Source organism: Monomorium pharaonis, chromosome 5 (assembly GCF_013373865.1).
Source record: "Monomorium pharaonis isolate MP-MQ-018 chromosome 5, ASM1337386v2, whole genome shotgun sequence".
Taxonomy (NCBI): domain Eukaryota; kingdom Metazoa; phylum Arthropoda; class Insecta; order Hymenoptera; family Formicidae; genus Monomorium; species Monomorium pharaonis.
In genome coordinates, this window is record NC_050471.1 from 12,970,413 (window position 1) to 13,042,501 (window position 72,089).

Genomic DNA, 72,089 nt, shown 5'->3' on the forward strand with positions numbered 1-72,089 from the left:
CAAATGGTAAGTATACCATTGTCGGTAATTAGGGAATGGTAATTGATGGTAAGTGCAGGTAAGTTATCGACAGTTGGCCCTCTATTGGCAAAGTATACAAGCTAATGGTAAGTTTTTAATAGTGGAGGTATCCCGTTGGTCGGTAACTTATAAGATTTTAGTATTTAAAGAATTTCTATAATAAAATGAACGATTATTGATGCAATTCCTTTACAATATTAAATTTAGGTGTCGACCATAAGGTGTATGATTAATTTAATTGAATAATTCGATATTCAATGTAGATTTGGTGATTAAGTATTATCGTCATGATTTCGAACGATTGTAACCTTAAAGAATATAACATTTTATATGGTCTTAATAATTAATATAGATAAAATAGTCGTTCAAAAGTTATGAATAGAGAATATAATAATATAAGTATTAACTGGTTAATATAGAGATAGTATATGATTATTAGAATAGTAAGAAAATATTATAAGAACATGTAATAAGAATAATAAGTAAATCATGTAATATAAAATTAACTGAATAATTAAAATAACTATATAAGATATGATATAAATGTAATAGATGAATAATAATATAATATTGATTAAAATATAATTGAATATATGAATAGATATACGAATAAAGGAAATTCATAAGGCAAATAGTTAATAAGAGTTGAAAAATTTACACGGGACGTGACAAATTTGAAAAAAACTGAAATAAATGTGTCTATTATTTGATATAAATTGATTTAGTATATAAAAATCTAATACGACCTTCTAGGTCGTTTGTACGATTTTACTAAAGATTGTACATCTACAGAAAGTTTAGAAGAACTAACTCGCATCAGGGAAGATAATGTTTCATCGCTTAAAGAAGAACGTTTCTCTGTTTTCGTAAATATTATTTTTAAAAAAGAACACTCACATAAATATGTAGACCCAAACAATGAGAAAATTCTAAGCCGAAATTTTTTAAAAGCGGATAAGATGATATATCTAAAATTTTGAAAAATTCGACCCCCTTTTCTAACCGTGCTTTCAGAGCAAGATCGCATTGCAAATCACAAAGCTCTGCCTGAAGTTCTAAACTTTGTTCCTCGATTTGCACAGTAAGAGGGTTTTCAAAAAATACTAAATCTTTTTAATATTTCAAAATCAGTGAAACGGGTATTAAATTGATTTATTAAAGAATCAATAATATATGTTTGTTTTCTAAAATTATAATTTTAGCCGTATTGTTCAAAAAGAATTTGGTAAGAAGGGAAAAAATGAAAAACATTATTTTCTAAATGATTCTTTAATAATTGAAGCTTTCTGTGAAAGAAATCAATATGGCAAATTAATTGCGAAATAATTTGATTTGTCTTTTGTAACTGTTGACATTTTGTTTTGGAAGGTGCAGAAAAATCTAATAAAACACTTACGGGTTAACTCTTTATTCTTACACTTTGTTCTTTACACTTTGCCAGTCGTCACAAGAGTGAGTCAGTCTCCGCTGAGACAAGGAAGTGGGGAACAGACCCAAAAATACTAGAATCAAGCGAGTACATCAAAAATTGGCGGAGAGTTCAAAATACTCCAACACTCCCTCCCGAGGTTGACTATGATTTATTTTAACAACTAAATCTAGATTCCACAGCGTGGTTCATTACAGGCTATATGAGTGTACACAGTTATTTTGTGAGATCCTTATTTTAAGTTTCAGAACATTAATCTTTAGAATTAACACACAACGTTATATAACTTAACATACTCTAGTTTATTTAAATCTGCTTAGCCTATGTTATACCCTAGAGTTTGGCTATCGTTCTTTGGTTTCCGATCATTTTGCTGTCATAAATCGCATCGTTCATACTCTTTTCCTGATTTATCCAGTCATCACTTTTGATTCATTGGTTTCCTAGAAAACAAAAAGTATTAATACCAGTCGTTGTTACATCGATCTTTCTTTTGGCATCTACTCTGTCCTTTTCCTGAATCAATTTTGCTCCGATAATCAGGGTTAATGATTAGTCCGTCTATTCAAAACGGTCGTGATTTAAAATTTTATCCCTTAGACGAGCATGAGTTTCGAAACATAAGGGTTTTGTCATAATATCGGCCCATTAATTTTTCGTTGTTACGTCCTGGGCGTGCGGGAGGGGCGGCGTCGCCGATATTCTCCCGTAGCCGGAGAAGAGGGGGAAAAAGGTTAGAGGAACAGAGTCGAGCGGTCCACCGTTCCTCTGGAAATGAAGTAGTGAGTAAATTCAGGCAATTTTCACAAAAAAAAAAATCTTATTCCCGACGTTTACTCGGAAGAATTTACGTCTGTTTGTGAAATCGCGATTAACGTCGGTCTTTCCGAATTATACGGATCTGCTCCCGATAGATTTAGATATTGTATGAAATCGTTTAAAATATCGCTACAGATGAGACATTCATCGAGATGTCTAAAAATTGTTAAACGCGTTGAACAGAAAATACACGCGTCGAAGCATTGAGTAAATCCGATATGTATAGCGTGTCTTCGTTTCAAAACGTAGGACGAGCGGACTTCCCAGGAAGCGCGGATATAACACGCGGAACAGATTATATGCTCTACATCAAGACGGTGCTGATAGATTCGCGAAATAGAACATTTAACGGATGCGATCCATGCGTGATAACGGGCTGATCGCGCGTTCGGGTTAATAAAGCGAGAATAAAGCGAACGTGGGGCACATAACTTGCTTGTTCTTTATTTACTCGGTGTCTTCGTCGGAATCGTGAGGGCGATAAGGAGATATAGACCGTGCGACGGTCACGGTATTATAAAAAGGAGTGTGATGACGTGCGGAGAAGGTAGGTATTATAAATGACTCGAATTTCGCGGTGCAGGCGCGGCAATCGTCGTATGAGACGGTAGTATTCAATATTACGCAGCATTCAGTGCACTCTTCGTAGATGGGACTAGTACCGCAGTGGATATAGTGACGGATTTCCTCGTCGTATCTGCTAGGGTCGGATTGATCGCTAATGCAATCGTGACAAAGAATAAAATTATTGAGGCGATTCCGAAAAAGAAAGACTTTATTGCACGAAATTATCTCGTTTGCGATTCCGCGTGGGCGAAGAGGAATTTCATACTTTCGTGGAGAAACGCGACTAATCACGCCCATGATATTTGCGCGGGGCACATATTAATATTAAGATTTACGCGATGATTAGAGAAATCACGGCGCTGAGTAGAGGGGAGACGTTTGACTCGAGTAGGCGGCTCTCTACAACGGCGGTAGTGGGGAAGCCGGAGCGATGCGACGGCGTCGTCGCGCGGCGGTGCAAAATGGCGCGAGGCGCGCTCAGCCACGTGGCTGCGTAAAAATGGCGAGATCTATTCTTCACGAGATTCTAGACACTCCGAGTTCACTGTTCGGTATTGCGAATTAATCCAAGCACTTACCTTATTCTTGGAGGCGTAAAACTCGTATCTAAGATCCTCTTTAGGAATATGTGTCACGTCGATAGGTCGTTTTCCAACGGAGATTCGTACTGGCTTGTACGGAATGTGCTCAGGGACGTCCTTCTCTGTCGATGGGCGAGTGGTGTAAGCAGCAAAGCGCGGATCTTCGGCAGGGATGACCGACGGCCTGATGCGAGGCACGTGGAAAATGATAGGCACTAATTTGTAATCACTGACTCTAACTGGCAAGGATACGAGCGTTTCGGTTTTATCCGCGATCGCGTAATCTCCTTCTACACCGAGGTAGTGGAGAAATCCGTGAGTAGGTAATGTCTGGTATAATTGTGGTTTAACTCTGCGAACTTGGTATTTACGTCCGCCACGTCGCTGTTTCGGCATTCGTGATGAAAATATTTTTATGATAACGAAGAGAATAATAATTCGTACTTATTTTAATATTGCAACAACGAACCTGCGATCAATCAGGACTGAAGTCGTCGCAGACCGTGCGGGTCAGCCGCACCGATGGCTCTTACTCACAGTCTCTGATTCATCGAGTGTATATTCGAGTAAAGACTTGAAATTAATTTGTTTTATAATATCCAAGATTATGTTCATCACGAATTCGAATGAGAGGAGAGGTAATTGTTGGAATAAAAGGAAATAAGAGTTTCACTAAATATTCAGTATATTTACGATCTTAAATTTACAATTAAATTATTGAAACACAGGATTTACAGCGCGGTGTTATTAATATTTGAATATAAAAACGTCGGTTATTATCAGTGATCGCTAGTAAATATTCTAAACATACGCAGAAGTATGGAAATATTCTAAGTTCGGAATGGAAGTATTCTAAGGTAAAGAATGAAAATATTCTAAGTTTGTAATAGAAATATTCTAAGTTCGAAATGGTAAAGAATGAAAATATTCTAATTTCGAAATGGAAAATATTCTAAGGTAGAGAATGAAAATATTCTAAGTTCGAAATGGAAAATATTCTAGGTTTGAAATGGAAATATTCTAAGTTGGAAATGGAAATAAACTAAGTTTGAAATGGAAGAAATAGGAGGATTGGGACGACTCAATTCTAAACTCTGTTCTAAATCTGATCTGATCTTTCCACAATCTGAGGCTCTGGTCCTCTTGCATAAGAATATATATCGTTACATAACCTTTCCTCGTGCATATCCCACCCTTGTCTCTTTTTTGGCGGCTCGTTGCGTAACGCTCGAGCGCGAGGCTTCGCTGCTTTGGGGATGCACCAGTAAGGGTGGGGGTGTAGTGGATTAGCAGAGTGTTACAAAATAGTGGTAGTGGGAGTACGGATGCTGTATGCGAGAAATAGTAATAGTGGGAGTACGGACGCCGTATGCGAGAAATAGTAATAGTGGGAGTACGGACGCCGTATGCGAGAAATAGTAATGGTGGGAGTACGGACGCCGCATGCGAGAAATAGTAATGGTGGGAATACGGGCGCCGCATGCGAGAAATAGTAGTGGGAGTAGAGACGCAGTACAGTCGCTGTTTCTTTCTTTGTCGCTCTTACAATTTCCTATTCTATTGTCGCACACTTACTTACGCTAGAAACGCATACATAAGAATTAATACAGTCTATGAGCGCGCGCATATCGCGGAATTATGCTAATAAGATAATATGGAACTTAACAATGCTAGGATCATGCGCAAATTAGTTGTTCTAAATTTACATACAAATATTAATAGTAAAAACATACACAACTTAATAATAGAATTGTAGTATTTAAAATAATATATTCGGCGCAACTTAATACTCATATAATCATACGCAAAATAATAATAGCGTTACAATAATTGTACGCAAGAATAAAAATAGAAAATAATGCATAATACGTAACATTAATACAATTAATAATAGTAATGTTGTTCGTGAATTAATAATAGTAGTTTTATTTAAATACATAATTAATTAATATGTAATTAATAATAATAATATGGTTAGGAATAAAAAGCAAAGCAAAAGGAAAGAAAAAAAAATTATTAATTTGACGGGGACGTCACAGTTGAAACTCACTCAATAACAATGCGGTCATGCTTTACGCATTCCTTCACATAATCCTGATGAATTTCGGTCATGTGCCTCAACTTGTTTCCACCGCTAGTCTTCGCACAGATCGTTGCTGCCTTGTTGTCGCACCGAAATATAGCTGGAAGAAAGCTGTTGTTCGATATGCGTATTAAAGATTTATTAATGGCAATTATTTCCTGGCAGGCTTGGCTCATTGCTACATATTCAGCTTCACAAGTAGATAGAGCAACATAACTTTGTTTATTTGCTCGCCAAGATATCGTCACAAAGTCACAGGTAGAAATCGATGATTTACAGTCGGCAAAACTAGCATCAGAGTAAGCTAACAAATCGTTCCGTCGTCCCTGGTACTTAAGACCAATAGTTTTCGTACCTTTCAAGTACTTAAATACTCTTTTGACCATGTTCCACTCGTTTTCAGTTGGATCTATTTGATGTCTGCTTAACACGTTTACTGCATAAGCAATATCCGGACGCATAGCGCCGGCCAGATATAAAAGGCTTCCGACAGCTTCTCTGTACGGGAAATCAAGAATTTCTTTTCTAGATTCGTTACCTTCATCTTGTTCGCGCTGTCGTCTGTCACGATTTGCGACTTGTCGCGTTATCATTGGCGTGTTTCGCGGAAAGTTGTTGTCGAAGCCAAATTTGGTCAAGATTTTGTCGACATATTTTTCTTGAGTAATTTTGGTGGTTTTGGTTTCTCTATCTCTTTTGATGTCCATACCCAGAAAATTTTTCGGCTCCCCTAAGTCAGTCATTTCAAATGAATTCATCAATTCTGTCTTTACTCGCCTTAATTTCTCGTTACTTGCCAATAGCATATCGTCCACGTAGATGAGTAAAATACTTTCGTTTTTCCCGAGTTCCACGTGAATAAGCATGGATCACAGTCGTCATTCATCAATCCCACAGAGTTCGCCACTTCGGTAAATTTCTTGTTCTATTTTTTTGGACTGATTCGCAATCCATAAAGCGTCTTGTTAAGTTTGCACACTTTAGACTGTCGTATTTTGTCTGAAACTTCCACCCCGTCCGGAATTTCCATGTACACGTCGTCTTCTATTGTTCCGTTAAGAAAAGCAGTCTTTACGTCCAATTGACATACTTCGAGATCGTAATAATTTATCATTGCTAGCACCGTTCGCACAAGTGTTAGTCTGGAGACAGGTGCATATGTTTCCTTCAAGTCATAAGAATTTGTGTCTTTGAATCCTCGTATTACTAGTCTTGCTTTGTATTTGATCGCTCCAGAACTGTTGTTTTTCCGTTTAAACACCCATTTTGAGTCAATGATATTTGGCTTTCTACCGTCGTTCCCGCCCTTTGGGCGATCCACCAAGGACCACACATCATTTCTCTCCATGGATTTCAATTCGTCGTTGATTGCCTTAATCCATTCGTTTTGTTCTTCAGATTGTATGGCTTGTCTGTATGTCTGGGGATCGTTATTAATTTTTGCGTGTAAGCAGTAATATTGTATCTTCCGAAATGTCTTTCGTCTTTGTAAACTTTTCTTCTAGGGTTGGGAATTCATATTTATTTGAAACTGTCGTGACTTCCGCAAACTTAGCAAAACTTGTATCAATAATTTTCCGACTTCGGGTAGCATAAGGCTCTCGTGTTATTGCTTGCACTAATTTTTGTTTCTTGATTGTCTCATCCGTTTGTTTTTCCTTCGTTTCTAGTCGCCGTTTACGGGGTCTGCCTCTTTTTCTTTTGTGTTCTCCCTCCGTTTCCACCGTCGTACTGTCGTTCTTCCTCTCTCCGAATGATTCTTTTTCCTCAAATCGTACATACTCTTCGTTTGCCGAGCGATTTATTTCAGGATAATACCAATTTTGGATTGAATCCCTTTTATATTTATCCCCATACACAATTTTTTCGTTAAATCTGACGTTTCTTGATTCAAAGAATTTTCCCGATTCTGGATTCAAAAATACATACCCGGAACGAGTGTATCCTACCAGCACTCCGCGCACTGCTCGTGCTAAAAGTGGAGTCTGGTTTTCTCGTTATTGTCCAGTAAGCCAAACAACCGAATCTTTAATTTGATTTACATCGTAATGAAAGTCTGGTGCAAATTTTTCTAGAGGGGCTCTAAAATTAATTGATTGTGGGGGGTTCGATTGTATACAAGATGGCCGCTCCCAGGGCCTAGTCCCACATGTTTGACGGAAGTTTTGAGTCAAATATAACGGATCTTATCCTTTTCTGCAAAGTCTGATTGAACCTCTCCGAGATTGCATTGTGTTGCGGTGTATCAGGGCACGCAGGTTGACGCTCTATTCCTTTGCGAATTAACACATCGTTTGTATAACCTCCCATGTATTCTTTTCCTTTATCTGACCTCTTATAGCAAATTTTTTCGTTTTTGCCGAGTAAATTTCGCGAGCTCTTTATAAATCTTTTTAAGCAATGGCCGGTTTCGTCTTTTGTTTTCATTGGATACGCCAAGGCTAAGCGCGAAAAATCATCAATAAAAACCGAGATATATTGATACCCATGTGGATAAGTAGAAGGTGAAATCTTTCCCATCACATCTGAATGTATAATCTGCAATGGTCGCGTCGCTCTATTTCTTTCGCTCCGGAAAGGCAATTTTGTTAGCTTAGTAAGTGCACAGGATCTCACATTCACGTATATTGTCGTCAAAAATTACGGATTGCAGATCTCCGATATTTTTCCATATATTTTGTAACTTACGTAGATAACTAACAGACGCGTGACCCATTCGTACGTGCCAAAGCATAGCTTTATTTGTTTTAACAAAGTCGCTGTATGATTTTACTAAAGGAGAGTTACTTTCGAGTAATTCAACTATCGGCAGTTTGTCTAAATTAGTTATTTTCTTTTTCGTGATTAGCGTGTCAAAATCCGAAAATATGTAATTGTCGACTATGTGATTATTATCAGTGGTTACTTCGAATCCATCAACCGGGGTCTTATCAAATAATTTTATCGTTTGTTTTTAGTCTACTATCTTCGCATGTTTGTTTGTCATATGTTTCCGATTCGCGATTCTTATACTCGATTTCGACTGTCGTTTCTTTACTTTCAGTGGCGTTTATCTCGTTATTTAATTTCGGATCTTTTTCTACTGAATTCGTGTCGAAAGCCACAGCGTTGATTAATTTATATTGTTCCTTTGAATTTTTCGTATCGATTCGAAACTCGATCAACCAGTAGGGACTTTCATACACGCCCGTCGCTATTATTTTATTTGTTTTGGGATCAAAGATGTTTACACACTTATCATTCAGGTGAATTGTCAGCCCCGCTTCCGCGAATCGTCGGAGGGAAAGTAAATTTTCGGAAAGTGATTTAGTGTAAATAGTATTATCTAGTCTAAGCGAATTTTCGTTACACGTGGTTGAGATCAAACTAACGGTACCTTTGCCTTCGGCAACTAGATCTGCTCTGCTATCTTTATTGGCACATTTAATGATGCCAGATTTAATCTGTTTAAATGAACTGAAAATTTCCTTTGAATTCGTGAGATGCTCGGTCGCACCTGAGTCTACAATAAATGACACGTACCTGTCCCTTTGATTACCGTCGTCATTCTTAGAGCTATTACTGTCTTTTGTAAGGTAAGTACAACCAATAGGCGAAAAAGATTGATTTATACTCTCTAATTCACCCTTAAAGTAATGTACATTTATGTGGTTACTAAAATTTCGCATACCTGGATTTTTCTGCTGATTATTCGCAAAGTGAACTGTCGGGGTTTCGCTTGTTCCAGTCCGAGATTGATGTTGCTGGCTACTCATGCTATTTTTCTTGTTCTTGGTTTGTTTTGAAGCATTACTGTCGTTTTCTTTATTCCATTGTCGTTTACTGTCGTTACGAGCTTGTTTAGTTGTGTGTGTTTTATAATAGTTGTTATTTCCTTTGGTTTTAAATAGCCGTTTGTTTCTGGCTTCCAGATGACTGTCAAATTTATAGTTTGGATTATTGCTTCCATGACGTTTCCCTTTAGAGCCTCCTCTACCTGACACGTTTCTCTGCCTGGACATTCTCGTTAACTTCTTGTTTTAGACTTGTCGTTTATCTTTTGACACGAAAAGACAATAAGTGTGTATTGATTTGATAATCTCTACACGTAAGTGCAAAAAAAAACTTGCTCTCGAGTCGCTGAGACTGAAGACAAGTCGGAGTGACTCGAAGCTGACTTGCTTTTTCACACCCGTTACTACCGTGTGTTTCCGAGACAAGCTTAGCTGTTCCAGTTTTCAGAAACGAACACAGTTTCATCTGATCAAAAACAACCCAGACGAACAAATTCGTATCTCCCTCCAATCCTTTTCGTTAAGTTTCTCACTTTCAAACTGTCATTTCCGGTACCTCGTTAACATTGTGAAAAATAACGGTCGTCGACAGTCGTTGCACGATTAATCAAAAACAAAAAAAAAAAAAACGGAGGAAGAAAAGGAAAAAGTACGTACTTAGATTGATCGTTTCACTGGACAAGAAAGTCACAGTGAAAAAAACTTTCGTCAAGTTTGTCTTCCGCTTCCATCTCTTCAGTTGTCTCTAGAAGCAACGCACGTCTGCATCGCTCTAGAACTCTCCGAACCATCGACATGATTTGTTGGAAAGTGACCTCTCGTTAAGTGGCAACTGTCCTTTAGATTTATCGTTTCCTGTAACACGTCGATACAACTATACCGATAATCGTTCAATACTTGTCGTTATGCTATCTGTCGGCGGTTTATCGATCTAGGCTCGTCGGTCAAACAGTCGTACATGCAGATTTACATGTGCCGCCTTCGCCGCCATTAGCCACGTGGCGCATGTTGCGCACTTACTAATTTTTGCATGTATTGGCTACAGCCAGGTTATTAGATTCTTTAAGCCCTTATCGTTCCTAGAGACATGCTCAGGGAGCGATTTGTTTTTCACATTACCTTACTTTTCAGAAAAAAAACGGCACTAAGCCTCGTCTTTCAGAACGTTCCAGACTGGCACTTAGCCTCGTCGTTCAGAACGTTCCAGTACTTCTTTTTATTTTCTGCTTCTTCCAACTAGCTGTCTAGGCGCAGTGGAATCGTCCTGGGCTCTTAACCTGTTGACGTTTTGTTTTGGAAGGTGCAGAAAAATCTAATAAAACACTTACGGGTTAACTCTTTATTCTTACACTTCGTTCTTTACACTTCGTTCTTTACACTTCGCCAGTCGTCACAAGAGTGAGTCAGTCTCCGCTGAGACATTCATTTAGTGCAAGATCAACACATTATTATTACATTGGCCGCTAGCTTCAGTAATAAGACCATATAAATTGCACATAATCTACTTTTACAGATTTAGAGAAACATGCAAAATATTAATAATTTAATAAATTTAGAAGCAGTTCAACTTCTCGAAGAAGTCGAACAAAGAGCAGTGGTAAGGCGAGTATTTCATGCAAGAAATGATCCTTTTGAGTTATCCAATAAGGATTTTATTCGCTTATACATATAGAGTAAATAAAAGGATAACTGAAAATGTATGTAATATTGTGTCGGAATATATTAATGAACAACCCCCCAAGACGATTATCAGCATTAGATATAACCACACAGGTAAATAAAATTATTTAATTGTTTCTTATATGTGATTGTTTAAATATTGTACCATTTACACAGTAGTTATTAAATTAATTTTTTACTATAGATTGTAACAGCTATACGCTTTATGGCATCTGGCAGTTATCAGACAGATATAGGGTATAACATTAATTCAGCTATTAGTCTAATCTATAGCTGAATAACAACTATCTGTGAGCAGATGCATAAATAATGTAACAAAAGTTTTAAATCAACCAAGAATACTACATAGATGGGTTAAATGCCCTTCAACTTTAGAAGAAATTAAACATATAAGAGATGGGTAAATATTTTTTAAATAAATATGGTATGAATTATTTTATTAATGATGATACTTTTTATTACAAAGTTTTGTGTCTCGTTTCTATTTTTACATTTATATAGATTTAAAAGGACATAAATTTTAAAAAATTAACAAGCAAATGCATTGCTTATAAGATGTATATTTTATTTCTGTAAAGTTGAATTTATATAGTTGAAACAAAATTCTATATAAAATTTTTAATTTTCGTTATGTTAACACTTCATTAGTGTCAGCAGGAATTATTTTTATTTATCAATTAGAATAATTTTGCCTTTACGAGCCTTTCCGCGTTGTTTATGCGAAATTATAAATAATACTGTGTAACACTAATCAAGTGTATTACATAATTACAAATATTGTACATTTAACCATTAGTATTACATATTTACATATAATACAACGAGAGATGAGGGAATACGACATCATAATTTTTATATACAGAAGACATCATACTAAAGAGGATTCATACCGAGGATTGAAACGTATATGTAAATATGTAATACTAATGGTTAAATGTATGTACAATATTTGTAATTATGTAATACACTTGATTGTGTTACACAGTATTATTTATAATTTCGCACAAACAACGCGGAAAGGCTCGTACAGGCAAAATTATACTAATTGATTAATTCGTGGAGCCAAAATAGTTTTATACTTATTATTCATTCATTCATTATTTTTATTTAATCCGCGCACGCATGCACGCATGCACACACACACACACATACACACACACACACACACACACACACACACACACACACACAGAAAATTGAAGAATGTAGTTATCGATTGAATAAAACTTATTATACAAATGATTTTTTTCATACAGGTTTTGGCAGAAATATCAATTTCCAGGAATTATAGGGTGCATTGATTGTATCCATGTAGCAATTGTTGCACCTCCTACACATCATCTACAATATCCTGAATATATATATGTGAATAGGAAAGGATACCATTCGATTAATGTTCAACTGGTAAGTTACTAACGTATAATGTAAATACAAAATTGTAAAATTAATTTTATATACTAGATAAATTGTTAATATGAAATATGAAATTGATACAAAAACCCTGTGATCATATAAATTATGTGTAGTGTGTGTGTATAATAATTACATATATTTTTCAGATAGTGACAGTGATATGAAAATTATTCATGTGAATGCAAAATATCCAGGAAGCTATATACTCACGATAGCTATATTTGGAACAATTGCAATTTTTTACCAATTTTAAAACAATTACACAACCGGAGACATACTTTTTATCTTTTGGGTGAGTATAAATATATTAATAATACATTTTTATGTTATGGAGATGATTTAACTGTTACTCTGATTATATTCTTTTGTTGAGCGGTGCAAATATCGTGGTTTAATAAAATATGAAATGACAATATCTTTGTATGTAAATATCATAAGCAATTTTCGATTTTATTCAAAATATATTTATTTGTATATACCCAGATAGCCAAACCTGAAAAACCAGATTACGCGCAGAGTCTGCTATAAATTTCTGATACCAAAAAGGCAACAGACTTCACACAGATTCTGTAATATCTGATGGTGTCGACAAACTGCTGCTAGAAATATGACAGATTTTTTGACATTCCATGTCAACAATGTTGTTGCATGTGCATTGTACAGCTTCTCGTATTTGTCTGAAATGGAGTTTCGTGTGCATTATTATTAAAAATGACTCCATCTGTACGTGTATCTGTCAAAATGGGTGCAGAAGAATCTGAAAAATTATTGTTATCATAGTTGTCTAATGTGTGTGAAGTGGAAAGCGTTGTGTATGTAGTTGATGTAGGTGGAACATATGTGTATGATGATGCGTTTTTGTTAATTGTGTGTGAAGTTGAATGTATATATTTGTTAATGTAGGTGGAGTATATGATGTGTGTAATGATGTGTTTTTGTTAATTGTGTGTGAAGTGGGAAGTGTTGTGTATGGATTAGTTAATATAGGTAGAATATATGGTAATGATGTGTTTGTGGACATTTGTGGATTTAAATTTTGTTGTAATCGCTGTGTTGAGATTCTTGTGAATAATTAATATAATCTGTCTTATTCGTAGAAGTATCCTCCAGAATGCTTCGTAGGTCGCCGGTGTCATTGTCGATCTCCGCATCCGCGATTGTCGATGGATTGAAGGAGCCTCTTCGATGGACGTGTTACAGCTTTGTCTTCTGATGAAGTCGTTTGGTAGAGAGATGGCTTTGAAACACGCTTCGGTTGATTGGTCTATCTATATGTAAGTAAAAATTTATGTCTCTTAGCATAATAGAACGTATATATTACATATAGAGTGCTTTCCAGAGAGATGTAAATGACGCTGTGTAACATAGTGATTTCATCTTTGTTTAACATTGGCAAACAAGACTGTAACGATTCGCTGTGTTACTTGTGTCGCTGGAAATTCATATTTTAAGTTGTAGATACGTTATGAATTGACTTTCCTTTAAAAAATTTTAACCAAAATCTTTAAGTAATATAACATTTAATCAACTTAATAACTTGAATCTTTTAAAATAGATGTAAAGTTATTTGTTATCTGTAAGAATATAATTAGAGCGCATTTTATTTTAGGATATGTATGTTTGTGTGCGTATATTTAAAAATGCGCTTTAATTATATTCTTAGATATTACTATTTATTTATGCAGGGGATAAAATAATATCAACACCTGAAAAATACACTATTTGTTTTATTAATAAGAAGTTAGCCTACCATTTGTTTTTAATATAGATTTTATCCTTGTTGTAATGCCGTCAATGTTTCAATATTAACAAATACAATGTTATACTGTTGTTCTAGAAAAACATGTTCCAATTGTTTAAGAGATATTAAAAGAAGAAATCTGTTCCTCACTCTGGGCTTCAAAACTGCTCACAATAATTCAATGATATTTTAATCATGCAATTGCATCGGCCAGGAAAAATGTTTAAATTTTAGAGAACACAGAATAATTTTGGAAAATAGGATAAGAAGCAAATTTTCTCTTTCAATACTTATATAAGCTATTGAATGATGTTCTGCTTAAGAAAATTGTACATTTTATTGGTAACTATTCAAACATTATATGACTCTATTCCAAGGATAGAATCAGTATTAAAGACAAATGAGAGGCAATCTTTTTATTAATAAAACAATCAGTATATTTCCTAAGTGTATATATTATTTTGTCCAATTCCTGTATATGCTGCAATATATATTGATGTCATAAGTGAACAAGACATTCTAGAAATACTTTTTAGTTTAACTGTCTTTGTTCTATTCTATTATCGTTATCTATTTCTCTCCTCCTTCTGTTTCTTTTTACACCGATTTTGCCTCTTAAAAATGAAAGTGTAACACGTTCTTTTTCCTAATAATTAACTAAAACGTGACAAAAATAGAAAAATTTATAAAAATGTGTTAGTTAAAAATCATAAGAATATATCAAGAGGCACGGTAGTGCCTCGCGCCAAGTGTATGCGCAGCGAGGCACCACCGTGCTTCTTTTACGCGAGACGTCGTTTGCGAGAAGACCGTAGTTATCGGATCTCAATAACGACTTAATTGATTGATTTCTAAATAAGCTTAATGGATAGCTTACATCCGATTTATATAATAAAAATGTTTTTATTTTTCCGCTATATGACTTACGAGCGGAGATATCGCGATTAGAATTTTTCGCTCAAGAGTAAATTTGGTTTAAGAAACGTCGTCGTCATTATTATCGTCGTCGGCCGGTGCCTAGGACGAATGGTGGGGATTTGTACTGTTGTATCCTCCTTTATCTTTTGTGCTCACACATTTGACAACAAGGATGAACGATGCACCATGCGCCATGAAACGGAACGCACCATGTGTATCGTGAATTGGTGAAGATAATCGAATTCGCGCCGCCGCGTGTCGATCGAGTGACAGTTTGAGGTGTTAGTAGAGACGTGTTGACGTGTGCGAGGTTAGCGGCGAGTTAGTTTTTATTAGTGTTGTACATAATTATGCATATTACGTCGTGGAGTACATCGTGGATTACATTGTAGAGGGAAATTTGCATAATCAGATAAGTTATACAGTTTTCATTTTTGTTAGAATAAATGGATAAACTTCCAAAAAGCCCATACCACCGATTTTTTTTATACTCTGGATTCTTACGTATTTCGACGTGCTGATTACGAATATGATAATGAAAATTGGCGCAAATTTGATTTTCATGGCGAAAACCTTGAAAAAACCATAAAAATCATGGTTTTTTCTATTTATTTCCCTAAATAATGAGAATTTTGAAAAATACTTTAGATAAAAGTTATAGACCTCATCGAAATACACATTTTATGTTCTATTGATTTTTGCCGTAAAAACAATAGTTTTTGAGAAAAACGACGTTAAATGTTCAAAACTTCATATAACTCATCTAACACAATTCAAGTTTTATTAGTTAATTTTATGGTAATTATTCACTTTACGGGACCCAGCCCCTTGACCTTGACAAATGTTGTCAAGGTTATCCTCCTGAGTGACCTTTAAAACATTTTAGCCGTCGGACGCGATTTATTAAAAAGTTATTAACAAAAAAAGTCTTATAAATATTTTTGCTTAAAACGGATAATACTTTGCATTGAACTATTTGTGCTTTTAAATGCACGTTTTTCTGCATATTTAAATAAAACAAAATTCATACAACTGAACAGTGAATTGAACGTATTTTTACGAACATCTCGTTTAGCGAAGAAAGTCGCAAACCTATGTACACATTGCAACGTGTACACATTCGCAAAGAGTTGTGCAGAGAACACGTGGGCGGGGGAGGGGCTCCGCCCCTCCCCCTGCACCCCCTCCCCATTTTTTTCCTAACTCTAACCCAACCATTTTTATGTTACTATTTAGATAATACGATAATAATGTGGTAGAAACCCATGTGGTACAGTACAAGTGGTACAGTACTAACCTAACCTAAATCTAAACCTTAAATCTAAATCTAAAACTTAAATATTAAGTTAAACAACTATTCGTTATAGAACAAATGAAACAACCTCATATAAACTGAAAAATAAACCTGTTTGTTCTAAAAAACGAAAAAACAATATCATAAAAACTAAAAAATAGTTTGCAACAAAAAAAAAAACAAAATAAAGCGAAATTACCGCATGAAAATTAAAAAATAAAGGTATTTGTTTGATAAAATAAAAAATGTTAAGCTCTGCACTGATAAATCAATAATAAATTCATAATGTCCCAGGATAAACGGTTCTAATATCCGTGATTAATTGTTCGAAAGGATCACGTTTTAATTTTTTCACACGACGCCGCCATAAAAACTCTGAAAGATGATCAGCTAAATTATCTTTATGCACACCACCGCGACTTAAGAAACGACGCATATAATTCCATGATGACTCAATATTCTGAGTGTGTGCTCTAGTCTGGCTGTTTACGAACTCTTCAGAGTGATTGGCTGTAGCATGCTGATATCCATGAAGTTTCAAATCGAGATATCCCTTCCAGCAGTCAGTATGGATTGTTGTCCCAATAGCCACATGTTTTTTTATTAAATTTATTAAAGTACTACTATCTCTTTTATTTTCGGGACAAATTTCAAGCCGATAATTTTCAGCATGTCCTCGCTCGATCATTCCAAGGATCCAAGATCCTTCAACTACACGACCTCTCTGATACTTTCGTCGACCGATTTTGCATTCGTCAATCTCCACGACAATCCCATTACCTCCAATTTTTCCTTCCTGATCAAATTCTTGGTCCAGACTTAACAAACATACTTCTCGACAAAATGAAAATCGGTCGGCGACAGTTTCAGAAGATACAATCTCTCCTTCAACTACACTGCTTTCTCGTAAAGTTTGCTCAAAAGTAAAATTTACAGAAAAACAGTATGTAATAAGTACACAAGTCATCGGCGAAGTATGACATCTTTCAAACCAGGTGTTTTCTGCAACGGTTACAGAATGGTTATATTTACCTTTTTTTTGGCAAATAAATTCTCCGCAACACAGACGGGATTCATATAAAGTCATTTTCTTTTTGTGTTTCGGACAATACCTTTCAGTTGGAATAAGACCCACATCTCTCAACCACTGAAGAGTTTTTTCTCTAGTTGATAAAACAGAATTTAAACTAAATAAATTATATTTTATATCCATTTTATCAGCTACTTAAAAAGATAATACAAAGAGTTTCAGCACTCTAATAATTATACGTGTACAGTCCGCTCATACAAGCGGATCTAGCAGCGCCCCGAGGCAGGGGGAGAGTGTGAGTGGACCTCGCTATGCGTGGAAAAGAGAAAGAGGTCAATTACTCCCAGTTTATTTTTATACTCTCACTCGCAGGTGGCAGAATTTACTAGGTGGAAGTAGTCGGCCCCCCTCTCCGCGGGGGCTACGCCCCCGCTCCGGGTAGGGGCCTCAGATGGCTGAAAGTGGGGGTTAGCCGGAGTAGGGAGCTCCGCGTGGAAAGTCACAAACCATTACTGTATGCGGACCCCGTCCCCTCCCCACTATCAAGACCATTTTGGTGCTAGTGATGGTCAAAAACTTATACCACACCTAAAAATGGGTGGATCATGCTTCGCATGGAAAATTCCAATGGTACAGAAAACACATGAGCAAAGCTCACTTTCTTCCAGTATTAACTAATAAAATTAACTAATAAAACTCTGTTGTAAGCCGATTACAACTATATCTATTAAAATTGCGACACGCATCTTTCGAAAGACGTTGCAAGAAGCACCTTTTTCGAAAGACGCACAAGAATCCGCCGCGCTCACGGAAGCCTCAATTAACTTCTGTGAGATTACAACAGCGCACTCGGAAGCAGTTCGTATCGCCCTAGAAATAGGCCCTACGCTGCAAAATCAAACCGCAAGGCTACCGCGTTCCGATGTCGAAACGCTTAGCCTCGCGGAAGCTATCGACGCCCGGTCACTGGCCCCCGAAATTGTGTCACATATCATAATATATAAACGCGACCACGCCGTGACCGAGCGGAGAGAAACATAACAACGTCCGAGCCGCGTCGCGTACTATACACCTTATCGCGAGTGATACCTAACACCGTCACAGCTGATTGTAAGCGCAAGAAACAGAAATAAAGACAACGAGCAAGCACGTAAGAAGCGTCTTCTTTTTCTTATACACCGAGCCGAACCATCACCCTTTGGGTCCCAACCCTTTAGGCAGAACGATCCCAACTACCGACGGGAAAGAATTCCCAAAACGAGCAAACGCTCACAACAACTCGAATTGTGTTACATGAGTTATATAAAGTTTTGAACATTTAACGTCGTTTTTCTCAAAAACTATTGTTTTTACAGCAAAAATCAATAGAACATAAAATGTGTATTTCGATGAGATCTATAACTTTTATCTGAAGTATTTTTCAAAATTTTCATTATTTACGGAGATAAATGGAAAAAACCATAATTTTTATGGTTTTTTCAAGGTTTTCGCCATGAAAATCAAATTTGCGCCAATTTTCACTATTATATTCGTAATCAGCACGTCGAAATACGTAAGAATCCAGAGTATTAAAAAAATCGGAGGTATGGGCTTTTCGGAAGTACACCCCAAATTTTCTTAGATTGTATATTGTAAGGTTTAACTATATATTGTTTAGTTAAATATTATAAAGTCTGTATATGTCATATATATGTATAAGCATACATATGTACATATTCTTTGTGAATATTCACGATTAATTATCTGTATTTATTTTCAGTGTGGCATTTATGCAAATTATTAATTATAAGAAATATGTATATATTTTTTATAATTAATAATTTGCATAAATGCCGCACGTAAAAGACGGCTTGTTTCCAAGCGCCGTAGTAGACGGATTATTGCGAATAATACAGAAATAGATATTGCTAGATGTTCAAAATCAATTTTTTGATTACTATACTGTTAATACTTCTTATAATATACACAATAAAACTGAAAAGCTTGATATTAATAATGTTGAAAAGTTTTATATTAATAATGCATGTACTAACACAATACATATTGATAATACAAGTACAAGGAATCATGATGAGTGTCAAGGTAGTAACATCCAAAGAGACAGCAGTAATTGTATTTTGTTCAGCAATGACTCTGTTAAAAATGATGAAGAATGTAATGATAATTATAATGACAATACTGAGAGATAAGGAGAAATTAAGAAATGCTCTAGCTACATGGGCTATTTCGTATAACATTCCCCACAATGCATGTAATGCATTGTTAAAAATTTTATGTCAATATACATCGTATAACTTACCCATAGATACACGAACTTTATTATAAACTCCAAGACAAACAAATATAATGAAAGTATGTGGGAGGAAATATTTTCATTTTGGCTTACACGATATTATTAAACAAATGCTATCAAAAAATAATGATAAATGTTTTAATTTATTAATAAATATCGATGGTCTGCCTATAGCAAAATCATCACAAGCATCTTTATGGCTTATTTTATGCTCTAATACTTTTAATAAGTCAGTATATCTGGTTGGTGCATATTTTGGATATACAAAACCTAATGATTCTAAAGTGTTCCTGCAATATTTAGTCTACGATTTAATAAAGTTTATTAATGATGGTTATATTCATAATAAAAATATAATTAAAGTCACATTATTTGCTTTAATATGCGATGCACCTGTAAAGTCATTTGCATTGTGCATAAAAGGTCATATGAGATTTAATAGTTGCACTAAATGTTTAGTCAAAGGCAAATAAATATACTAATGGAAGAATATGCTTTCCATATGAAAAACAATATCCTTTGAGAACAGATGAGTTATTTGCAGTTAATGCCTACAAAGATTTTCAAATCGGATTTTCTATTTTAAATAACGTTCCCAAATTTCTACCTTTAACTAATACCTCGTTAAATAATACGCACTTGATATGTTTAGGAGTTGATAAAAAAATGATACTACTTTGGATGAAAAATCCACGTTCTATACGTTTAAATCCACAATCTATCAAATATCACATCTACTGATTTTACTTAGGAATACTATACCAGGTGATTTTGTTAAAAGATCTAGATCAATAAGAGACGTTAAGCAATGGAAATTACAGAAACTAGAGAATTTAGAACTTTTTTATTATATACAGGCCCTGTTGTTTTGAGAAATATATTGCAAGACAAATTATATATTTATTTCGTTACGTTACATGTAGCTATGACAATATTTACATGTCAAAATTTATGTCAAGAAGAATTAATAAATTTCGCTGAATCTTTACTTAATCATTTTGTACAATCATTTGAAATATTATATGGCAAACAGTACATATCTCATAATGTACATAATCTTTTACATATATGCTCTGACATAAGAATGTATGGCCCGCTTGATAAGTTTAGTGCATTTCGCTTCGAGAATTATATGACATTTATTAAGAGACGGTTACGCAAAAATGATAAACCATTGCAACAATTGATTAAAAGATATAGTGAGATTGCAAATTGTGATTTTTTATTTGTAGAACATGATAATAATAGTGTAACATATTCGTGTAAATATGTGCACAAGAATGGTCCAATACCTGATAATGTAGATGTTGCATCACAGTATTTCATGATATTCAATGGAACATTTAATATTAATTGTAAAAGTTCTTCTAATAAATGCTGTCTATTAAGAAACGGTAAATGCATTCTGATTGTGAACATTATACAAACAACAGATAAAGAAATTTATCTTATTGGAAAACAATTAAAATATGTAAACAATTAAAATATGTAAAAGATTTATATACATTACCATGTCAATCTAGCGATTCCGATATTAAAGTGATGAAACTACATAATGATAACATTTATTCGTGGCCAATTACGGATGTTCTATGTAAAGCTTGAAAAATGCCTTATGAAAATGATAAAAACACTTTTGCAATTTTTTCTCTTAACTATGAAATATAATTGCGTGCGTTATATAATATACATATTATACATATACATATACATATAGATATACACATACAAATATATACACATTAGGGTCAAGCAATTTTTTTGACCCCCTGTTGTTTATGTATTTTCGGAAAAGGCTTAAAAATGATAAATTTTGGTAACAAACGGAAATTTGTAAATGAATATCTCTAATAAAAAATCAAAGAAATCGAAAAAATCGATTGAGCATGCTAATGCTTTATGTATTTCTATTTCTCATTATTTACACACTTTTTGCAGTTAATAACATAAAACAAATATTTTTTTACTAGCAATTCACGCTTCTTTTTAATGTTGGTAAATATTGAAGAGAGTGTTTATATTGTTTATGCATAAAAAAGATTTTCTGCAATAAATCATAATTATTTTTAAGAAATAATTATAATTTATTGCAGGAACCATAATAAACCGATTGTTAAGAGGATCCTAAAGTCGTCTGTTTTACCGACAATTTTTACCAAAGGATTTCTTTTTATTAAATTTACAGAATTAAAAATCCTTCTCCACAATTTAAGTATAGACGATAACAATATGCGGTAGTAACAATTTTATACGAAAAACGAAAAAAAGTTTTAAAATTGTCGGCGTCTGGCGTGGACTCGTAACAAAATGTGCTTGATATAAAAATTGTGCAACTTGTACGTATAAATCAAATCCCTTCCGCACACAAGTGAACATTAAGGAACAATACTACGCTTTCAGATCGAGCGTAGGCGTCCTAAAAAAAAAGTTGCACATTGGAAAACATTTCGTGTCCGAAAATTTTGTGTGCCTGCATGAAATGTGTTATATATAGCGGTAAATTAGTTCACGGATGTTTAGATAGGCGGCGCTACCGTAGTCCAGCACTTCCTCGCTCCCTTTTACCTCCAAATCTTACGCCCGCATATTCTCTCTCTCTCTCTCTCTCTCTCTCTTTCTCTTGCACGCAAGCATGTGTGTATGTGTGTGTGTGTGTGTGTGTGTAACATATAATATATGTACTATAAATTACTTACTTTTACGTGTAACCGGTGGCGGTTTTTTATCCGCCACGTTATCTTCTTCACCTCGTGGCATTTTTTCTTCGTGCACGTTCTCCTCGCGAGACATCTTGCGAAGTTGCAACAATGACTACGCGACACTTAGATGCGAAAATCGCGAGGCCTACCCAAAAAACAAAAGAACATCGTTGCTCGGCCTTGTCGAAAGTATAGGTCTGTTTGCGTCACATGCCCCAACATGCTCCTATTCACCCCAACGCACTCCAATACGTTGATTCCGATGACGCCAACCTATTAGAATGCGTTGGAGTGAGTAGGAGCATGTCGGGGCATGGCGACGCGAACAAACCATATAGTTTAAAGTAGAGTGAGAGAAAAAGAGAGACATACAAAAGATGTTATAATAAATACAGAAACATAAAATCACATTGTCGGAACGTAGCGGCGCGGTTACACTAATACTAAAATGTGTTGTATTTGTAACAAATATCACATAATTGTCGCAAATATCACATATTTTTCTAACAATGTTGGTGTATACTTATTATTATCGCGCAGGTTCGATTCCTTTTATGGTGTCATATAAAAGAATTTTTTTAACAAAAAAATGAGAAAATATAAGGGAAAACAGATAGTATATAACAAAATAATATAATTTAATTACATGGATTATAAATTACTTTTTCTTCATATTTTTGCAATTATAATTATTTTATTTTAAAGTACTTTATTTTAGAGTATTATTTTTGTCAAAAGTTTATATATAAAAGCTTCACTGATAAAAATTTAAAATAAAAGTGTAAATAAAAAAATTTTTTTTTAATTAAAATTAATGGTTTTTCTACTACAAAGTTATGTTTTTGTATTCTTATAAAACATTTATTTTAAACAATTATTAAAATAATTTTAAAAATTTACATTAAAAATAAATTTTTTTAAAATAAATATTTAGTTAAATTTAAGTTTTTTAATTTGTGAATGTATTCTATTTACAAAAATATATTAAATTAATATAATATATTAAATTAATTGCATATAAAAAAATATTATTTTTGGAAAAAATTGGAAATAAAAGACTAAAATATTTTGACTAAAATATATGTAAAAAAAATTTTTTTTTAATGTAATTATTACTTATTTAAATAACTTTTTTCAAAAGACTATTTTTTAATTTAAATAATAATTACTTTTTTACAAAAAATAATATATTTATACTTAAAATTTATATTTAAAAAATGTTAAAATAAATTTAAAAATTTTATAATAAACATCTTAGATGCAATTTTGTAAAAATTATGGATTCCGATTGTTCGTTACTTTTCCACATTTGTCTATAAAAATTAATTACATGCTGTGAACAGTACAAAATATTGTACTGTATAAATGAATAACGCGAAGTTTTACGTGTATACATTTACATGCATACACGCTACTATCCAGGGAATCGATTCTGTATTTCTGAGTGAAAATGTGAAAAGCAACAATGATTGGTGTATATCGTTAATCCTAAAAGTATACACCAATTAGTGGAGACAGTGCTGCTCATTTTTCAAATTGTCACTTTCTTTTGAATTCGACCTTCTAAGGATCAATCGTGTAATTTTCTATGTAAAAAGTTTCACGCGAACTCACTGATTCCATTGGTTGACATAGTTGAGTTTACGTGAAACTTTTCACATGAAAAATTACACGATCAATCCCCTGCTGTAACAGAGGGTGCGTTCTTAAATTCGCAACGGATGTAGCTGGATACACTGCTATCTTTGTTCAACTTTCCATAAGTAACAAAGATGGAATAATACTCTGGCGTGTCTGGCTGTATCTGTTGCGAATTTAAAAACGTACCCAGAGTGACAGCCATATATAAGATCTAGCTAGGTGATAGCAGAGTAAAAAGGGTCAGTTCCCACACAACACATGGACACGATTACGACATAAATCGGATATCCGAAACGGGTCCTAAGGACATCCGATAGACATCCCGTGTACATCCCATGGACGTAAAAACGGTTGTCCTATGTCTCGCCAAAAGACATCCAAAGGACGTCCTTAGAATGTCCTCACCGGACATAAAATGGTCATCATTTGGACATATATAATTTTGCTAAAAAATGCACTGAAACAACTAAAAATTAGCTTGATTCATAAATAAAATGTCGAGATATGTTAAGTTAATATATAAGTTAACTTAACATATCTCGACATTTTATTTATGAATCAAGCCAATTTTTAGTGCTTCAGTGCATTTTTTAGCAAAATTATATATGTTAACATTAGACAATTTTGTATACGTCGATAGTCGAAGCTTTCTACGATGAAGTTTTCATCGGATAAATGTGAGAAATTTGGACTATAACTTTGAAACTCTGGTAAAAATATAGTAACGTCTTAATTGTTTTTTTTCATATTCTATTTCTGAGATTATAAAACAATTAATATAAGAAAAAATTATTTAAGTTGTTTTTAATTTTTTTCAAATTATAATTTATGTCTGGAGTAAAATAAAAAAAAACATTACTGTTTTTACCATAGTTCCGGAATTATGTAGTAATTCAAATTTCACATCTATCTGGTAAAAATTTTATCGTAGAAAGCATTAGCTAGCTATTGATCAGTAAAAAATAATAAAGTATTAATATATTTCGACATTTCATTTATAAATCAACCCAAATTTTTCGTGAATTACTTTTGATGAGAGGACAGTTGTTGGAGCACAAATAAAATATACATATTCACTTTGACATATTTTATATATATATATATATATAAAGGAGAAGAAAAACAAACAATTAAGTTTTATTTTATCAGGTAGGTATATAATATACATTCAGATATTGTCTTCTGGGTTTTTTATCCTCTCAGACGAACGGCGGAACCAGTTAATTATGGTTAACTCCACATTCCTATCGTCAATATTGAAATGCTGCTTTGCAGAAACTGCGAACAAGAATTCAAGTATTATATCGTCAATTTTTGTCATCGACTATTAAATATACATACTAAATAATGCACGTAAAACGAAAGTTCCGTTGAACTTTTCATTCTTTTTGAGTCCTTGCCAGGATATTTTTGTTGCTACACAAGGCGAAAACACGGCTCGTAATATTCGTCGAATATGCTCAGCACCATTTTTTCCCCCACGAGTGGAAAACATTTTCTCCTGAAAGAATAAAAAAAATTTAATTTAATCTTTATCGTCGATTACTTGTACCATTTTTAGAATCGTTACTGTGTTATAAATACTTACAAGCTGTTCACGCGCAGCAGCGTTGTTTGACAATAATGTCTCAAATTCATGCCAATCATTTAGCGTTTTCAATGGAAAAACTGGTAAAAAGTTTTCCAATTCTTCCTGTCTCGCGTTCAAGAGTGTTACGTATAGAAAAAAATACATGTAAAATTAAATTTTTATCTGCTAATTTAAATGAGTTTAGATGGCCAAAGAAGGATGACATTCAAGAAGTAGATAAAGAATTTATAATGTATGGGCCGATATATCTTTAAATGGGATAAATCCTTTTACAATTAGTAAAGAAATACGTTCAAATATCGAAAAAAGATTCAAAACATTCAAAAATAATTATTTCATATAATTTTAGTAATAACTTATATTTTATGTTATATTTTTATAAGAATTTTATATTTCCATAAAAGTACTCTAACAAAGAGTTTCTTGAAGCAAAGTTAAATACTTTGTATAAAACTGTTAATTTGCCACAATATTTAATTCGTTTTAAGCCGGCGAGCAAAGAAATACACGTTAATTAAACAAAATGATTAATACAAGTAACCGTATCAGTAACATTCAATTCTACGGACTTCAATGTATAAACAGCTATGTACTTACGGAGCTTTAGGTCCTCTATTTCCAATATCAAGGTTAATTTCTCTATTTCCAATATCAAGGTGCGTTCACCTTTTTCGTACCTCGTACCTTTTTCGCACCTTGTACCTTTTTCAACTTCGGATCTTTCCGCAACTTGTATTCGACATTCAATTACCTTCCCGTCGATTAATCTTTGCTGCGACATAACATCGTCTACGTCGCTTCGTTTTATAAATTTCCCGCTGCAGCTCGGATATCTCCTCAGCGTTGAGACCCTCTTTCTGCAGTCTACAAAAACAAAAAATTCTTAAAAAAAAAAAACAATTTCTCGTATTTTCTTGCTACGTCTATCGACAAGTGTTTGACTATAAACTATTCTGTAAACACTAACGATATCGTTACGTGTTCTACGCAGTTTTTCTATATCGTAGAACTGCGCAGAACACTTAACGATATCGTTAGCGTTTACAGAATAGGCCCCTTAATTCTTGTAAAATATACGACGAGTACCCTTTTATCGCATGGCAATAATACGGGATCAATACAAAATGAGATATTATATTGTTTAATCTTTTAAATGCCTAATATTTTCTATGCAACTTTTACAACCGAAAATAACCTCAAATTTATAAGTAGACTATATTTCAATAAATTATCAATATATTTCATATAATTATTTTATAAAAGTAAAGATTTATGTCAGGTAATATTTAGAACAATATTTTATTAAAGAAAGAAAGATTACGTACCTTTCAAAAATGCAGATGAACTGCTGGCTACTGCCGGCTAACTTTACACACACACACCACGTAAGAATGTCTCTCCACTCACACACGTCGCTCGCTTAGCTACCGAGAGTCGCCAATCGCGCACGCGCATGGCGAGCTTTGCAACGCGATAGCCAATCACAGACACACTCAACTTTTACTTAATATAATATATTTTAAATAATTTCCTTATTTTAAACAACTTTATACAACTATAATTAACAAAAAAGTTTAGTTTTTCATATTTAACTAGTAACATTATTAGTTGAAAATATTTAAACAATTAATAAAAAATGTATAAACAATATTTTTTCTTATTTTGAAATAATTAAAAATATACGTTGTATAAATTTTATAAAATTTAAATTTTATTAATTATTAAGATATAGAATACAAATTATATTATAGCATTGTTATCTTCACGATAATTATTTATATTACATTATACTACGATATTTTAGGACATCCGGAACACGTCTTTCGGACATCCTGTTGTAGTTGCGATTTAACGGGACGTCCGGATAACGTACTTCGGATATCCCGCGGACATCCGAAATACGAGGACATAAACAGGACTTTTCAGGACACATATAGGATATCCGAAGGACGTCCGTGTGTTGTGTGGGTTCACTATACGGTACGTATTGGCAACGATAGGAGCCGGCACTGACACAATTGGTCTGTTCGTTTTCGCTGCACTGCTGCACTATTGCAATAAGTTAGAATAAGACAAATGAATTTTGTCTTTATTCTAACTTATTGCATCAGTGCAGCAGTGCAGCGAAAACGAACAGACCAAATGTGAACCAACCCTAATAGAGTGCGACAGCGGCGTGGCGCGGCGCAACGCGACTTTACGTTGACAACAATCAGATCACATAGATCTGTCACAAAAGTATATTTATATTGAGTGCGGTATATTGTGAAATAAAAAAAAAAATTATTTACAATGTGTACACCCCAGGGGGAAATGACAGGTCGGATAGACATTGAATCGACGTCTTTTAGATGTGTCTAAATAAGATCTAATTTGACGTCTATGTAGACGTTCAAATCTTTGAATTTCGACGCTATCTAGATGTTAATATCGACGTCTGTAAAACATCTAATAGACATCTACTGAATATAATGGCTGCATTCGGTACTGCAACGGCTTAGTATTTTGATTGGAATTATATTAATTATTTTTTAAACGACAGGTGCAGAAAAATTTTTTATTTTACATAACTTTATCTGTATATATATTTCAATTATACCTAAATTAATAACAATATCGACAGTATCATATTTGACAGAGTACGCAGTACATTAACACAAATACTTGCACATAAAAAATTTTTTCAAGTAAAAACAAATCTTCCTTAATACGTAAATAAACAATTATAAGGAAAATAACGGAAAATAAACAGTATGATTTTGTACGCTGCCCGATTCGACTATTCGTTATTACTTTTTTAAACGGGTTTCAAAACGGTTTAAACAATTCTACTATACTGTATATGGCTTCGTGAACATAGCATTTATTATCAAAATTAAAAATTTATGAATTACATTTATAAAAACGACTAGTACAAATTTTCAGTATAGTATAATTGTTTAAACCGTTTTGAAACCCGTTTAAAAAAGTAATAACAAATAGTCGCATTTAACTTTTATATAGTTGCTCTAGTGCAATAAAATAAAAAAGAGAACCAATAACATAAGGCTTTACAAATTGCACATTTTTAAAAATCATAAAATTTTAATCGTGTTTACGCCCAGCAGCATTTTGTAGCCAACTTCTAATTGCGTTTAAAGCTTCTGATAAATCACTATCCGGAAATTTTAATAGCATCACTCCTAGAACAAAAGTACAACAAAGAAAAATTAATAATCTGCGAGTCTCTGAGTCACCAATTGTACAATAAACCAAAAACTTTAAAAAACATAATACTGAAAGAAGATAAAATACCTTGAAATAATTCCCACAGTTTCAGCTCTTTAAAGGGTCTTTTAATTTTCGTAGCATTCTGAGAATTATGACCATCAAAATTAAAATGTATAGCTAAAGAATTGGTCATCAATTTGGCCATAAGTTTTGACGTTGCAATTTTCTCATTAGTCCCCAAAGCCAAACTCTTTAAATAGTAGCACTGCAAGAAGGGAACAAGCAAAATGTAAAAGAATTATCAGTATTTATAATGCACATTGCAAACAGTAAAAATATATTAGGTTGTATAAATATATTAAAATGTTACATACCGCTGCTGAAAGATTTACATCTTGTGATAAAAATTTCTCAAACTCTTTAAGACTTTTTATATTACTCAGAGGCAGAGAAGGTAAATTTGAAGGTCTATTGATGACAGCTTGTTTTGGAAGCAGACTTCTATTTAAGTTTGCTTGATTCATAATAACAACGTCAAGCTTGCTACTAATGTTTTCCAAATTTTTTTCAAATTTTATAAAACGTTTATTATCTGAAAATGTATTAACATAAAATGACATAAGTTATTATCACTTGTACAAGTTGTAATAAAATGTTATTTTATATATAATATATACATAGGATGTTTGACGATGCATATGAAACTCTCGTGTAAGTGTACTTTAGGTCAAATTGAATAAAAAATTTTTGTATAATTTTAGGAATTATGTAAAATTTTAGTTTTTAATTAAAGAAGATTGGTATGTAATTATGTGCAATCAATTACCAATATTGTTTAATTAATAACTGAAAATATTGCATAATTGTTTGGAAAATGGTACAAAATTTTTGCATTTAGTTTGACTATTTAATTTAACAACCTATAATCAACATATACATGAGAGCCTTATATGTCAACGTCTGCAGACACCTAAATATATTTGATAAAAGGAAAAAACGTCTTGAAATATGCCTAAAAAAATGACGTTTCAAGGAATAACCCAGTGAAAACAATCTAGTCAAAATGTCAAAGTGACATCAAATTCATGAGAAGTATAATGTCTAAATGAGTGATGAAAACGATGGAAAAACATCCCTCATATGAGTGATGAAAATGATGGCAAAGCATACCATGATGGTGGATATAAATTTTCTTTAGAGGAAAGTGGGCTACGCTCTTCCTGTGCGGGTACCAAAGTATCAACTTTCACTGGTGACTGAAACAAAGGGTTTATCTGCTTACACTTTTCCTTTAATTCCATATTTAACAAGGGAGATTCTTGTAGACTTCTACGTGAATCGTCAGATTGCCTTGAAATATTGGACACTTTTGGGCTCACAATTAATGGTTCTTTTTCAGAAAGAAGTAATGTAAACTGATCTTCTGAAGCACATAATGAAGTTTGTGAGGAAACTGCAGAAGATGTGGAGTTTTTAAAGCTTTTGACCATTTCTCTGGTCTTTGTCTTAGCATTATTATTTAGTTCTCTGAGATTATTAGATAGAGTCTTCTCTGGAGATTTCACATTTTCGAATGTACATGAACTCTTCATATAATGTCCAGAAAAAGAGGTGCCAAGTTCAGATTTAGATTGCTTTTGTGATGATTGTAGAACTTTTGAAGATGCACTGAGTAACATAGCTTTATTTTTCTCCTCAGTATTCTTCATAGCCTTTTTCTTTTCATTTATAATTTTTTCAAGCAATTCCTCACAATTATTTTCTGATGAAGATTTACCTAAGTGTTTCGCAACTTTCAATTCTTTGACGTTTGAGGAATTTTGAATAATATATTTTTTGCACTTTTGACCAGAAATCTTATTAAGTGAAATAGAAGCCTCAGAAACATGAATTGCTGGTGGTGAAGAAATGCTTGACTTTTTTTTCTTAGATTGATTTTCTATACACTGATCAGATTCATCTGATGAAGATGAAATTTGTTTAACTTTTTTCTTCCTTTTTCCTTTTCCCATTTCTTTTCCAGTATCAGTCTCATAGGCTGAGGCATATTCCATTATTCCTGTCAATCCTTTTCGTGCATTAAAGTATGTATCTGTAGCAGAGAAACATTATTACTAAGATTTTTTTAAGAATGTTGAGGCATTAGATTAAAATAATAAAAGCTTGCTGAAACCAATTAGATTCTGTAAATTTCATCGTAAAAAGAATTCTGTCAAAGTTTAAAGCTGTTTAGAAAACTTGTTACTAAGAAAATTAAATAATAAACTTACACGTAATCTTATGGAAAATAGGGGAAAAATGATTATATTTCAGTAAAAAAATGATGTAAAAAACATGAAATTTTGCAAGCAAAACGATTAAGACCAAGTAATAATTATTCATACCAATTTTTAGCTTAATTAGAACATAAAATTACATTTAGTCTTATGGAAAATGAGAGAAAAATTATATCTCAGTGAAAAATGATTTAAAAAATATGAAATTTTGCAAGCAGAACAATTAAGACTATATAATTAAGACTATAAACAATTAAGATTATATATAATTGTCCATACCAATTTTTAGCTTAAGTAGAAAATATTTTTTTCATTTAAGTGTTTAATAGTGTTTTTTTATTTAATAAGTGACACGTACACTATGAAATGCCATGCAATGTTGTCAAATGCAAAAAATGATTTACTTCTTGAAATATGCAATTTAACGTTTAGCAGGGAAAAAATACCTGTACCGTCTCATCCTTAAGTAAAACAAAAACAAAGGAAAATTGCTTACCATAGTATCTTTTAACTTCCACTATATAAGTGGACCAATTTGATTGCGCATTTGCTTGAGTTCGAACTAACATTCCTGCTGCAGAATTATCTCCTGGCCAGAGTATATTCCCGATCATATTTTCATCTAAATCTTGAATCCATTTTGAGAGAGCTACCTCGTAATATTCATCTTCGTCACCATCGGTAGGTAAGAACTTCACGACCACAAACTATAAAATAAAAAGGTAAAAAATAAAATCAAATAATCACGTTTTTTTATATCACAAATTTCTTTCTGGGCAATGGCAATGTTTTTAATTGAAAAATATTTACAATTGTTTGCATTACATACAATTGTATATATATAAAAAATTATACACATATACAATACCTTAGCTGAAAATATTAAATATTATAAAAACAATAGCATTGTGTGGAGAAGAGGAACACATAAAAAAGAGTAATCATCAGAATAAGGCATTAACCAACATTTAGCGTGAACACTCTGCAATGGCACAATAAGCCTTTGTTCGTCTATTTCTGAAACTGTAACAATGCCTAGTCTAGATGATGGCAAAGGATATGTATAGAAATCTTCCATTTTCTGAAACTTGTTACAAACAAGCATCACTCTTCTCTCTTGCTGTATAATATTCTTCAACATATAAACATTTCCATCTGTTGTGCAGAAGCAAGAGTCTTTTATATTAGTTCGGAAAACCACATCATCAATAGAAAGACATTGAAAATATATTCCTGGTAATTGTTCTTCTGCATCTTCTTGTCTATAAAAAAGGTAAACAATTTTTTCTTTAGCTTTTAATTTAATTTCTACTCTTCTGGTTCGCTCCAAATCTCGTAGTGCAGCTTGTTGTAATGGTTTATATCCAGATTTCAGGCTACTTTTGATTAATTTTAAACGATTTTCAAATTTGAAAGAGCTGAAATTCTCCAGAGGTCCGTGTTCTGCACATTCTTCAGCCAAATGACAGAGTGAGTGAACGTTATACACCACAAAACGTCTTCCATATAAATTAATAGAATGCTGAATGAAGGTTCTGAGTAATTCATTAGCAAAGTCATTAAGTACATTGAAATGCAAAGGACTAGAGAGAATATATAAAGCAGCATGAAGTAAGAGATAGTTTTTGTAAACATTTTCCTGCAATTTATTACGAAATACTAGGAGTCCATCATAAAGGCACAATCGCCTTTCTTCTGTACCTTTGTACATCTTCCAGTCATTAATTGATCTCGGTGGTCTGCAAAAATCACTTGGACAGAAATCCTTTAAAAAAATCAGATTGTCAGAAATATTTTTCCTGGCAAGCTTGTTAAGTTTCCATGGTCCATTCCATTTCATCCATGTCATCAATAATCGTCTGAAGACTCCATGCCAGACTAAATGAAATGGATCCAATCTAAATTGGGAAACCATTCCTGTATGTATTCTCTCTAAAATAGAACAACCTATATGATGAAGTGGATCTTCTTGAGTGGTGAACGAATGATCAGTTCGCAATGGAGCATTCAAATTTGTGTAGATTATACGATCAGCAACATATTCACCAACACAGGTGCACTTTTCACAAGCTCCATAACCTCCATGACCAACGCAGCATTTCACCAATGAGCGAGCTGGTGCATCAAGAATATAATTTCGTATTCTGAACGAGTATGTGTAGTCATTCCGAACATACCCATTTTCCAATAAATCCTCCAATTCATTGACAAATTCGTGCAGATAAGAATTCAAATCAGCAGGATCATGATCACCGAAATACACACAAATAATGAAAGGTTCATTTTCTGTATTTACCAAATAACCTAAAATCGGCCAAAATTTTAATTTAGAACTTTTAGACAGTGGAAGGCCATCCATATTTACATCAATAATAATTGAATTGTAAACATTTAAATATTCAGCAAGAAGCATGTTATCAAGATTTTCTTTATACCCTTATACAGTTGCGACCCATCAGGTAACTGCTGAACACCTAAGTGTGAAGGTGTTTCGAGTAAAGTTTTGTAGCTTTTAGGTAAAACAGGAAACAATACTTTCAATCTAATAAGTAAATTTTGTAACATTTTCATGGATAACACACCTCCTTGCAGGGCCCACTCTCTTAATGTTCTTAAAGCATAAAAACCTCTCTGTTCATCATTTTCAAATTGAATCATTAGGTCATTATCTTCATAATCACTACATCTGTTTATATTAACAACATTATCCATTTCACCAATTCCATCACTGTCGCTGTCCTCATCTTCAAAATGTACTTCATCATTAACATCATTATAATTATTATTAACATTTATATTGTTCTCATTTTCAAAAGAACTATCATTAAATGCATCAGATCCTGTTGATAACACTGTTGATAATTCAGAACTATTCGTTTCTAAAAGAATATCTCCATTGTTGATCTCTGGAATAGATAGCATATGAATTTCTTCATTATCATCGGATGAAGTTTCTGCTTCGTAGATATTGGTTATTCGTCTTCTTAAATCATTTTGCTTTATTCCTATTTTGGCGAATTAATTCCTTGATAACTTGCTCCTTCGCATTTCTATGATACTTCAATATGCACATGTAAAAACAATACATAAAATATAAAATATTAATTAATAATAATTGTAGTGTTCGTCTACAACAACTGGCTATAATTTATTTCACAATAAAAAAAGGTACAACGTTTCGACCCTTGGTTTGGGTCCTTTTCAGTACAGCTAGAAAACAATATGATTCCTCTGTTATAAAAATAATATGTGACAAAATTCTAAGATGTAAATTTAACAAGAAGTAAAGAAAGATTACCTATAGTATACATATAAAAAAATATCTCATTCCATCAAGAACATCCATTAAATATGGGAAATTGCTGAAACTAACATATTGAAACTAAAGTAATTAGATAAATAAAAAATAAGTATTTAACAATTAACATAGATTGGTAAACAGAAAATTATAAATTAAATTAAACATTAAATAAACGTCAGAAAATAAAATTAATTACAAAAGAAAAAAAAATAAAGAAAAAAATGCTTATGTGTCTGATGTGTCAATGATACAAAATACAAATAAAACAATATAAACTACAAATAATACAAATAAATTATAGCCAGTTGTTGTCGACAAACACTACAATTATTGTTAATTTATTGCTGGTATTCTAATCCAGACAGCACACTATATTAATAAAATATTTACAAAATATTTATAATATTTATTTAAATATTTTATAAATATTTTTGTGGTCTTAGATTTGACAAATTATAAAGATTTGTACAATATATATAAATATTTATGAATATTTACAAAATATTACAAATCTTTATTTATAAATATTATGTAAAATATTTAGTCTATATTTTTATAATATTTTAAAGATTTTTCCTTCATGTACATAAAATATGTGTAAAATATTTATATAATATTTTCAAAAAATAAATGTAGATAAATATTTATGAACATTTATCATAAATAATTGTATGCTGTCTGGGAATTCCCATTTTTTGATTAAAATATTTATTATATAAAGAACATAATAAATAAAAACAATAATATTAAATGTTGCTTATGATGCATTTACAATAAAAGTCTAGATAGTATGAAAACTTTATATAAATCATAGCAAAAGCAAAAAATATAAAGTGGAATTATTGATGATTGATACCCCGTTGAAAAGATAAAATGGAAATCCAGATGGTTATTTACATGTATGTGCATTCCCATGGATTTTAGATGATTTTGTATAAATTCCATATGGTTATCTACATGGAATTCATACAAAATTATATCAAAAATCCATGGGAATGCATATACATGGAAATAACCATCTGGATTTCCATCTCATCTTTTCAACGGGGTAACATTTAACCTGCACAATGAGGTTATAAAGAAAAGCATATAAAAGCACACATAGTTTCTAATTAAGTAAACCTAAACCTAAACCTAAACAAAAATTTATTAATAAATTATAAAGTACATAGAAATTAAATTTTATAAGTTATTTAATTATGAAGTAATTATAATTATCTAATATATACTCTTCGAGGATGCAAAACTCAAATAAGCTGTGTCATTATATCACAGATGTTATTTTGGCATTATATATAACCAATTATGACTATTATTGATATCACTGATAACACTGCATCGAAAAATAGGATTTTATTATTGAGTAAATAAAATAATCTGTAACGAACCTCCCATCCGCCGGCTTCCATCGTCCGCGCGCGGCCCGACCGAACACCCGTCGAGCCGCTATACGGGCACCGGCCCGTCATAAAGACACGTCTCATCGGAGGCATCTCCAACGATCCGCGCACCGGCCCTCCGCTGTTCGATCAGCGGAGGGGATCGGGCACGGAGGAACCCGAGCGCTCTCGGAGTTGTACGAACCTCCACCCGGACGGGTATAAAAGGCCGTCCCGGTGGAGGACCAAGTCACTTCTCGACCGACCGTATTCCGGCAATCCTGTCCGCCCGATACGACGAGAAGTCCTCCTCGATCAAGCAGTAGAGTGGAGCGTCTCCGCTTTCGCCAAGCGCTCTTGGCCACGATCAACTCACATCCTTATCCTGAGCTCATCAGTCGAGGGTGGAGTGTTCTCCGCCTTCGCCGAGGCAGTCTCGGCCGCAGCTCATTCCATCCTAAATACACGGCCCGGACGCAAGAGATCGAGCGTTCTCCGTCTCTCCCGAGTATTCTCGGGACCAGTGCCGTTTCCTAAGACACACGTCATCTCCGACACGGGATGAGAAATTATCGGCCGCGCATCCACGATCACCTGCGCTCCGCGTAAACACGGCTCCGCGCCCACCACGCCGCGCGCTCCCGCGTCTCGCAAATCTCGCTCGGCACAGCGGGAGATTACCCAACCTCGCGCCGCGTACCCCGCCTTCGCCACCGAACACCGCCGCGGGTTCACACGAACAGCTGACGCCGAAACGTCAAGCTATCCTGTAAATATTGTAAATGTATCTGTAAATATTCATTATAATATAATTTTTAAGGAATCGAACACCGTCGGATACGATTCATTGCCTCAGGACCTTTTCTACCCTAGATCCCGGCGAGCTACGTCCGTGTAGGAAAACGGTCGTTACATTTGTGGCCGGATTTCGGGAATGAATCGATCAAATATATAGATCATGAAAATGAGATTCTTGCGAAGTTATTGAAGACAGATAAATGAGAACTCACACTATGGTTGCATTCAGGGAGACGTTATTAACGTTATCAGCATTAATCTATCTTCATTACGCATAAAAAATAGACCAAGGATAGACTGATATTGATAACGCTAATTAGCGTTTTCCCGAACGCACCTTATATCGAAGCACTTACCGGTGGATTGTCACTCATTTTCGATGATTGATTGCTGACAATTTTTTATTGAATAGCACGATCCCAGTGAGATGCCACACCGTGCCGGACACGGCTTCGTGAAACGGTCGAGAAGATATAGGAACTAGCACGAAATAGACGCCAAGAGAAACTATACGGATGCATGTGTGCGCTCAACATAGAGTGTCTAGCAATGGGTGCATTCAGAAGCACAACCGCTCACTGAGAGGCTAAGTAGCAATTGAAGGTGATTTGTTGGATCCAAAGGTAAGACCCAATCACCTTCAATTGCTACTTAGCCGCTCAGTGAGCGGTTGCGCTCCTGGATGCACCTAATGTTGCCAACACATTTGCTGTGTTCAGCGGAGAATGTAGCGATGGAACTGTTGTAAAATACTCTAATATGATTGGTTCTTGTTCTTAGTTCTTGTCGAATCTAAATGTATAAACCAATCATATTAAAGAATTTTACAACAGTTCCACCGCTACATTCTCCGCTGAAGGTGATTTGTTGGTTGATCCAAAGGTAAGACCCAATCATCTTTTTCAATTGCTACTTAGCCGCTCAGTGAGCGGTTGTGCTACTGATTGCACCCATTGAGAACTTTTCCTACAGGAGCATGTTTAAAATCCTACGCGCAGGCTTCAAATCCTACTAGATTTTATTTTATACACACAAAAATAATTAAAGTAATAAAAAAATTAGTTATTAAAATGTAAACATCTTTTCAAACAAAAATCACTTGATTAAATAAATATTTTTTTAAACAAAAATTATTTTTTGTGGCTGATATAAAAATAAGCGAAGGAACAGAAAATATAATTATTTATAACGTTATTCACTTCCCTGCATAAAATGTCTTATTCAAAAATAGTGTTTTGTATTCACGAAATTTTATTGTGAATTCTGTTTTGCAGAAATCTCAGATTGGATCGTGGGTAATACTTTTCAGTGCGATATTATTGAAAATAAAACCATGAAATCTTGTATATCTTTGAATCCGATAACAATTATTGATCAGAAGAAGTGAATCTTTTTTAATGCGAAAGTTCGGATTTATGTGAATGCTTCTTGTTGCGATTGAATGCGAAGAATTCAAAAGATATTCAAAAGATATTCAATTGAATATTTTTTGAATATTTTTTGAATTTTTTTGAATTTTGCTTTTTGACCAAATGTTTTTCAATATTTTTTAATTCTTTTTAATCCGACGTTTTATGCAGGGTTAGAAATTTATTTATTAAATTTTTTATTTAGAACATAAAACACTTTTTTATGTAAACTCAATATAAACTTTTATATAAATTTCCCAGAGTAGTATAGAATATTATAAATTTTTATGAATATTTTACAAATTTATTTTCAAAAAATATTTTTTAAAAATTATATAATTATTTTTCATAAACCATTTAGAAATGATAAAAAAATTATTATCAACAATATATAAAATATATTTTTTTAATGTACTAAAAAATATTTATGATATATGAACTCGAAATATTTTTTATATTCTTTGATAATAATGGTATAAATATTTATTTTAAATACTTTCATAAATATTTATCATATTTTTTTTATACCTGACAAACTCAAACATAAAAATATGTACAAAATATTTATCATAAATATTTTTCTTTTTTATAAATATTTTATAAATATTTTATAAATTTTTTGTGCTATCTGGGTTATCTTTTATATAAACTCTATATAAATTTTATAAAAATTTATAATTTTTTACATATAAACGTTTTCAATAAAAATATTTAAAAAAAACAAAATATTCATTGTTATTACTAAGTTCATAAGTGCTATGTTTGCCAGTTTGATAGAGATTTCAAAGAGAATTCGAAGAGAAAATGAACATATACAGTTGCAACACATATATCGCATAGTTATACATATATGCACCCTCTGTTACCATTTCATGGAACCGCGTAAATGCTATCGACGTCTAATCGACATCGATCTGATTTACTATTTCTATCTAAGAAAGCTGTAGACGCCATCGACGTCTGATCAATGTCGATCCGACTTGTCATTTCCCCCTGGGACAGTGCAAAAACAGTGCCTCTGTTTGCCACCAGGCTCTCCCGAAAAAAAAGATGGAAATAAAGGTTAGTATATGAATAAATGTAATGTAAGATATCAGACGTTTGACAAATATACAAACAGATAAATAGATAGACAGACAGATAGACAGACAGATAGACAGACAGATAGACAGACAGACAGACAGACAGACAAACAGTCTGTATCACAATTTTTTTGTATAGAAAAATTTTAAATATTTGAGAGAAAGTACCCATATATCACATCTTTTAAAAAGCTTTCTGAAAGATATCTGACAGAAGATATCTGTTAGATATCTTGAAGGATTTCTGAAAGATATGTGCCGTGTGGGTAATGTGTAACAATCTTACCACAATTATCTCTCAAATTACTTGTTCGAAAAAATGTTTTGAGTAAATCTAACTAGAGAATATTTTATTATTTGCACAAATATTGTTTGAGTAAAGTGCAAGATTACAAAGAAATCTTTAACTTTTATATTAAGTTTTATATTTTATTATGTATGTTGATAGATTTTTATTGTAACACACTTCTCTGTTTATTATTGTATATTATATGTTTATTTTTTTCGCAGGTGGCAGTTATTAAAGAAGATAAGTACAATGGAGCTTTGGAAAAACTGTACTCAAGAAATAAATAAGAATAAAAAATATTTTAACCAGATGCATTTATTTATACGGCATAGGTAAAATTAATAATACTTGAAGCGTTTATTTAAATGATACAGGAAAAAAAATTTAAACCAGATGCATTTATTTAGGGAGCACTGGTAAAATGAATAATTCCTGAAGCATCTGTTTAGATGGTACAGGAAAAAGTATTTAAACCAGATGCATTTATTTAGAAGGCACTGGTAAAATGAATAATTTCTGAAGCATCTGTTTAGATGGTACAGGAAAAAATATTTAAACCAGATACATCTATTTAGACGGCACAGGTAAAATTAATAATACCTGAAACGTTTATTTAGATGATACTGAAAACAAATATTTAAACCAGATGCATCTATTTAGACGGCACTGGTAAAATGAATAATTCCTGAAGCATCTGTTTAGATGGTACAGGAAAAAATATTTAAACCAGATGCATTTATTTAGAGGGCACTGGTAAAATGAATAATTCCTGAAGCATCTGTTTAGATGGTACAGGAAAAAATATTTAAACCAGATACATCTATTTAGACGGCACAGGTAAAATTAATAATACCTGAAGCGTTTATTTAGATGATACTGAAAACAAATATTTAAACCAGATGCAACTATTTAGACGGCACTGGTAAAATGAATAATTCCTGAAGCATCTGTTTAGATGGTATAGGAAAAAATATTTAAATCAGATGCATTTATTTAGAGGGCACTGGTAAAATGAATAATTCCTGAAACATCTGTTTAGATTAGATGGTACTGAAAAAAATATTTAAACCAGATGCATCCATTTAGACGGCACAGGTACAATTAATAATACCTGAAGCGTTTATTTAGATGATACTGGAAACAAATATTTAAACCAGATGCATCTATTTAGATGGCACAGGTAAAATTAATATTTTTTGAAGCATCTATTTAGATGGTATTGGAAAAAATATTTTTTGTTTATATACAGAGCACAACATGTATATGTATATGCTGCTCTACATCAGGTCTGTCCAGATTCAGATTGAGAACCGAACACATTTTCATTTCTCGATAGAGACGGAGATAGTCTATCCTTTTTGGTTTACTCTCTCTCTCTCTCTCTCTTTCTTTCTCTATTTCACTCTATCGAGATTCAGTTTGGACACAAACCTGTTCTGCATGCATAGTTGGAGGGTAATACAGAGCGGAATTAAAAATGTCGATAAGTTATTGAATTAAAAATGTCGATAAGTTATCAATTTTTTAATTCCGTTTAGGCGGCGCTGCAACTCCGTCAGAGTTCGGCCTCGACTTTAGGATCCCCTTAATTGAATTAAAATAAAAAATGGAAAAAAAAAACAATTTTTCGATTTTTTAATCAAGGGTAGATGGATATTTATTTAAAAAATTTTCGTTTGTCATCAAAATTCATCATTTTTATGTCTTTTCCGAAAATACACGAATAACAGGGGGTCAAAAAAATCGCTCCACCCTAATACATACATATGCGACCATTTGCATGAAAAGGGCCCACCTTGTCGTTATGGCGTTATGCACATGGGCGTATTCCTGACTAAATTTCGAACATTAAAAAAAAATTGAATCTTTTAGATTCAAAAATGGCGGAGTTATTTACCTTCAAAATTGGAAAGCGAAGAACGGCATTTTGAAAAAACTGAAATTAAATATTGTTACTACGTGTGAGGCACTTCTTTCTGTAAAAATAATTTATTTAGAAATTAGTTCAAAACAAAATTCCAGTGTAAAAAGATTCAGGAAATCCTTGTGTTGATTCCACTAAAAAGACAAAATTGTCCATTTTTATCACAAACTCAAAAAACGCAAATACTCGAAAACTAGGATCGACAAAGTGGGTCCTTTGAGCCCTTTTCATCCGGACGGCCACATATTATATTGTCAGAGGCTGTTTCGCTAGCGCGTGAGCGTCGTGGAAGGGAAGCCGGGATGTTCAAGAAATTACAGTGTATTACACACACAAAAAAAACTAACGTATAATTAATCTTGATAATATACACTCCAATTTACAGAGAACAACAGGAGAAATGACGTTGCGTAAGTGTGCAACGACGTCGTTGCACACTGTCGCGACCGAGAGCAAGTGCTCGTCCGGAAAGTAATTTTGATTCTAAGTTCACGTGAACTAATAACCGATAATTGCAACGTGTCTGTAAGTCGCTCGGAGACAGACTGGCTGCTCACAGCCCGCGCTCACGCGTCTTCGTATCGCCCGGACGTCCCGATTTACCTCCGTACATCTCTTAAACACGCATTCGCGATCACCCGTCTCTCGCGTGGTCACGAATACGATCCAGCCGCATATCATTCTCTAAGCGTCGCAAAGAAACGAGAGACATTCCACGCGATTCTGAACATATATACAACATCACTATGTCAATCCAGTAATTTCGATATTAAAGTAATGAAAGTACATAATAATAACATGAAATTTATTTGTGGCCAATTATGGATATTCTATATAAAGCTTGAAAAATGATAAAAACACTTTTGTAATTTTTCCTTTTAACTATTTTAATTATATTTCCATAAAATATAATTGTGTGCGTTATATAATATACATATTTCGATAATAAAATATGCTAATTGCAGTATAACCACGTACATTGCACTATAAAGAGAAATGGCAAATAATAAATATATTGTTGCGGAGTTTAAAGATGGCTTGCAGTTGATACCTGCAATATGCTTAATCGCCTTTAATGCTGATACATTTTTAAATATTTGGCCTAGTCACTTTAAAACAAAACTTCGTATTAATAAGGCTATAATGGCCAGAGAAATACCAAAAGAAAAGTCAGATTGGGAGGAGTTACTCGTAAAGAAAGTTTTTACCATTGCAAGTAAGCGAATACAGTAATACATAATACATAAGTTTGAACATATCAGAGATTAATATATTACTACTTTTATAATTATATTTTTAATTATTTAGATTCGTACGAAGAGGGTATGCAGAAATTATGCTTAGCGGAAGATACATCAAATATTGATGAAACAGGTGTATCATCTAACGAAATAACGAGAGAAAAAAAGACGCATAAAAGCAAAAAAAATATGTATCATCATCTTCTGAAGACGATTCGTGTAAAGAAAATGATTTTGCACAAAAAAAATTCTGCCCGCTCTTCCACAAAAACAAAATTTTATATCGAATAATAAAGAGCTATTGAATGTACCTACGCAGCTTACCAAAAATGTATTACGCGAAAGTACAGCGTGTAATGCAGTAAACAGAAGTGAGTATCAGGTACAATTTGTTAAATTTTTCTACACAGTAAACACAATGGGCCTGTTTTTTTTTCACTGTACTGCTGAATTAGTGCAATAAATTAGAATGAAAAAATATACTTTCTTTCACTCTAAATTATTGCACTAATTTAACAATATAGCGAAAAAAAACAGGCCCATTGTTAACAGTCTGACGACAAGTTAGCGAGGAATTCAATAGGATCTGTCGACAGATCTATAATCATCTATATTAGCAATCTGCTGTTGTCCTGTCGATAGTACTTGCTGATAGAATGTGACAGTAGATTGGTGGCAGAAAGCGAGCAGAATTTGTAGTATTACCATTTAAAAGCATTGAAACAACAAATCCTGTTCGATTTCTGCCGTCAGAGTGGCATTATAATTTATCATCAGAAATATTGTATTTCTGCTAGCAAGCTGTTGACAGAGTTTGCAATAGACACTGTTTTTGCAAGTTAGGCTATAAATATAATATATTTGTACAAAAGTTTTAATATTTTGTTACCTTTCAGGTATTTGTGATAATACCGAAAATAATTCAGGTATTTGCGGAAATACCAAAAATTATATTTTTTGTCGCGTTTCAAGTACAACATAGAGTACATTAAGTCCGAGCGCAACGGTAATTGCGATGCACTGTCGCGCCTTCCAATCGAGGACAAAACAGACGTGTTTAACTCGGATTTCACTTCTTTGTATTATATTAACAAAGGCATATCGATTTTAGACTTTAAGGCAGTCGCGTCGAAAACGGAAAAAGACAGTGTGTTAAAGAAAATAAAAAATTATACTATACACGGTTGGCCAGCAAACACAAACAAGCTATCGCGAGCAGAAAAATCATTCTATAATAAACGTCTAGAATTATCTTTAGAAGACGAGTGCTTACTTTGGAGCCACCGCCTAGTTATACCAGAGTCATTAAAAGCAGACGTTTTGTACGAACTACATCAGTCGCACCTGGGCATAGTCAAGGTAAAAATGCTCGCAAGATCGTACGTTTGGTGGCCAAACATAGATGCCGACCTCGAGGCATTAATCCGAACATTTATAACATGTTCAGAAGAACGTAAAAAACCACCGCGTGCACAACTAACACCGTGGCCATGGCCGGACAAGGAATGGAGCAGAATCCATTTAGATTTTTTAGGGCCATTTTTCGGTCACATGTTCTTGGTGGTTGTGGACGCGCACTCGAAGTGGCCGGAAATCATAGATTTCAAGTCCAACACTACGGCTGAGAAACTGATTAAAGCAATGAGCAATGTGTTCGCTCGCCATGGGTTACCACAGCACGTAGTGACGGACAACGGAAGGCAGTTTGTCAGCGAAAAATTCAGAAACTTTTTGTTAAGACGAGGAATCAAACAGTCTTTTTCACCGCCGTACTACCCCGCAACGAACGGCGCAGCAAAAAATTTTGTAGGCGTTTTCAAAAACAAAATTTAAAAAATTGTAAAAGGGGGAAAGGGTCTTGGGAGCGTCCCGTTTGCCCACGTCAATATTGGCTACGTCAATATTGGCTACGCGTGATATTGCCCACGTCAATAATGGCCACGTCAATATTGGCCACGCGTCATTATTGCACACGTCATTATTGCACACGTCATTATTGCCCACGCGTTATTATTGGCCACGCGTCATTATTGGCCACGTTATTATTGGCCACGTCATTATTGGCCACGCGTGATATTGCCTACGTCAATAATGGCCACGTCAATATTGGCCACGCGTCAATATTGCCCACGGCACTATTGCCCACGCGTCACTATTGCCCACGTTATTATTGTATATGGGTTTGCAACTTGGACAGGGTGGGTGCGGGAGGGGGGGCCGAAGGCCCTCCTTGCACCACCGTGTTTGTGTGTGTGTGTGTGTGTGTGTGTGTGTGTGTGTGTGTGTGTGTGTGTGTGTGTGTGTGTGTGTGTGTGTGTGTGTGTGTGTGTGTGTGTGCAAAGCATTTCTCTACACCACATGGGTTTGCAACTTTCCACGCTAAGCAAAAAAATTGATTAATATTGACGTGGGCAATAATGACGCGTGGGCAATATCACGCGTGGCCAATATTAACGTAGCCAATAATGACGGGGGCAATAATGACGTGGGCAATAATGACGCGTAGCCAATATTGACGTGGCCAATATTGACGTGGTCAATATTGACGTGGCCAATCGGGACCGTGGCCAATATTGACGTGGCCAAACGGGTGCTACTCAGGGTCTTGAGGAAGCGATTAGTATATTCCTGTCTGATTATCGTACTATACTGCATTGCACGACAGGTAAGAGTCCTGCATTTTTATTGTATAAGCGAGAGCTTCGCACGCGTTTCGATATGTTGCGCCCGAGTGCAGAAGCTAAGGTACTAGCTAAACAAGAGGCGCAAATTGCGAATAGTAGCGGTCTCCGTAACCCCTCATTCGAAGTAGGTGACATTGTAATGACCGACGATCACGGCATAGGCAACGTCAAACGTACCGAAACAAAAATTGTTAAGCGTCTTACGCCGTCAACATTCGAAGTAAAAGTTGCGCCTAACAGCATTTGGAAGCGTCATTGCGATCAGCTGATAGAATACGAGGCTAAGGGGCCAGTGAGGCATTCGTCCGAGCGTTTAAGACAAATGGCGCTGAGAAGCAATCTAAAGCGGGAGGAGTTGTAGTGTATGTCACATCATGTGCACGAGCGCAAAAACCGTAAGCGCGCAACGCCTGAGTGATCCAAGTATCACGCGTGCGAGCTGCGGCATGCCACTCTCTCTTATATAGTCGTTCGGAACGGAACCGCCTAACAGCGCTCGTCTTATCTTGCATTTCGGTTTTCTTTTCCAATAACATATACTCCAAATTATATATATGTATTATTGTATTTGGAACACTGCATATATTTTTATAATTATTAAAAGAATATGTTGAATAATATTAATATACATTTCAGAAGGTGTTCGTATGTCATATACAGACGTATAAGAAAACTTATTTGCAGAATATGCATCTAAATGGCTTGCACAAGCCACTGTAATACTACTAACAAGGGGACCTTACGGGTCATGGAACACCGATTTTTTTTATACTTATAGGATTTGAAGATCAGTACCCGGACTTCAATTTCCTAAAGCAGTACGACGCGCTTCTCAAAAATACTCGAGAAAATCGATTTTGAAGATTTCCGATATCTGTAAGTACAGAAAATTTTAACCTATTGTCAGAGCCGCTCGTAGCCGAGCGCACAGAGCTCTAGTTTCGTAAGCGCGGAGTCGCTGGTTCGATTCTCGCTCTGGCCTCAATTTTTTTTTCATAAGTTAATAAAGTTTTTTTTTTAATCCTATATCTTAACATTTATCAAATTGAAATGCTAATTAATTATTAAATATTTATTCGTTATTTTTTAAATAAAAATTAAATTGGCTCATGTAATACTGACGAGTAATGTCAAATGTATTGATTATTAATATATTTTATAACATACATGAATTAATAACTCATAAAAATTAAACAACCATTTTTATAAATATTATTTTTGTTTTTTATATTATTTTTGTATTTACTCGTAATCTCTTAAAAAGTATTTCATTTTCTTTAATGTTTTCCATTTTTTGTACCAAATTTTAATTTATTATAAATATTCGCATTTTCAATCAAGTAGTAATTAAAAATAAAAAAATGTTAATTTTTATTTAAAAAATAACAAATAAATATTTAATAATTAATTAGCATTTCAATTTGACAAATGTTAAGATATAGGATTAAAAAAAAACTTTATTAACTTATGAAAAAAAAATTGAGGCCAGAGCGAGAATCGAACCAGCGATTCCGCGCTTACGAAACTAGAGCTCTGTGCGCTCGGCTACGAGCGGCTCTGACAATAGGTTAAAATTTTCTGTACTTACAGATATCGGAAATCTTCAAAATCGATTTTCTCGAGTATTTTTGAGAAGCGCGTCGTACTGCTTTAGGAAATTGAAGTCCGGGTACTGATCTTCAAATCCTATAAGTATAAAAAAAATCGGTGTTCCATGACCCGTAAGGTCCCCTTGTAAGATTACAAAAACGAAAAAACAGGCGAGATAAGACAAACTATCGGATAAAACCTTTGCATTGCGAATGCGGTAGAAAACATAAAACGTATGACGTACTTGAAAAAAATAATTATTTATTATAATTAGTAACTATTTCCAATTATAATAAATAATTATTATTTTAAAAAGCATATATTATACGTTATTACGTTTTCAAAACTATTGCAGTTACGATACAAAAGTGTCAATCAATCGCAAGAATAATGTAATTAATAAATTACATTTAAGAAAATTAATTTTTATTCTGCTCATGAGAGATGTTCAACCGTCGAATTGTATTGGTCGCTCTAAAAAGAGGGGATTGGTTAAAAAAAATTTTTTAAGTAGATGCTCAAAATGCTCGCCATCCATCCTAACGCATGCTCTCATGCGTTGTAATAAATTTCTTTTGACATTCTCCATTACTTCTTCGTCAATATCCCAAACAGTAAATCGTAATCTTGTTTCTAGGTCGTCGATATCTTCGGGAAGCGTTTTATAAATTACTTCCTTACAATATCCCCATAAGAAGTCCAGAGGATTAAGATCCGGAGATCTTGCGGGCCAACGTATCGGATCGTACCGACCCACAGTGCTGTTAGAAAGGGTCCACTTCTTCGCGCATGCGCGCTGTAGCGGCCATTATCCAGTGCCAAAATATAGCTACTAGCTTTGTCGGCATTTTGTGGAGACAATATCGGCAGTGAAGGTTAATGTTTGAGAGAAAGAAAAAGTGTGTGTTGTGCGTGAGTGCGTGTGTAACCGCATACACATCAGTACACTCTTATTTTACCTTACATTAGAAACTTTATTAATTTTTTTTAAATTTTTAGAAAACTGGGACCATACGGCACCCTTAGATGACAGATTTAGGTACTGCTCTGACGTGCTCTTAATCCGCATGCACGCAGAAGTGGACCCTTTCTAACAGCACTGCCGACCCATCCAGTGTCCGGGGAAATGCTCGTTTAAGTAATTCGTAATGATCCTGGCGTTGTGTGGCCCAGCACCGTCTTGTTGAAAGATAATCTTGTTTCTTTCAAATAATGACACAATTTCTAGGAAATCTGATAAATTTTCTGTTAAAAAATCGACGTAGGTTCTTTCAGTTAAAATATCTGGGAGAATAACTGGACCAAGTATCTCAGTGCCTCTTACTCCAGCCCACACATTAAGTTTCCAACAAATTTGAAAATTTCAAAGTCGCGTGACTCTGGGATTTTTTTCGCTCTAAAAGTGAATATTATGCACATTAAAAATTCCTTCTTGCGTGAATAGCGATTCATCGCTGAATATTACACGAGAGGAATATCAAGGATCTCGATCGACGTTTCGCAGAAAATTTTCGCAAAACATTCGTCTTGCAGGGTAATCTGCTGGTCGTAAATGTTGCACGCGTGTATAATGAAACGCGTGCAACTTTTCTTCTTTTAATATCCTTTGTACGGTTGACCAAGATAAGTTTTGTTCTCGAGCAACTACCCGAATGCTTGTTTCGGGATTATTCTCGAAAGCACGTAACACTCTCTCTGTGTTCCGTACATTTCTAATGTCGCGATCTCTCCCAGTGTCATGTTTGTTCGGTAGGAGACTGCCAATATCGTGAAATCTTTGAGTTGCTGTATGTATGACGTGACCCGATGGATGTCTTCGGTGTGGAATCAATTCGGCGTATCTTCTTGCAGCAGGGTACGGCTGCCCGCGACACTCGCCAAGTGCCATCATGTCGTAGTATTCTTAACTTGTATACGCTGCTATATCTTCTTCGCCCTAATTGATAATCGCAGGGTTATTGATTACAGCATCCATCGTGCGTCTAATTTATACGATCTTCGCGGGTGGTCGATGTCCCCTCTTCGCCCTCGCGACGAATCGCGAACGTCGCGCACGCTACGATGAATCGCGAACGAAGAACCTACGTCGATTTTTTAACAGAAAATTTACCAGATTTCCTAGAAAATGTACCATTATTTGAAAGAAACAAGATTATCTTTCAACAACGGTGCTGGGCCACACAACGCCGGGATCGTTACGAATTACTTAAACGAACATTTCCCCGGACACTGGATGGGTCAGTACAGCCCGATACATTGGCTCGCAAGATCTCCGGATCTTAATCCTCTGGACTCCTTCTTATGAGGATATTGGGATGACCTCCTTTTGGACACGTAACGATTGGACACCGCTCGATTGGACACGGCTCGATTGGACACCGCATTATTGGACACCGCATTATTGGACACCACACGATTGGACACCGCACGATTGGACACCGCATTATTGGACACCGCACGATTGGACACCGCATTATTGGACACCGCATTATTGGACACCGCACGATTGGACACTGCACAATTGGACACCGCATTATTGGACACCGCAGTCTTCTAGTGAATAACATTTATATATCATATGACAGATTATCTAACCTTAGAAACATCTGGCAGAAAAAAGCTTCGATTTGCCAGAAAAAAAATTGAATTTTAAATGTAGATATACGTATTTTTAGGAGCATTTCGTTTTGCGTGGAAAGTTTCAAACCCATGTGGTGCAGAAAATGCTCGCACGCACGCACACACACACACACACACACGGGGGGGGTGCAAGGGGGGCCTTCGGCCCCCTCTCCCGCACCCACCTCGTCCAAGTCGCTAACCCATGTAAACTGTATTAGAAATCTGCATACACACACGTGAATGTGTGTGTGTGTGTGTGTGTGTGTGTCCAATTGTACGATGTCCAATAATGCGATGTCCAATAATGCGGCGTCCAATCGTGCAGTGTCCAATAATGCGGTGTCCAATCGTGCGGTGTCCAATCGTGCGGTGTCCAATAATGCGGTGACCAATAATGCGGTGTCCAATCGTGCGGTGTCCAACCGTGCGGTGTCCAATCGTGCGTGTCCAATCGAGCGGTGTCCAATCGTTACGTGCACAAACGGGATACTCCCAGGATATTATAAGGAAGTAATTTATAAAACGCTTCCCAAAGATATCGAAGATCTAAAGACAAGATTACGATTTGCTGTTTGGGATATCGACGAAGAAGTAATGGAGAATGTCAAAAGAAATTTATTAAAACGCATGAAAGTATACGTTAGGATAGATGGCGGGAATTTTGAGCGTCTACTTAAAAAATTTTTTTAACCAATCCGCTCTTTTCAGAGCGACCAATACATTTCAACAGTGGAACGTCTCTCATGAGCAGAATAAAAATTAATTTTCTCAAATGTAATTTATTAATTACATTATTCTTGCGATTAACTGACACTTTTGTATCGTAACTGCAATAGTTTTGAAAACGTAATAATGTATAATACATGCTTTTTAAAATAATAATTATTTATTATAATTAGAAATAGTTACTAATTATAATAAATAATTGATTTTTTTAAGTACGTCATACGTTTCATGTTTTTTACCGCATTCGCAATACAAAGATTTTAGCTAATCATTTGTCTTATCTCGCCGCTTGCATCAATCACGTGCCACGCAACCAAAGATGCGGCGCCGCAGATGACAACAGTCGCGACAGCGACTTCTACCACGGCGCCGGCATTCTTGGTCGCAGTTGCTGCACGTTGTAAACATAACCCTCGTGGTCGTCGTCGTGCAGTCTTTGCGGTCCGTCGCTTCGCGTCGAGTCCTGTGCTATTCGCATTCGCGTTTCTTTTAAAGTAATTTTTGGAAACGGTGAGTAAAGTAATTTTTGGAAATCGGTAGTGAGTAAATAAACAGTAAACCCGTAATTTGTATTGTGTCAATTGAGTGTAATTAGCAAAAACGAGAAAGTTGGATGTGTCGCGTATCTTTAACAACCATCTCTAATGATTGTTCAGCTAATAATTGTACAATCTAATGATTGTAAGCATAAAGATTGACTACGCTGCTACAAGGTGAGTGCAGTGGTGCAAGTTTTGGGCCGCGAGCACCTCGGGTGCTCCGCCGAGTACCGCCGAACACCGCCGAACACCGCTGAGCACCCGAGTCGGTCGCGTTCGTACCTCGAGTCTTGGGCCGGCTCGGTCGCTTTCGCTACGCCTGCCGCTACTCGGTTATTAACAAGAGAAAGGCGTCCGTCTCTCTTCCTCTAAGGCTGCCACGAAAGCGTGCGTTCAGCGGCCAGCGATTGAGGATTGACAAAAGGCGCCTATGCTCCCCCCGTCCCCTTGCATGTCCTCCTCTCATCTCGAGCATCGCGATCAACAAGCAGATCAATTAATATCAATCATTGATAGCATTGATCATATTATTCATTATTATTAATTAATAAATTTTTTTCCATTAATAAAATTTATTGTCTTATTTAAATTATAATAAATTAATTATAATAAAACCAATTATAAATGTACATGTAAGTAATAATAAAAATTTTTAATAAATTATTAAATAGAACTAAAAATAGAAAAAGCTGACGAGTTAGCAAAAGATATTTATATCCAATTTCTTAATTCTATAATAGTTAATAGACATTTCGTTATTTGATCATTTTTAATGTATAGTTTCCCCAGATGTACTATAAATATTAAATAAATATGCCAACATGTCAAATGAAAAATAAGTTAAAATCTTAATTACATTGCACCTTTTTTAAATATTAATACTCAGTAATTATGAATACATACATAAATTCGTGAAATATGTAAAATTAACGTAACGTGATCGTGTCATACTTAAAATTAATTACAAAGTAAATTAAATAAAAGAAATATCATAGTAGTCCGCAATTTAACAAAATAAGAAAATAATAAAAATACATATATAATAACAAGACTCGTGACAAACTCATCTCAGACAAAGTCACTGTTAAAACTCAACTAAGTCATATCCAACCGACATTTCAGGAATAAATGTGAGACAGAAAACTCTTGAATTTATCACGTATTCTATTATTATGTATGTATATATTTTTATTACTTATTTTGTTAAATTGCGAATTATTTTTATACTTCTCTTGTCTAATTTATTTTGGAATTAATTTCAAGAACATGAACACGTTATATTAATTTTATACATTTCACAAATTTGTGTGTATTTATTATTAATTACTGTTGATATTAAAAGAAAATACTGTAGTTTAAATCATAATTTAACAACTAATGTTGCAATTATTCTCACCGATGAGATTTTAACTTATTTTTCTTTCGATGTTGGCGTATTTATGACATTTATTTACTAATTACTAAGTGGCTTCCACGCTACCCATGAGGTGCCACTAATAGCGCGTTAGGTTTTTTTATGTGGACCTTCGCCAGTAGCCCTATTATACCACATTTAATTTCTTGATATTCTTAACACATCTATTTACAGATGTGAGGTCTAGCGTTCTAGATGAGATTTTAATTTATTAAGTACATATTATATATATATATATATATAGGACAGGAATAATGAAAGGAATATAAAAGAATATTAAAAAAATTTGAAGTATTTTTTATATCATTTTATATTTTTTATGAAAAATTATAATATTTGTTAATTATAAATGGGGGGCCACCACCTCGGCCACCACCTCGGCTGCCGCCTTGGCCGCCACCTCGGCCGCCACCTCGGCCGCCACCTCGGCGAGGTGGAATTCCCTCTGGGCACGCCAGCGGGCCCCTCTTCTTTTTTCTAAAAATAAATAAATAAATACGTTATTGGAATAAAATAATTTTTTATATTAATAACGAATAATGTAAAATACTTTACGTTTTGGCTGCTGTGGCTGCTGCGGCTGCTCTGGCTGCTCTGGTTGTACCAGCTCCAGCTGCTGCTGCTGCTCTTTCTGTTTTTGCAGCTCTCCATAAAGAAAGTCCAACTTCTGTTGGACTCCCTATTGGTGCTGCTGCTGCTGTTGTTGTTGCTGCGGTAGCTGTTGCAGCATTTGCTGCATAGATGCAGCTTCCTCAGATTCTGGTAATATAAAAGAAATATACAATATGATATAAAAGAAAACTTTATGATAATTTAAGAAAGAGAATAATAAATTGATTTATTACTCACGGGACAAACTGCGCCATGGCGGTTGCTTGCGAAATGTGCGAAACGGCAGAGCTATGTAAACAATTGAAAATCGCGTGCACGTGTTGCGCCGCGCGCCGGGCGCCGCTCGCCGGGCCCACGCGGCTGACTCTTCATTGTGTGAGTGCGAGCCGCGTTTGTCGTTTGACTGTGTGCGGAGAGCACGATATCACGATTTGTTTATTACTTGATTTCGGTGTTAATGTATTATTTTTATGCGATTGAGTGTTAACGTTTTGAACGTAAGTGCATTTTACAAACAACGTTACATTGAGAAAGCTGAAAGTTTCGATTGTGAATCAGTAAGAAACTTTTATATATTTTTCTCTTATTTATTCTCTTTGTTTTCATTCTTTCTATTTTTTGATTCTTCGTTTGATTTCTTTCTTGTTGTCAATAAAAATGTGCGAGCCATTAGAAAAAAAATTAAGCGAAGCTTTCAAGAAGCTTAGCTTAGCGATACTCAATATAAATTTTGGATACGCAAAGTATTGTTGAATGACGAGCTTTATCATTGCACTGTATGTAAGAAAAATTTGTCTTGTAATACACGTATTTCAAGACATACAAATTCTACGCCTCACAAAGAAAATCTGCAAAAAGCTACATTTTCTCTAACAAAAATGACGATATAAATGAAACTATTTCTTAGACAAAACAAAAATTTCGACAAGAATAGTTAGATATTGAATTGTTTAAACCATGGTTACGTGAAGCATCACGTGATAAAACATTTTTTTTTGCGAATTTTGTGAAAAATACATAAATGCTAGGTTGTCACACATTTATCGTCATGCAGATTCCGCAGTGCACTTAAAAATTGCTGCAGATAGAAATAAAGAAAGAAAGGAAACAGACGAAGATATTAATATTACAGACGAATTGCTTTTGTCGTTTGATGAGCGAAAGAAAGCAGCAGAAATTAAATACGCTGCATTTATTGCCGAAAAAAATATTTCTCATCAAACGGCAAAAGATATTCTCTCATTTTTCCAAGAGATAGGAAAAGATTCTAAAGTATTAGAAACCATGAGCATGAGTCGGACTAAGTGTAACAAAATTATTTCAAACGTACTATGTCCAGTTGAAACCGATCGTGTTGTTGACATTCTGCAAAATAATAAATTTACGATTTTTATTGATGAAACGTCTGATATTACAAATGTTGTAAGCCGATTACAACTATATCTATTAAAATTGCGACACGCATCTTTCGAAAGACGTTGCAAGAAGCACCTCTTTCGAAAGACGCACAAGAATCCGCCGCGCTCACGGAAGCCCCAATTAACTTCCGTGAGATTACAACAGCGCACTCGGAAGCAGTTCGTATCGCCCTAGAAATAGGCCCTACGCTGCAAAATCAAACCGCAAGGCTACCGCGTTCCGATGTCGAAACGCTTAGCCTCGCGGAAGTTATCGACGCCCGGTCACTGGCCCCCGAAATTGTGCCACATATCATAATATATAAACGCGACCACGCCGTGACCGAGCGGAGAGAAACATAACAACGTCCGAGCCGCGTCGCGTACTATACACCTTATCGCGAGTGATACCTAACACCATCACAGCTGATTGTAAGCGCAAGAAACAGAAATAAAGACAACGAACAAGCACGTAAGAAGCGTCTTCTTTTCTTTTATACACCGAGCCGAACCTTCACCCTTTGGGTCCCAACCCTTCAGGCAGAACGATCCCAACTACCGACGGGAAAGAATTCCCAAAACGAGCAAACGCTCACAACAAAATTGGTGGCAGCGGTGGGATCCAAGAAGCCGTCAAGGACAAAAGACATAGAAAAAAAAAAAAACGGATAGAAGAAGCTGAAACTAACAAAGGACCAGCAAATCCAAAAAACTCGAAGGAAGCACAATCCTGCGAGAAGAAGACCAGCCGACAGTAAGACGAGCTGAGACAGCACCATCGTGTTATTCAGTGCGCGAGTGCAAAGATCTGTGCCAACGCGTCACTACACGGTGCTAAGTGTCCTTGAAGAACGAGCTTCCCTGCCGGGGAACGGAACGGCCGACTAGCCAACGAGAGGTGGACCACAACAAGGGGCGACGACTAGACAACTGTAGACTACGAGGAAAAGCAACACATCCTACTATAACGCCGTACGCGCCAGTCCATCCAGCGAGCTGACCTACGACAACCGCCATGCGCGCCGTTCTACTAATGTAAGTCAGAATTGTAACAAATATTTGCGCACCCACTGTAATGTCCCGTGCGAAGGGCAACGCGATTGAGAAATAATAATTCAGCAGAAAATTAACACCGCGCGAAAAAAACGAGGCAACGCGAAGTTTAACCGCAAAAGAAAACGCCTGTCAAAAAAAAAAAGATTTTATTTTATATACGCGCCAATCAATAATACAGTATCAGCGAATAAAACTTTGATTCGAGTACAACGCTCTAGCACGTACACACGCGACCGCGATAAGACGCTTAGCCGTGCGTAATTCGACTCCACCGATAATACTCGGGAGACGACCGCGAGACATACAGCATGCGAGCTGCACACTGTCTCGAATAATTCAAACAAATAATTAATGTCCCAAAACGGAGACAGCCCGCGAAACGAAGGCCAGCAGCCCGCGGAAGAAATAATAGAATCTCCAGAACACGAGGCAGTAGGCATAGCGGAAACCGCGTTACGCGATATACGAGACGCGACGCAACACGCGCTACGTGTTATAAGCGACCGCGGAACACACGTCGTCACCGAACGGAGAACCACAGCAAACGCACGCGAGTTTAGTTTGATAAGCGCCGAACCTAATACGACGCGTGACTTAAACGGACGAAATCGGACCGACAATCGACTGATATCCAGTCCCACGACAATGGCTCACTCTCCCGCCGAAGCGTCCGGAAATATACCACGAAATGAAGTCGAAGCAGAAATATTACGACTTCATAATTCTCTGCATGAGGAAAATGACCATGCAGAAGAACGACCGGCACAGAGGATAAATCCGAACCTCCCGCCACGAGAAACAATGTTATTGCATGATGTTATGCATGAACTACGCGACCTGAAATTCCAATTAGGTCTAAGTAGAAGAGATCCGGGTTATCAGAGAAGGACGGAAGCACCCCTGAGACCCCAAAATTTTCACGATCACGCCTTAGATTTGTCGTACGGACGATCGAATAACGACATTAGAAATCAGCGCGGATCGACAGTAAATTTTTTAAGTATGAAAGAAGCGCGAAATATGATACCGGACATCGACGGCACACAGCGAAACCGCGTCCGCGAATTTATTAGCGCCGGTACATACGCGATGAAAAACATACACCCAGCCGACGAACATACCCTGCTAGAAGCCATCCTATGCACGAAATTTAAAGGTAAGGCAATGATGGACTTCTACACGCGCGATGTATACAGCTTTGAACAATTGAAAAGAGAGCTCGAAAATGAGTACCTTTCCAAACGGAGCACCGCACATCTGCAATAAGAGTTTAACTCGCTCAAGCAGAAACCCGCGGAAAGCGCGCAGGAATTCGGACGGCGAGTGGACCTGCTCGCCATGGAACTATATGAGTCCATGGAGGAGGGCAAGAACCACACTATCGAACAACAGCGAGCCATCCTGGAAAATATTAAGGAACAGGCCCTGTATAACTACCAGATCGGTTTGCATGAAGACATCAAACTCCTGGTACGCGCCCAGCGATACAGAACGCTGCAGGACGCGATATCCGGCGCCAGTGCCGAAGGAAAAGTAAGGGAACCTAACCGAAATCGGAAGGAAGACCCTCGCACCGTCCCCAAGTACGCACGAAATATTCTGCGATGCGGAAAGTGCGGCAAGAATGGGCATGACGGGCGAGAATGCCGCAGCAGCCGATACGCTAACCGGTTCGAGTTACCGCGACCGGAGGGACGGCCTCGCGTAAACACAGTGGAACTATACTGTGACCATTGCAAAAGGGCAGGCCACACCCGAAAAGAGTGTTGGTCCCTTCACGGTCGACCCAAGAAAAAGGACGATGACCGCCGGAGCGATAAGCCTAAAATTATGAAAAGGATCGAAAACGGCAAGCGAGCGAGCAAGGAAATAAAAATGATTAAGCATACCGAGACAGCGAGCAGCGACGAGAGCTCGAGCGATGACGCAAGCTCCTCGCGCACAGCTAATGCGTATCGTGTGACACACGTGAAGCATGCACGGGGCAGCGACACTGGCCTCGACATGATCACACTGCCCGTACGCGAAGCAGAGCGGGGCAAGATTGAGTTCCTGTTTGACACCGGCTCAACCGTGTCATTAATAAAATTAAAAACACTAAAGGGACAAACCAAAATCCGTGATGAACACATCAAATTGACCGGAATAACCGGGCATTCTATTATGACACTAGGAAGAACGTCCGTGAACGTGGTAATGCACGACAAAAAAATCAAGCATCCGATGTACGTCATACGAGACGATGCCCCAATAGAATATGAGGGCATACTAGGAGCTGATTTTACAAGAAAAAATAATGTCACATGCAACTACGGGACTAAAACAGTAAGATTAGGCGACACCAAATTCAAACTGTACCCGTACCGCCGAGTCACTTTGCAGCCACGGAGCGAGACGAAAGTGCAAGTCACAGCGAGTGTAAACACCCTAGGAGTCATCAACTCCGAGGAGATGGCACCGGGAGTATTCTTAGGAAGCTGCCTAGTAGAACCCGAAAATCACACGTGCCCAATAAGTATCATAAATACAAACGACAAAAAGGTCGACCTACAATTACCTCGTGTCGAAATTGAAAAAATAAATATAAACAACGCACCGGATACCCACACGGCGAACGTAATCCGAGATGCATGGAAACATGAGATACCGATACCTCGCGCAGAGCGCATAATTAAACTACTTCAGTTAAAACATTTAAACGAAGATGAAAAGAAAGCGATTCAAGCACTATGCGAAGAGTTCAGCGACGTCTTCTATCTAGAAGGAGATAAGCTCACATACACAACTTTCGTGGAACACGAGATACACACCAGGACAGAATCTGCGAGCGTGAATGTACGACCATACAGACTGCCCGAAAAACAAAAAACGGAAGTAGATAAACAAATCCGTGAAATGCTAGAACAAGGAATAATCCGTCAAAGCAAAAGCCAATGGAACGCACCATTACTGGTCGTCCCGAAAAAACCTGACGCTACAGGAAAACCGAGATTCCGAGTAGTGGTAGATTTCCGAAAACTCAACGAAATTACAATCGGAGACTCTTTCCCGATCCCGAACATAACAGATATATTGGATCAACTCGGAAATGCAAAATATTTCACCACGCTCGATCTCGCTGCCGGATATCATCAGATATCAGTAGCAGAAAAAGATAAGGGGAAGACGGCATTCTCCACACCGTACGGGCATTACGAGTTCAATCGAATGCCGTTCGGATTAAGGAATGTCCCCGCGACGTTCCAACGCCTAATGAACTCAGTTTTAACGGGTTTACAAGGTCTCAAATGTCTAGTATATTTAGACGATATTGTTATTTACGGGCCGAGCCTGAGTGAGCATTACAAACGGCTAGCCGCTGTGTTAACACGGCTGAGAGACAGTAACTTGAAACTCCAGCCGGAGAAGTGCAAGTTCATGCGCAAGGAGGTGAACTACCTAGGCCACGTAATCACCGAGGACGGAATTTTACCCGATCCCAAAAAACTGGACGCCGTGGAGAAATTTCCCACCCCTACAAAAGTAAAGGACGTGCAAGCGTTTATTGGACTAGCGGGATACTACCAAAAATTTATTGAAAATTTTTCAAAAATAGCGAAACCTTTAACAATGTTAACAAAAAAAGGGGAAAAATTCGCATGGACGACCACGCAACAAAATGCGTTTGACACACTCAAAATAAAATTAACTACCGCACCGGTATTAAAATTTCCGGAGTTCAGTGAAGAATTTCTCGTCACTACCGACGCGTCAGATTACGCGGTAGGAGCGGTGTTATCTCAAGGCACCGTCGGCCAAGACCGCCCGATCGCTTACGCAAGCAGAATAATGAATCGAGCAGAACAGAATTATAATACGACCGAAAAAGAATTATTAGCGATCGTATGGGCCGTGAAACATTTTCGACCATATGTATACGGCACAAAATTCAAGATAATTACGGATCACAAGCCACTCGTATGGCTATTTAATGTGACAGATCCAGGATCTCGTCTGATAAGATGGAGACTCAAGCTCGCCGAATACGATTACGAGATAATACACAAGGCAGGCAAAGGCAATACCAATGCCTATGCACTGAGCCGACACCCCGTAATAGAAGACACGGAGCACGTAAATACCGTCGAAGATAAAAACCGACAAGAAGAAGAGGAAGAAGAAGAAGAAACAACAAACCGGAAATACACGGAAAAAGAAAAGGAACAGATATTATATGAATATCACGACGCTCCTCTAGGAGGGCATCAAGGAATCGCACGTACGCTAAAAAGGATACGATTGGACCATAATTGGCGAAGAATCACGAAAGATGTGGAAGACTACATTGCAAAATGTGAACACTGCCAGAAAAACAAATTAAAAGCAAAAACAAGGATGCCTATGGTGATAACGGATACCCCCAAAAAACCATTTGAAAAATGCGCTATGGATATCGTGGGACCATTAACAATAACGACCACAGGAAATAAATATATCTTGACCTTCCAAGATATTCTTACGAAATTCAGCAAGGCGATCCCGATAGAAAGTCAGGATGCGAATACAGTGGCACGAGCATTTGCCACTAAAATAATTTTTGAACACGGAATACCAGAGAAACTACTCACAGACCAAGGTACGAATTTTACAAGTGAAATTTTCAAGAACGTATGCAAATTGCTGAAGATCGAAAAAATGCAAACTACTGCATATCACCCAGAGAGCAACGGAACAGTGGAAAGATCACACCGGACTCTGGCAGAATATTTGCGTCACTACATAAATACCGATCAAACAGATTGGGACGAGTGGCTACCGTACGCTATGTTTACGTACAATACGACAACACATACCGTAACCGGTCTCACCCCCTTTGAACTGATATATGGACATAGAGCGACTTTACCTACAGCCCTAAACCAACCGCCTAGACTGACATATTCCTACGACGACTATGCGCAGGAGCTACGAGAAAAATTGCGAGCCTCAAGCAGAATAGCAAAAGAAAAGGCACAAGAAGAAAAACAAAAGGCGAAGAAGCAATACGATAAAAAATCAAAGCCAGCAATTTTTAAGGTCGGAGAAAAAGTTCTACTCTTCGACGAAACCGTAAGACGCGGCCGATCGAAAAAATTAGACGCAAAATGGATCGGACCGTACAAAATAATTGAGAAAAATAATGACGTCAACTATACAATAAAAATGGGACGGAAAGCTATACGCGTACACGCGAACCGATTAAAACTATTCATAGAAGAGTAAAGGACTCACCAAGTAGCAGATCCGGGTACCGCTTCAGGAATAGTCACAAAATAATCCAAATAATTCAGAGCACAAATTATAATAAAAAAAAAACTAAGTAACTATAGCACTACACAAACTATACATCACTACTAAGCAATTAAAATAAAAGATACTACGAAGCAATTAAAAGATACTATACTACTAAGCAAAACGAAAAAATTGTTTTTATATAAGCACTACAAGCTAGTACTACACTACACACACATAAAAGAGGAGAAAGCAAGGCGCCAGTTATTCTTCGTCCCCCGCATCGGGAGAAGCATCCCGGACGAAGTACTGCGCTACCCGCACATTAAAATCGGGGTCCATTTCCCCCTCAGAATCAGAGGAGACTTCTAGCTCCTCTATTACACGATTGAAAAAATATAAATTCGGAACCAGTTCTGGCACATCTGGGTCCGACGAACTATCCAACGGAGAATCGGGACGCTCGTCTTCCCCATCCGACTCCTCACCAGAAAAATTGTCTAAAACATCGTCCTCAATCTCCTCATCGTCCATGAGAAACTCCCCCGCATTCTCGACGAAGTCCTCAAAAACACCAAAAACTTCCCCTTCGTCAGGAGCGAAATCGTCCAGCGCGATAACCCCTGGAACAGGCGACGGAGGCGGCGACGGCACTAGAGAACGCATATTTAAAATAATAATTCTTCGCGACACGCACAGAAGAAAATCAGTCTAAGACTAACTCCAACAAAGACTAACGACAGTACCGGAAGACTCAAAACGCTGACATATAAAAAACCAAAGATAGAAGTTTGAGCATCTGAGACGATAACGCACCTTGACTTTGCAGAATAATCATCTGCACGCGCCTCAGCGACGGACTATCAGCTGAACCAGCGTACCACATAGAAAAATTCAAGGACAACCCAGGGATCTATTACGAAGAAATCGGACGACTACACCAAGTCGAAGCCCATTGGAAACTAGTAATAAGAATGGACATCGCATCACTAGCACCTAGGCTAGAGCATATAACAAAAAGTATTGAACGCACCGACATAATGTGCAAATCATTACTAGCAAATGTAAAAACATGCAAGAACCTGCATGGAATCCTAGACAAGGGACACAATAAGACGAAACATCTGATACATACCATACAGATGGTATACAGGACGCCGACAGATAAGCGGCGCGGACTGATAAACGGAGTAGGCTCCATAGCCAAGACACTGTTCGGAACCATGGACGCCGACGACGAGAAAACGATTAACGAACAGCTGACGCTACTAGAGGACAACAACGCGGCAACCAAACACGCCGTAGAAAATCAATTAAAAGTAATCAACGCCACGATAGCCCACGTGGAGACGTTGGAACAAACTATCCAAGAAAACGAAAACGCACTGACGACACTCCTAGAGAAAATACAAAACCAAAACCTAATACATAACAGACGATACGACTTGGACGAACATTTCACAGTTCTTAACGCTCTGACGAATGATCTACTACAAGACGCGTCCGACATTATCGAATATCTAGCATATATAAAAGAGGAAATACTTCACTCTAAAATCGCGAATATAGATCAAATAATGGAAGCTCTCCGTGAGGCTAGTCTAACCTGGCCCCAGGGACTCTACCTTCCTACAGGTATGCGAAATCACGACTGGTTAAAAATAGAAAAATTGATTAACATCAGCGCCTATTGCGACATAAAAAACATGTATACGATACTTAGATTTTCCTTAGCCAGCCTACCGATCTATAGACTTATGCGAATAATAGCGTTACCGGTGCATAATCACCTAAACATTTTTTCATCTGTAAAAACGACTACAGAATATCTAGCAATAGACGCGGAAAAACAAACGTACCTAACTATCAGCGAAAGCGACCTGCAAGGATGTAATAAAATAAACACCGAACATATATGCGAGGCGACGCATGCGATAAATAAGATAAACACAAATGCGATCTGCGAAGTACAAATGTATATACACAATCGCAACTTACACTGTAACATAAACCATATCATAAGCGAACGCGCAATATGGATTAAGACGCACGACTCTTGGTTGTACTCCACAGCAAAACCTGAAGAAATTAGTATAAAATGCCTAGACCACCCCAAAGGTAAAGAAACGATAAATAATACCGGAAAAATAATTATAAACAAAAATTGCAAGATAGTTACAACCGAACTAATTATTAAACCACACAAAACTCTCAGTTCTAAAATCCTAGACACATACATGCCTAGGATAAATATTACAATGATACACGAAATTCCTTTAGATAATCACACAGATAGTATACACTTGAGAAAAATTTCTGACAACCCATACGATTTCGGACACCTAAAAATGAGTATAGAAAAAATCAAACAAGAACTGGAGAGTGACCAAGAGCCGTTCTTCCGAAAAAAACAATTCATATATCCAATGACAACCAGCGGCGTTACCGCTTTAATCATAATAGCCATCATGATTTACATAATATATACAAAACAAACTAGCAAACCATCAAAGCCTAGCAAAGCAGGTTGTCATCTGAGAACAAAGTTGTAAGCAAAAACATCGCACCCTCGTTTTCTTATCTAACGGGGGAGGGATGTTGTAAGCCGATTACAACTATATCTATTAAAATTGCGACACGCATCTTTCGAAAGACGTTGCAAGAAGCACCTCTTTCGAAAGACGCACAAGAATCCGCCGCGCTCACGGAAGCCCCAATTAACTTCCGTGAGATTACAACAGCGCACTCGGAAGCAGTTCGTATCGCCCTAGAAATAGGCCCTACGCTGCAAAATCAAACCGCAAGGCTACCGCGTTCCGATGTCGAAACGCTTAGCCTCGCGGAAGCTATCGACGCCCGGTCACTGGCCCCCGAAATTGTGCCACATATCATAATATATAAACGCGACCACGCCGTGACCCAGCGGAGAGAAACATAACAACGTCCGAGCCGCGTCGCGTACTATACACCTTATCGCGAGTGATACCTAACACCATCACAGCTGATTGTAAGCGCAAGAAACATAAATAAAGACAACGAATAAGCACGTAAGAAGCGTCTTCTTTTCTTTTATACACCGAGCCGAACCTTCACCCTTTGGGTCCCAACCCTTCAGGCAGAACGATCCCAACTACCGACGGGAAAGAATTCCCAAAACGAGCAAACGCTCACAACACAAATAAAAAATGGATGACGTTTCATAGTCGGTATGTTGATCCTGAAACATTAGACGTTCGCTCGGAATTAATTAAATTGATCGATATTGATGCAAGAAATTGCAACGCGGAAAAGTTATTTGAGGCATTTAGAAATGTTATGTATAAATTACAAATTCCATTTTTAAACATTGTTGCCTTATCATGCATCCGTAATGACAGGCAAAAATTCATCTTTTAAAACAAAGCTTGGGAACATTTGTAAAAATATTTTAACATTGTCTTGCCCATGTCATTCCGCCGCGTGAGTTGCACATGCTGCATGCAATAAGATTCCTTTTTTGTGTATTGTCGTGTGCAAGATGTACGATCAAAGATCTCCTTCCTATTACTAATGGATATTTTATTGAAGCCTCACGTGATGCGCTTGCGCGAAAACAACCGGTCCCTCTATCAACACTGATATTAAAGTTATTTGTCCGTGTCGTATGCAAAATGTATATATACATCCGTATATATGTATTTTCAAACTTCAAATTAAATTAAATTACATACTTATATACTTATATTATCTTTATTATCAGAGCGTGCTACGTGCATATAGTGTAAATAATATAATTATGCAAATAGTTATTGCAGTTTATGTTTTATATTTTTCTCTTGATATTATATATTTTGTTATATTGTATTTGCAGTTTTAAATGTTAAAAAATATTTTGCTTTATATTAATTTATATTCGCATTTGTAACAATGAAAATGTACGTAGGCACATACGTATATATATGCTACTTTTGTTATATATATGCATTTATGCTTTATATCGTGTAATACGTTGCGTATTATATAATTAAGATTAATCTATTTTTATGTTTTAATATAAAAATATACGCAGAAGCGGCAGTTATTGAGTGTGACGCGACTAAAGAAATAACGCAACACTACTTCTAGCGCGGCACCTATAGCGCGAAATTACTATCTCGTTTTGCTAATAATTGAGAATGGTGGAACCCATATGTTATTATATATGGGTGGATTCGGCTTTTAATGCTCTTTAATTTTTGTCCTTACAAAATTTTTAAAATGTTGAAAAAAAGGATGGGGGTGAGATAAATTAAAAAATTTGAAATTTTAAAAAAATATAAATATACTATTGTAAAGAGTATAAAATACCATAAAACTTTCGTATAAAACATTTTTTCATAAATCTTATATTTTCAAAGATATTCGCAAAAAACGAAAAAATGCGTTATTTTCGAGGGGTGGTTTCAACTCCTAAACGTCGAGATACGCAGATAAAAAAAAATATGGGTCTAATATTTTCTTATGTTCTACAACATATCTGAAGCTCATTAAAATCGGTGAGGGACAGTTCTGTCCGTTCCCTTGTTAGTAATTAGTAAATAAATGTCATAAATACGCCAACATCGAAAGAAAAATGAGTTAAAATCTCATCGGTGAGAATAATTGCAACATTAGTTGTTAAATTATGATTTAAACTACAGTATTTTCTTTTAATATCAACAGTAATTAATAATAAATACACACACAAATTTGTGAAATGTATAAAATTAATATAACGTGTTCATGTTCTTGAAATTAATTCCAAAATAAATTAGACAAGAGAAGTATAAAAATAATTCGCAATTTAACAAAGTAAGTAATAAAAATATATACATACATAATAATAGAATACGTGATAAATTCAAGAGTTTTCTGTCTCACATTTATTCCTGAAATGTCGGTTGGATATGACTTAGTTGAGTTTTAACAGTGACTTTGTCTGAGATGAGTTTGTCACGAGTCTTGTTATTATATATGTATTTTTATTGTTTTCTTATTTTGTTAAATTGCGGACTACTATGATATTTCTCTTATTTAATTTACTTTGTAATTAATTTTAAGTATGACACGATCACGTTACGTTAATTTTACATATTTCACGAATTTATGTATGTATTCATTTGAGAAGCTGCAACAAACAGATACACCAATGGTGAGGGCCTCGCCACCGCCGCAGCCAACATCGGCGACACCACCACCACCACCGGCGGCGATCCCATTACCGCCGCTACCACCGCCGCCGACGACGTCGACCTCGCCGCCGACGACGACGTCGACCTCGCCACCGACGATGTCGGTCCCGCTGCCGACGGCGTTGATGACATGGTGGGGGGCCACACCAACATGGTCATACCCATGGGGGATGGTAACTCCTCCACCACCACCACTACCACCCCCACCACCATCATCACAGCAGTCACAGCAGTCGACAAGACGTAAGTAAAAAAATAGGAAAATATATCTTTATATATTAATATCAAGATCTGGTCCGTGATACAGATCAGTTTTTTTTTTGGTGCGACAGTACAGTACATTCACCCATCTGTATCACGGACCAAATCATTTTTATATATTTATATATATTTTGTTTATTAATATTAATCCTCTTTATTTTTCCTCATTACAGCTCCTCGATAGCAACGAGCAGGAAGGGGCCGTAGGAGAGAAAGGGGCCGCGGAGGACAATACATAAGAGGAAGGGGCCGCGGAGGACAAAACATTTATATTACATATAAATAAAAAGGTAAGCAATATGGATATGAATATAAAAATATTGTTCTGTGACAATAGCTACATACAAATCGAGGAATTTCTTGATGCGCAGCTACTGTCACATTACACTATAATTTTTAAAATGTAGAAAGTAACATTTTTTATTATTGTTCCAGATATGTACAAGACTGATGTCCCGAGTGCCCATAAAAATGTTTTATAAAAAAAATTTTATAAAATAAATACAGAGACAATAAATATAAAATATTACTTATTTATTATAATTTAACCTTCCTAATCCCTATAATTCCTTATAAAATGTAAAATAAATTATAATTAAAATTTGTAAAACTTAAACTTATACAATTTATATATAATTTAGTTTAAAAAACAATTATATCTGATAAATCCCAACGTTAATTCACGCTCAAAAAATCTATATTAACCCACTGGGTATTTAAATGATATTGAACTCGTCTAATTTCCTCGCAAGCTATTTTTTCCGTGCGGCCTTTTCTGCTTTCCGTTGCATTCGCTCGAACTCCTTGCTCTTCTTGCGCTCGCGATTAGCCTGCACCCGTAACTCCTTCAATTTCCTCTTAAGATGAGTCTTAGCCTCGCCGTAAACTCCCAAGGCCTTCAGCTCCTCCAATTCCAAGCGTAACATTATTCCCATTAATATTCTATCAATTTAGCCCCATTGGCACACCTATTTAAAAATTAGAAAGTTATTAGAAACCATCAGAAATAAAAATCTCTATTTGTTCTTAAAGTAAGAGATAAATATTAAAAAGAAATAACACATTAAATTAAAACCAAAGTCGCTTGGGTGAGCGGGTAATCAAACTGTGCTTGAATATATTGATAATGCATGCAGAACGGATCAATATATTTTTATACTAAAGAAAATCATGCAATTAAAGCAAAAATTTAAGAGAATAAGGCACAAAATTGTACTTAAATAATTTTGAATATGATCTTTATAGATATGAAATTTATTTTGGGAACAAAATTTAAATACTTTCTTTTTAATTTTTGATTTGATTAAAAGCCTTATGTATATTTCTGTGCCTCATCCGTATATCCAGCTTACATAAAATGCATATATAGTAGTTACTTTGGCATCTACTCCCCTTTTACCATGTCATCAACAGGCCAGTTGGGTGATACTATATAACCCATATAGCTCTTATAGTTTTGGACAAGATTTCACGTACTTTACTTACAAAAAAAAAGACGTTATCTTTAAAAGCCATACAGTTGCAATACGATATTTTTTTAAGAAATATAACACTGTAACTCTTACCTGGCTTGCCATAAGATAATAGCAAATATATGAAGAATTAGAAAGTACACTTTTAAATAATCCTTTTGATATGAATTGCTCTGCCAATTCTCTATATGATAATTCATTGTTGAATTTAAAAGAGAATGAATCTCGATGAATTATGTTTCTTCCTCTCTTTCTTTTAATATAACTAAAATTTTAAACATTACACAAAGTATTACTCTTATCTCAGAATACTTATTCTATACAAAAAATGAAACTTTTATGTAACTTATCTGATCTTCAAACTAGGCACAGCTGTATTTCCCTCCACAATGTAACCACGATGTGTAATCCACAACAATGTGCAAGTTATCATATCGCTGTAAAACCTATCATGGATTAAAAGCCATCACACACGAAATGATCACTCTTGCTGTATCTTTTCTTTCTCTTTCTCTCTCGCTCTCTCTCTCTCTCTACCTCCTTCCCTTTCTCAAAGTTCTTGTATTCGATGATCTCATCTCACGAGTACCTCAAACAATTATCAATATAAAGAATAATTCGCGAAACTATCTGTACAGAGAGAATGTCTTTTAAAAAAACAAGATTTTAAGAGAGGTCATCAAAGTTTCAAGAGGCATGATACTGATTCGCTGTAAGTAAGTGTATGTGTAACGTAAGACAGTTGGAGACCAAAGAGAAACCTCTCCTCAAAGTCCTCCAACTGTCTCACATTGCACATACACTTACTTACAGCGAATCAGTATCATGCCTCTTGAAACTTTGATGACCTCTTTTAAAATCTTGTTTTTTTAAAAGACATTGTTAAACATAATGGTATAATCTTGATATGCATTATTATTACTTCAGGAACTGTCATAACAACATAACCTTACACTGCATGTCATTTCACGCGAACCCCTGGCCAAACACCGTGCTCCTGGCGACTCACATAACTCATCACACACGATGCAAACGCCGTAATGATAACGTGAATGGCTGCGTTCCGTTTTAGTACGCACATGATAAACGTTAGACATTATTATGCATGAAATGGAACGTTGTCCAAGAAGCATGCGAATGTGAACGCTGTTCATGCCACTATATTTTGTCGGTATGACAGGTTCCTAAATAACCTGATACGCGTTCATAGCACACAAGCGCCTCTTGTATCAAAGGTATGAAAGTGACTTTTTCTGATCTGACAAGGGGACCTTACGGGTCATGGGTCATCGATTTTTTTCATACTTGTAGGATTCAAAGATCAGTACCCGGACATCAATTTCCCAAAGCAGTACGATGCGCTTCTCGAAAATACTCGAGAAAATCGATTTTGAAGATTTCCGATATTTTTTAGTACAGAAAATTTTGATCTATCATCAGAGCCGCTCGTAGCTGAGCGCACAGAGCTCTAGTTTAGTAAGCGCGAAGTTGCTGGTTCGATTCTCGCTCTAGCCCCCATTTTTTATAAATAAGTTAATGGAGTTTTTTTAAAATTCTATATCTTAACATTTATCAAATTGAAACACTAATTAATTGTTAAATATTTATTTGTTATTTTTGAAATAAAAATTGGGTGTACTTCCGAAAAGCCCATACCTCCGATTTTTTTTATACTCTGGATTCTTACGTATTTCGACGTGCTGATTACGAATATAATAGTGAAAATTGGCGCAAATTTGATTTTCATGGCGAAAACCTTGAAAAAACCATAAAAATTATGGTTTTTTCCATTTATCTCCGTAAATAATGAAAATTTTGAAAAATACTTCAGATAAAAGTTATAGATCTCATCGAAATACACATTTTATGTTCTATTGATTTTCGCTGTAAAAACAATAGTTTTTGAGAAAAACGACGTTAAATGTTCAAAACTTTATATAACTCATGTAACACAATTCGAGTTTTATTAGTTAATTTTATTAGTTAATACTGGAAGGAAGTGAGCTTTGCTCATGTGTTTTCTGTACCATTGGAATTTTCCATGCGAAGCATGATCCACCCATTTTTAGGTGTGGTATAAGTTTTTGACCATCACTAGCACCAAAATGGTCTTGATAGTGGGGAGGGGACGGTGTCCGCATATAGTAATGGTTTGTGACTTTCCACGCGGAGCTCCCTACTCCGGCTAACCCCCACTTTCAGCCATCTGAGGCCCCTACCCGGAGCGGGGGCGTAGCCCCCGCGGAGGGGGGGGCCGACTACTTCCACCTAGTAAATTCTGCCACCTGCGAGTGAGAGTATAAAAATAAACTGGGAGTAGTTGACCTCTTTCTCTTTTCCACGCATAGCGAGGTCCACTCACACTCTCCCCCTGCCTCGGGGCGCTGCTAGATCCGCTTGTATGAGCGGACTGTACACGTATAATTATTAGAGTGTTGAAACTCTTTGTATTATCTTTTTAAGTAGCTGATAAAATGGATATAAAATATAATTTATTTAGTTTAAGTTCTGTTTTATCAACTAGAGAAAAAACTCTTCAGTGGTTGCGAGATGTGGGTCTTATTCCAACTGAAAGGTATTGTCCGAAACACAAAAAGAAAATGACTTTATATGAATCCCGTCTGTGTTGCGGAGAATTTATTTGCCAAAAAAAAGGTAAATATAACCATTCTGTAACCGTTGCAGAAAACACCTGGTTTGAAAGATGTCATACTTCACCGATGACTTGTGTACTTATTACATACTGTTTTTCTGTAAATTTTACTTTTGAGCAAACTTTACGAGAAAGCAGTGTAGTTGAAGGAGAGATTGTATCTTCTGAAACTGTCGCCGACCGATTTTCATTTTGTCGAGAAGTATGTTTGTTAAGTCTGGACCAAGAATTTGATCAGGAAGGAAAAATTGGAGGTAATGGGATTGTCGTGGAGATTGACGAATGCAAAATCGGTCGACGAAAGTATCAGAGAGGTCGTGTAGTTGAAGGATCTTGGATCCTTGGAATGATCGAGCGAGGACATGCTGAAAATTATCGGCTTGAAATTTGTCCCGAAAATAAAAGAGATAGTAGTACTTTAATAAATTTAATAAAAAAACATGTGGCTATTGGGACAACAATCCATACTGACTGCTGGAAGGGATATCTCGATTTGAAACTTCATGGATATCAGCATGCTACAGTCAATCACTCTGAAGAGTTTGTAAACAGCCAGACTGGAGCACACATTCAGAATATTGAGTCATCATGGAATTATATGCGTCGTTTCTTAAGTCGCGGTGGTGTGCATAAAGATAATTTAGCTGATCATCTTTCAGAGTTTTTATGGCGGCGTCGTGTGAAAAAATTAAAACGTGATCCTTTCGAACAATTAATCACGGATATTAGAACCGTTTATCCTGGGACATTATGAATTTATTATTGATTTATCAGTGCAGAGCTTAACATTTTTTATTTTATCAAACAAATACCTTTATTTTTTAATTTTCATGCGGTAATTTCGCTTTATTTTGTTTTTTTTTGTTGCAAACTATTTTTTAGTTTTTATGATATTGTTTTTTCGTTTTTTAGAACAAACAGGTTTATTTTTCAGTTTATATGAGGTTGTTTCACTTGTTCTATAACGAATAGTTGTTTAACTTAATATTTAAGTTTAGGTTTAGATTTAGGTTAGGTTAGTACTGTACCACTTGTACTGTACCACATGGGTTTCTACCACATTATTATCGTATTATCTAAATAGTAACATAAAAATGGTTGGGTTAGAGTTAGGAAAAAAATGGGGAGGGGGTGCAGGGGGAGGGGCGGAGCCCCTCCCCCGCCCACGTGTTCTCTGCAGAACTCTTTGCAAATGTGTACACGTTGCAATGTGTACATAGGTTTGCGACTTTCCTCGCTAAACGAGATGTTCGTAAAAATACGTTCAATTCACTGTTCAGTTGTATGAATTTTGTTTTATTTAAATATGCAGAAAAACGTGCATTTAAAAGCACAAATAGTTCAATGCAAAGTATTATCCGTTTTAAGCAAAAATATTTATAAGACTTTTTTTGTTAATAACTTTTTAATAAATCGCGTCCGACGGCTAAAATGTTTTAAAGGTCACTCAGGAGGGTAACCTTAACATTTGTCAAGGTCAAGGGGCTGGGTCCCGTAAAGTGAATAATTACCATAAAATTAACTAATAAAACTTGAATTGTCTTAGATAAGTTATATAAAGTTTTGAACATTTAACGTCGTTTTTCTCAAAAACTATTGTTTTTCCGGCAAAAATCAATAAAACATAAAATGTGTATTTCGATGAGGTCTATAACTTTTATCTAAAGTATTTTTCAAAATTCTCATTATTTAGGGAAATAAATAGAAAAAACCATGATTTTTATGGTTTTTTCAAGGTTTTCGCCATAAAAATCAAATTTGCGCCAATTTTCACTATCATATTCGTAATCAGCACGTCGAAATACGTAAGAATCCAGAGTATAAAAAAATCGGTGGTATGGGCTTTTCGGAAGTTTATCCTTGTGTAATAATATATAATATATATATATATATATATGTATATGTATATATGTGTGTATATATATATATATATATATATATATATGTATGTATGTATGTATGTATGTAGGTATATAAATTTAAGTATGTATGTGTGTACATATATACATTCACACACACACACACACACACACACACACACACACACACACACACACGCATGTGTATTTTATTCTTCTTTCTCTTTTTTTGTGTCATGATTTTTCCTGAATATTATAAAATATTGTTTTTATCTTTTAATAG

The 72,089-nt window shown here is 35.5% G+C and overlaps 3 protein-coding genes across 7 annotated transcripts; 1 reads left to right on the forward strand and 2 right to left on the reverse strand.

Moving 5' to 3' along the window:
• Positions 1-25,054: 25,054 nt before the first annotated feature.
• Positions 25,055-27,057, reverse strand: LOC118645683. 3 transcript variants are annotated; one of them, XR_004963365.1, is made up of 5 exons: positions 26,899-27,005; positions 26,171-26,437; positions 25,571-25,675; positions 25,324-25,483; positions 25,055-25,260 (listed from the first exon to the last, which is right to left on the reverse strand). XR_004963365.1 is itself a non-coding variant. In XM_036287307.1 (4 exons), the coding sequence occupies exons 2-4, from the start codon at positions 25,715-25,717 to the stop codon at positions 25,151-25,153; spliced, it is 417 nt and encodes a 138-aa protein (XP_036143200.1). In that variant the 5' UTR covers positions 25,718-26,430; positions 26,899-27,057; the 3' UTR covers positions 25,055-25,150. The 3 variants fall into 3 exon arrangements, 2 of the variants coding, with proteins under 2 accessions (XP_036143200.1, XP_036143199.1); XM_036287307.1 differs by having other exon boundaries at positions 25,571-26,430; positions 26,899-27,057; XM_036287306.1 differs by having other exon boundaries at positions 25,571-26,437; positions 26,899-27,057.
• Positions 27,058-27,260: 203 nt separating this feature from the next.
• LOC118645698 lies at positions 27,261-37,582 on the reverse strand. Of its 3 annotated transcripts, none has more exons than XM_036287334.1 (5): positions 35,590-35,695; positions 31,556-31,766; positions 29,158-30,875; positions 28,868-29,048; positions 27,261-28,755 (listed from the first exon to the last, which is right to left on the reverse strand). In XM_036287334.1, exons 2-3 carry the CDS (start codon positions 31,671-31,673, stop codon positions 29,920-29,922), a joined length of 1,074 nt encoding a protein of 357 aa, XP_036143227.1. In that variant the 5' UTR covers positions 31,674-31,766; positions 35,590-35,695; the 3' UTR covers positions 27,261-28,755; positions 28,868-29,048; positions 29,158-29,919. The 3 variants fall into 3 exon arrangements, with proteins under 3 accessions (XP_036143227.1, XP_036143226.1, XP_036143225.1); XM_036287333.1 differs by lacking the exon at positions 35,590-35,695 and adding an exon at positions 31,928-32,006; XM_036287332.1 differs by lacking the exons at positions 27,261-28,755; positions 35,590-35,695 and adding an exon at positions 36,894-37,582 and having other exon boundaries at positions 28,953-29,048.
• Positions 37,583-42,237: 4,655 nt separating this feature from the next.
• Positions 42,238-45,527, forward strand: LOC118645739 (uncharacterized protein K02A2.6-like). Its single transcript, XM_036287446.1, is given in 5 exon segments — positions 42,238-42,457; positions 42,550-42,654; positions 42,657-42,701; positions 43,594-44,189; positions 45,084-45,527. Coding segments are annotated over 5 exon segments (1,410 nt in total).
• The last annotated feature ends 26,562 nt before the right edge of the window (positions 45,528-72,089 follow it).

What these genes read in the sequence shown, in the direction of transcription:
- LOC118645683 (XM_036287307.1), bottom strand. Translation starts at nt 25,717, where the DNA reads ATGTATTTTTTTCTATACGTAACACTCTTGAACGCGAGACAGGAAGAA. An exon ending in CTGCTGCGCGTGAACAGCTT is followed by an intron (nt 25,484 to 25,570) that starts GTAAGTATTTAT and finishes TTATTCTTTCAG; the next exon opens with GAGAAAATGTTTTCCACTCG. An exon ending in CGTTTTACGTGCATTATTTA is followed by an intron (nt 25,261 to 25,323) that starts GTATGTATATTT and finishes TCTTGTTCGCAG; the next exon opens with TTTCTGCAAAGCAGCATTTC.
- LOC118645698 (XM_036287332.1), bottom strand. An exon ending in GGAAGTTAAAAGATACTATG is followed by an intron (nt 30,876 to 31,555) that starts GTAAGCAATTTT and finishes TCTCTGCTACAG; the next exon opens with ATACATACTTTAATGCACGA.